Genomic DNA, 64,166 nt, shown 5'->3' with positions numbered 1-64,166 from the left:
CCCACAAAGCTCTCACGATTATGACCAGTTAGAGCCTGGGCCACAGTAGGCCTGTGGGTCAAATTACCCCTTAAAGACTATGAATAAAAGGATTCTGTATGTTCGAGGGGAAGACTAAACACGGTAAGAAAAAAAAAACAGTGTCATATTTAATGCTGATCCTCCATATATAATCATCCCACCATCTTCTCAATAGAGGATCTGCAAAAGCTAAAGGGAAGAATAATTTCACTTCAAAGAACATAGTTGTTATGAGCAGGGATGTGTAATATTCAGCGGTTTGAAAGCAGCCCTGTACAGACATGTGCTGCAAAGGAACAGCTGCCTGCAGCTCAGGTTGTATCTGCCCCATCATGTTGCCTCATTTATTTTAATACAGTGTTATAAAATACACGTTGGGCATATACTTAACACTCATGCACATTCAAACAGACAAAACTAAGGTACAGAAAGAGGAAGAGAGATGAATAATAAGAAAAGAAAATAGTGTTTGATTCTGACCGTGGGGTCTCATCCAGGGAAACATAAGACTGGGAGAGGAGTTTTGATTTAAGTGGCCTTGTCCTTCTCCGGGGTTAGAGCTGCTCGACGATTTACAGTCTGGGTATTGCGCTAGGCTCGCGTCTTGCTGGGCACCATAAAGCGTTTGCCTTGGAAGGGCTTCGTATCCATAAAATTTCGTCGCGTCACCGTGGCACGCCAGAGCACAGGGGTTCTGCTGGTATCCCGGGTTGGAGATCCCGGTGGTCCCGTGGTGGAAAAAGTCCTGCACATGATGGGACGGGTGCTGGAAGCCCGGCGCAGCGGCTCCGGGTCCGTAAACCAGCGTGTGGCTGCGGGCAACGCTTTGTGGGAACCTGCAGTCGTAGTAAGTTGGCTCCAGTGACTCACTGCCTTTGTATTTAGAAAAAAGAGGGTTAACAAAATAGGAGCTCATGTTCGGTTAAGCATCAAGCAGATTCGGGTTTTCTCTCTCGCGCGCAAGCTGAAGATCTCCTGTAGGATGATGGCAGCCTTTTGTTTGGGGTCCCAACTCTCGCACACAGCGTGCACACACAGACAGACAAACCGGAACTGGGAGAAACGCTGCCCCTTTGGACAATCTACGGCAGCTCACTCTCTCAGAGCCGTTCCTCTCATCGGATTTCTCGCGTCGTGAGCTTCTTCTTTTTCCTTCCCTCCGGTTTGCGCACTCTTAAACCCGGTTCATGGCATGCGCTTGGGATGTGTTAAAGCTGGCGGCACAGTCACAGACGGTGCTCTTTTCTTTCTTTTTATTTTTTTCCCCAAGCTTCCCACCCAACCGCCCCCACCTCCCCTCCTCTGTAGCCCCCCCACCCCTTCATCTTTCCGTGACCGGTCAGACGTGGGCCCTACGTATATCCACCTTGTATGAAGCTTCACTAATCATAACCCAGCTATCTAATAGGCTGTAAATATGATCAATGTTGTGTTTATCACAGCAGAGCTTTGTTACAAGTTGACCACAGGCGTTTATAGGTTTCAAATGATGCACTTCCACTGGAGCCTACATTTATTGATGCAAAGGCGTGCTTAAGATAATGATGATTTCCCTTTTAAAAAGGACATAGATTTTGTGATTTTGGAATTATATTTGACCTGTAATGATCAAGTAATAACAATATCCGTGATCGTTACACCGTTGCGCAACATTGAAACACGAAAACTAGAAAACATGCAGCAGAGCGGCTTTTAAAATCATGCATTTTAAGGCAAAAGTTTTCTCACAGACGTACAGCCAGTGAAGGCCATGTAGATGCATTTGGGGTCATCAAGCGCTTTCAAACACCACGACACACCAATAACAAACCCGACATAGAAGAACTATACGCAGCCACAAATATACCCCATACAAAATAACAAGGATCAGCACTAAATCTCTCATAAGGCAAGGTTCATAAAAAATGTATACCTTTGGGGTGTTTGGCTATGAATACAGTGTCAACGCGTTCTGTAGTCCTTCATATGGTCCCTTAGTCCAAATATGCCAAGCTGGTTATAGTGGAGTCGCTGATGTTTTATACGCATCATCGTAAAATGTGAAAGGAGCACTGGGCGAGTTTATAGACCTTTTACACTCTATAAATATGCAGATTGCCAATCACTTCTTAGAGACTTTGGACTGCCTGAACACACATTAGAAACTGAGTGGGACTAGTGAGAATTCAGACGTGAGTGTGACAATTCAACATAAAAAATATAAACATTTATGAACTTCCCTTCATTGTAGATATTGGTTTATCATAATCATCATCATTATATTATATTATTATTATTATTATTATTATTAATATTATTATTATTAATATTATTATTATTATTAGTATTATTATTATTATTATTATTATTATTATTATTATTATTATTATTATTATTATTATTATTATTATTATTATTATTATTAATAATATTATTATTATTATTATGTGTTCTTATATGAGCAATAAAAATACATTTATTGTTGACTTTGTATACTGGTGTTGAAAACTGCAATAAAATATGCTTTGTTACGAAAAAAGGGTTTTCTGTGTTTTTGTTTCAATGTTGACCTTTTTAGCAAATAACGTGTCCCATATTCTATACATATTCTAGAGGATACATATACATATTCTCTGCTACACTTTTCATTATACATACACACACACATATAGGCCTATACATATATATATATATATATATATATATATATATATATATATATATATATATATAGATATATATATAGATATAGATATATATAAAACAAGGCACTTTTATTTATAGAAAAAAATACATATATATATATATATATATATATATATATATATATATATATATATATATATATATATATATATATATATATATACAAGGCACTTTTATTTATAGAAAAAAATGCATATATATATATATATATATATATATATATATATATATATATATATATATATATATATATATATATATATATATATATATATATATATATATATATATATATATATATATATGCTTTTTTTTTATTAAAAAAAGTGCCTTGTTTAGTAGTATATTTTGATGCCCCATGGAAAGCCCAGCTCTGTGGCCTATTACAGCAAATGTGGTGCCTGGACATATCCGTCACATTGTCATCGGTGGGGTTACTTTTCACTCTTTAGCCAAGCCACAGACGTGTAAAACAACCCCTCCTTTTAACACAGAGATCCTGGTAAACGTTGACCAACAGCGTCATCTAGTGTTCGGCTACATCACTTAAACTAAACGGTTCGACCAATCAGAAACATCCGTGATGCGGATGTGAACGGCGTCCCCATTTTTCCATCTTAAACATTGGTGGATGTCTGTCTTTCACTTTAATAAATTAGCAGACCAAATATATTAACAAGAAACTGCTGCCTGTGTTGTTTTTTGTCTGACATTTTTAACCAACTGCTCTGTTTTCTGTTAGTGACTACACATTTCTCGGATATATCTGCAGTAAAGGTCTAATATTTGGCATAATAATTATTGATTTTTGCCCATCCAATTGTAGACTAATCGACCACTCTTGTGATGAAGTGCAGGGGTGGCTGGCTATCAGTGGATAGGAAAAGGTTCCCCCACAAGCAGTGCTTTGAACGAGTCCTGCAGCACCACCGTCCATTAAAACCATAAAGTAATTTAGCCCAGACGTCTAGCCAGCAAGTCGAGTTTGCTTTGTTCGTCTGCATTTGAGACAAACAGTCCCTGCACCAAGAGAGGCTGTAAAACTGGCATTTTTGTCCGAGTTGAGCTGAGCGGAAATGCGCTTGGATCGGGCTTTGAAATTACAGCATCCTGTCCACATTGTTTGCCACCACAAAAAAGCAATTTAGGCCTATCCCAGGAAACAAATGTGAGACAAGGGAAATTGTCTCTCACTTAAATGTTTGGCCGTTCAAATTCTGTCAGCAGATTTTTCCCCTCTCATTTCTGTAGGCTTTGAAGCCTTGGCGGACATACATAGAGTTTTAAACCTCACTGCAGTGTGTGCCTGTGTTGACGTGTGTGTAAGAAAGAGAGAGAGTGTGTTTGCGATTAAACGCAAGATTAAGAAATAAAAGAATGATAGTGATAGGATAAAGATAATCGAATTTAACATTGCAAATTTGTCTTCCTATTATTTAAAGTCATTGAAATTGTGCACTATTGCAGCTGTAATGTGTATTTTCAAACAAATCATTTTGAGTTTGTTATTTTGAAATGATAAACCATAAAAATGAGACCCGTGTTGGCTTAAATGGAGTGCATGAGGCTATTATTAAGAGAGAAAAAATAATAAGTATGGTTTACCTTTATTTTTAACCACAAATTAAGCAAAGGCCTAATTATGGCATTTGCTTTCATCGTAAAACGTTTATGGTTCAAACATCCTTGCTGCTTTTAAATAAAGAAAACAGGTTTCTTCATTATGACTTGCATTATAATAGTCCCGTCTAGCAACTTTTCGCTGGAATCTCATACCAATGAAGACAGAAACAAGCGCTTAAGTGGTTATGATTATATTTACAGAGAACTGTATAGCTACACTCTATAATTAAAACTCGCCAGATACACGGTAAAACTATTAAAAGAAAGAAAGACAAAATGGATTCACATACAGCAACAGCTATCACAAAATACAACACAGAGTAGGCGCTCGCAGATGCTTCTGAATCTGTACAAAATACTCTCCACCTGCGCTATTGTTTACAAAATGAAAACAAAAACAAAGAGGAAAATACAATAACATCATAAATTATAGTTTTTTCGTTTGAAATTTAAAAGAATTCAAGTATTGTCTTTCTTCTGTCAGTTTTCGTCGCATCCAAAAGTTGCTTATTTATATTTTCTTACAAAGAAATATAAACGTGAAAGCAGAATGTTTTCCCATCAAAAAAATCTCTCTCTAGTTTTATTTTCCTTTTTTTATTATAAGTTTTAATTGTGCACTAAATAATAATCAGCAACAAACAGTTTGAGGTTAATGGTACCACAAAAGAATAAATTCAAGAAAGTGATGAAGGGTAGGGGAGGCTTTTTGTTCTGGTAAATCTGTGCTGTCCGTGTATTTTTTTTATTATTATTATTCATTTGTCAATTAAGTAATTTTCACACTGCAGTCCGTTTTTATGATTCCTTGCTGTCGCTCTTGTCCTTGTTCATTTTCTTCATCTTCATTCGCCGGTTCTGAAACCAGATTTTGACCTGCCTCTCGGTCAGATTCAGTACCCTTGCGACCTCGTATCTGCGGTCTCTGGTGAGGTACATATTGAACAAGAACTCCTTTTCCAGTTCAAGAGTCTGGTACTTTGTGTAAGGACATCGCTTCTTCCTTGTGGAGCGGGCATGTATCCAATTGGCCACGGGGTTGTCTGTAAATGAAAAAAAAATATATATATATATATATATGTTAATAAGAATGCTATAACAAATTATAAGCAGCCTAACCAGAAAATATAGAAAAATATGGTCAACCTACATAACAACTTAAACCAAAATTAACGTGGATAATAAAAGATAACCCCAACACAGAGCTATTCTGCGCTGATTTGCTCTCTTAACTTTTGAGTAACACCGTCGTAAAATAGTGTGCGTATTCACTTTATTGGCCCATAAAATGGCCCGTGTTTCAAGCCTTTACAAGTCCGTGGTGAAAGTCCTATAGTTTGTCCCTACATTCCTCAAGTTGCCTGTGGATTAGCTTTGGAACAAATAAAGCAAAGCAACTTGTACATTAGTGTCTGTTAACACACAATTGTGTCAGTAAGTAAGTAATATAGTCATAGTCGGTAAGAAATATATTGGTAGAAAGTGGAGTTGCTGCACGTTAAGGCCCTATGGAGAAAAAAAGAGTACTAAAGTTGGCTTGCATGCCGCCTTTCACTGACACAAGGGTCAAAATATACTCGTAAAGATGAATCATGTGCAGTTAACTGATGAACAGATTCGTATGTCAGATTCAGGGTGTTCTCTATGAAATAAAAAAGGTCTAAAGTCCTGCAGCATCCACCCAATTTCAACGTCTACATCCTGCACCTTTTAGTCCATGTTTATAACCCCTTCTGCTTTTATAGCCCCCCGATATTAGCCTGGTAGCGTTTGTCTTTTACTGTTCCTAAAGCTTTCCCCTCTACAGCACAGGCGTTTCACATACAAGTTGAAAGGAATACGGAGAAGCAGCCTACGATTTCAATTTACGGCAGCTTTAGTCAGAAACAACAATCCTTCACTGCTGTAAAAGAAGCATTGACTTACTGGGATCTAGCTCCGGCTTTTCCTCCTTATGCTTCCCAGGCGCCAGAAGCTCTGACTCTGGAGAAGGGACATTCTGCGGCGTCTTGTCTCGCATGTCAGTGGATGAGCAGTACAGATAATCCGTGTAAGTCCGTCCACCGGAGCTGAGGCACTCCCCAGCTCTGTGCTCCTGAAAGGCGTCGGGCTTAAGTCCGTAATGCCTGCTGTTTCCCGGATAGCCATGGAAAGGGACGGCGCCTGAGATCGGCTCCAGCCATGAGCGCATATACCTCGACTCTGTTCCTAAATGGGGCTGATGGCTGTACGGGTGGTAGACCACTGATGACTGGGAGTGTCCGGGGGCCCAGGACGTGGAAAAGACCGCCGGCTTGGGTGCAAAACTACAGGAAGGATAGTCGGCGCACTCCGGGACTAGGGACGTCGGACGGGGGCCAGCTGGGTGCGAACCAGACGCCGAGAACCGAGTCGCAGCAATAACATCCTCGCTCTCATGGTTGATCAAGGAGTCCACATAATAATTACTTATGGGACCCGTGGTCGACATGTCGAAGCCTCACTCTACTCTTTTACATGCATCCGTTTATTATATGGAGTGTATGTGTACTTTTTTATCTAGCCATAGAACAATCAAGGCAGGTAATTATTTCTCAAAGCTTCCCTGGTTCCTATTGGCTGGCCCACCAACACGTGATTATATTTACCCCCACAAAAATTGTACAGTGGATCAATGCGCCACTTATCCAAGGATACCAATGCACATAAATGGGATTAAACAAAGTGATCTTTCACTCCTTTTCCTGGACCTATGGAGGTAATATTAACCAAAACGTTTATTTTCGGTTTATGTGGAAAACATTCATGCGCAGTGCAGCCGCTGGGTTTTTATTCAGTCGCAGCACAGACCTGCGCACATTGCGTGTTAAAGCAAGGAACTATTTTATGGTGTAATTAATCTCTGTCAGAGCTCCATGCTACTTCAGTGGATACTGCATTAACGCGTTTATTGAATCGTTGGCTCGTTTTATCCTCGCAAAACCAGCATTTGATAAAGTGAATCGTTTATAACTTCTCGTAGAATGCTGTTTATTGTTTTTCAAGGATATATAAAAAGAAATGCCTTCACAGCAGCTGCAGCAGGGGAAAGTGGACGGTGAAAAGCGGGGAGAATCAAAATACGGGATGCAGTTTGCACGGCATTTAACGAGGGCCTGCAGACCAAACATTCCCTAAATGGGTTTTGTGGAGATACATCCGAGGAGGGGATTCCGAAAGCTGACAGACTCACAGCCCACTAAAAAAGCCAACTATTTTCGGCCAGTGACCGTTCAAGGTTTTATGCCCATCAATAAATTTTAACGAGAACCATTTGATTGTTCATAAACGTGTCGTTAATAAGGAGTGCATCTGAGATCCCTGCTAAAATTAACAGTTGACACCACTATGTGTGTATCCAAAAAGAAAAAAACTGAGAAAAAAAAAACAGAACCGCAAAGGGGTAGATCAAACATAAAAGATAAAGGGGATTATTTAAGGAGGATAAAGAACACTGAAGCTTTCTTAAAATTGTACTTTTGTAAACTTTACTTTTATACAACATACATAATCAAACAATTTGAGAGTAATTTGTCAGATAAACGAGAAACAGAGATGCACCGACACAGCAAATAACATAACACTACAAAAACGAAAAATAGCGGGCAAATAAAACACAACCTGCTTTTTGAATATGTGGATACAAAAGAGGTTTGATTCTTGCAGTACAAATACGCATTTAGTAATATTGAGTTTAAAATATAAAATGGTTTGTTTTTATCCAAGATAATAGCTTTTTTCTCCCATTCAAAATGTGCAGGATTTGTGTAAAAACATTTTTCCTTTAACCAATGTGCTGATAATGACGTGTTTAAACACAAGCTACAAACAGAAAAGGGACTTGAGTTTGTTTAACTGCTTACAACCAAAATACCTGTTCTAAAAATAAATTCAAACAATCTGAGCAAATTGAACAATTTGGGTTGGGGGCGAGGTGGGGTGTTTTTTTGTTTTTTCAAAGAAAACATTGTGATAGTGTCAGGTTTCTGCTAATGACTGAGTTCAGATTCAACCATGAAACGTAAAAGGCCAGACTCTAGACCACATCGCCAAATGGTCTCATGGTGTGGCTGTTGATGAACGCGTGTGACTGAAGAGATTTCAACATTTTACCCCGAATTTACAAAAATGAACAGATCCACATTGAATAAATATCTATACTAATCCAATTAGCTTTTTTAAATAAGTTGTTTTCTACATACTGAAAGCGAATGTCTCTTTATTCATCTCATATTAGAAAGTTAGTGAATCACACTTAGCAGCCATTTATTACTGCAGCATTCAATCATAAATGCACTATATATCCTGTATTGATGTCTACAGCACTAAAAAGAGATCAGTGCTATTGTTATGGAAGAGCGTCTGATAGTCTGCTTCAAATGTGTCTGCTCTGCTTGTGTGCGCGTGCGTATGTACGCGCAAATATTTGCACTGTAAGTGTTTACACATTCATTCATATAAAAAATATTTTACAATATATATTTATAACTTATTTTACCAATTTTTTTTATCTTTAATAAAATATGACTACATAAAATAACTGTGTGCTTTTCTCGTTTTGTGTGTGTTTTTGTATGTATTTCTTGCAAATTGCAATGTGAGTATGTGTGATGATGTTATTGAAGATAACTAGGCACTTTAATAATAGAAAAATATATCACCATGAAAAAAATAAAGATTAGTAATTGATAACTCCCAAAGCACTGGAAAAATGTGGTTCCAAAGATGACAAAGCAGCCGCTCTACCTGCTTGTAACCAGTTTTATTTCTAACATAGAAAATATGTTCTAGAAGTCCTACCCAATTGGAAACATCAAACTATTTCTTCACTGGAAGTTTGCAGGATTCTTGTGTGTGTTTTTATAGTGCTACGTTTCAAGTCTGCCGTAGCTAGAGCTTTTTTCACTACGTCATCAGTGATAGGAAAGTAGCATAGCATTAAGGCTATATCATATCGCCATCAAAGTGCAAGCTGAAAACAAAAGGTGAAAAAGTAGTATAGCTGCTTCCAAGGTCCACAAACATCTATTTAAATGCAGCTATAACCATATCCTTCTTAACACAATACATTTAGAACCCGTGTTGAACATGCTCTTAAGTTTTTAAGTGTTTTCTTTATTTTGACCCTATCAATTTAAAAATAAAAAGGAGACTCGATACATTTAATATCATATACTACATAAAAATCATTGTTTTATTCAGTATGAAAAAGGCGTTACTGCCTGATGAAGCTCAAACTCTTGAAAAGTGACATCATTTTCTGGTAACGTTCCATGCTTTGTCATCTGCAGAGATCAAACAAAATAATTTATCATAGAAGAATCGCGCTTGCTCTTAACTAGAAGTATCAATACTGAAAGATACTGAGAAATGGTAAAAAACAAAAAACAAAAAAAAACAAAAAACAAAAAAAAACAGCGAAATAGCTGGATAGTTTTACGTGAATATATGATAAAAAAATTATAAAGCCAAATCAGTAGAGCATTTTAAAGACATTTTTAAAGTGAACACGTCCCCCCTTCACGCTACCTCTATCCAATAGAAAAATACACTGAGAGATCAGTCAGTGTCATATTTGGACCAGCCTTTTTGCTAAAAAGACGCACATGGGCATTCAAAGGGAATACCAAGAGTTATTTATAAAAGTCCCATGTGCTGAGCAGACAGTGCAGTTGAGACATAGTATTATGATCTGAATAGGCCAATTGATCTTAAGGACTACTACACTAACTGGAATTCTCTATCAAAGCTTCAGGTTTTAGATAATCCACCTTCAAATGGTATTGTGTTACCTTGAAATTAACATAGCTATCTAGTAAAAGAGAGCTCCCGCAGTAATATGTTGTGGTGGTAGGCTATTTATACAAAGTAATTTCCTCAATGTTGATAGTTGAAACAATGAATAATTTCAAATCTTCCGCGTATAGTGACAGAAAAAAAAAAAATCAAGTCAAAGTGCGTATCTCATAAATAAACCCCAAAACGCCGAGCCAACAATTTAGGTTTCAGAAAAGAAAAAATAAGCGAAGATAAAAACATGTAAGCCTAGATATGGTTTGCGTTTCAGGCCAATTGTCTTTTTATACACACATTTTTATCACGCATAGAAACACAATCAGATATAAAATATGAAAACAAAAGTAAAATCACATGCCAGAGAATCTTCATATCATTAAATTACTGAAATTTTCGAAAATCTTTTCAAGAATTGTCCAACAATTACAGTCTTACGATTTCTTTCGTTGTCTGCCTTCATAACCAGATGTACCAAATAACTGATGAGGCTCCTTATTACTAATATCACTTTAGAATATGTTTGGGAACAGATTCTGTCAAGGGCGAAAATGAAACCGGATACAAATTTCCCTAATGTCTGAGATATATTGTTAGAATAACATCCTTGTTTTCCTCTACAGACGCGCCTCTCCAAGGCTTCAGTTTCTACAAAGAGCGCCACTTACAGTGTGGAATAAATGGTTATTAGTGTATGGTTTCTAGTTGTATCTGTGTAGTTCTCTCGCGATGGACTTTGTTCTGTTGTAGTTATGTCTTAGTAAAATGTTGCATTCCAAGAGAGACGCTAATTCACGGAGCTGAATGAAAATGACTTTGGATTCCAGACTGTCTCTTCTAAGTGGCGTTAAAAGGAGGGGGCTGAGAAAAAGAAAAGAAAAACGGAATAGAGAAAATCTGACCTGGTTTAAAAATATATATTGATAAAAATGACAAAAAAACAGACAGAAAACTGTCATCACTTGATAAGTTATGATTGACTTATATGTATCAATGAACAATTTATTTTTTTTACTTTTCATTAACTTATAAATAAATAAAAATAAATAAATATTATTAATACTAAAAGCAGTAATCTAAAGTCAAATTTGTAAGGGTTTTTTTTTTTAATAAAAACTACCGCAACAGAGAAAAGAATGAATGTTAAAGTGGTTCCTTTAAATTCAAGATAATCAAAAAAACAGTGTGACATCAAAGGTAAGAAAGAATAAAGAACAGTTAAAGCTAATTATGAAATAAAAAGTGACATTTACCAACCAGCAAAATGTTACTTAAAACAAAACCCTTGCGCTTGTCTAATTAAGTGTAAGCATTTTTTGTATGCAATATTTTGATTATAAAGACCACAGATTTTTCATTCAGTTCTTCCAAATAAAAAAATACAATAAAATAAATGTTTTGCAGTCAAACCTGAATAATATTTTCACAAAAACAGCAGCAGTCATGCGCTCGATTTTTAAAATTAAATACCACAAAAGCAGCTGTCGGATGACTTAAAATTAAAATGAATTCCTTTATCAGTGCATTTTGCTTTCAACGTGAAGCCATGAACCACATAGCACACAAACCTCTGAGCCGACAGATGAAACACAAGACGTTCTAAAAGTTTACCAAGCTTGTTTACAGCCTATTCTCCTTGTGAGAGCCCCAGGAGCTTTTTACAGCCCCGTCACAAACTAACAGCAACCAAACAAAACTTTTCTGTCCAAGGTATAGCAGTCCAGTTCATTTACAATGCCATTTGCGGGGGGTAGGGGGAATCTGGAGGTGCCTATGGGGGGACAATTCAGCGGAAATTGTGCCCTTGATGAAGACGAACTGACGTAATCAAGGCAGTTTCTTGTTGCCGAGTCAGGAAGCCAACCCCAACAACATGAAACTACCTAAACCACGCTTCAGCTTCGCGCAAATATCCATTGCAATGAGACAACAGTACAAAAGGCAACAAGAAGATGAGCTAAAACCAACAGAGATTGGAAGAAGGCAAGTATAAACTCAACAGATACACCATGTTATGCATTGCTTGTTTTCTTCTTAAATTGTTTGCATGCTTCGTTTGGCGTAAATAACAGAGGGATACAATTACTAAAAAGGAATAGTGCTTCACTATCATAGTTAAGCAAAGTTTTACAAATAATACCCATATTCAAGTATCAGCAATCATGTTGCTCAAATAACCATATGCATTTTTTATTATTAAAAAAGAAAAGGGAGAATAGCAATTAACAGCATGCCTATTGGATTATTTATACCAAGCATCTTAATGTAAACTACAGTGACATAAGCAGGCATGCACAGAGCGTGCCACACAAGCTGTCAGGCAAGCCCCGCTGACAGCTTTGGCACAGCCTCCAAATCAGAAAACAAAATCATCCATCCTACCTTTCTTTGCCTCCTCACATCCACACAGGTGCGATCCTATTGTCCCGGTGCTTATTCCGCTTGCAGCCTTTGCCTTGTCCCTTTATTCTCCATGTTTCTTATTTAACTGCAGGAAAAAATCTCCAGTATTTTCTTCTGCACCCCGCCTGCAGTGAAGGGCAGCGGTTCCTGCTACTCCCTGCAGCCCAAGCAGCGCCTCGGCTGGCTTGCTGCACTTTGCACGGGGCTCCCTGCCTTGTGGAGTAGTCCTCCTCCGCACACATACACACACACCTTTAAACGCATCTTTTACTGCTGCGGCACATTATATTTGCAGATCATAAAATCCACCCCCAACGCTTTCCAGGGCGAACCTGACATTAGAATTTTATGACCTTGACTTACTGTGGTCACCTGGATAATATTTAAATCAACGTTATGGTCTCTCAATTCTATTAAAACTGCCATGATCTCCTACTTCCTATCTGCAGTGTCTTCCCTCCCTCACATTTTAAAACCCAGTGTGCTAAGGGAAGGACAAAGTTGGTGGTACTTCTCCATTTTCTCCTCGGTTTTTATTATTTTGGAACCGTTTAGCATGACAGAACTTAATGTCACCTTGTGCATGCACGTTACACAGCACGGAAATGCCACAGACACCGAAACGAAGAAGCAGCAACACACAAGTAACAAAACATTACGAACAACTCGGCAATGTGACAGTGTCACTGTAAATGTACTGTCTGACAGAGGCTGCCTCATAGTCAGTTTCATCAAAACAATTCCACCGCAATCTTCCGATTTCTATGCAAGATGCAGCTTCTCTGATCATCAGAAGGCACCCTTAATATGTGTGTGTACACATATACAGAAAACTGATAAAAGCATTACAAAATTACGCATGCATGTCTTATAACTGTCCCTCGTCGTGTCTGAGTGCAAGTGAATATGTTTAGAGCTAAAAGTGTCTTCAGGAGTAGTTGTAAACTGCACTCTGCTCCCTTTCTCGACTCTCCCTGTTTAGCTTCTTGAGCTTCATACGTCTGTTTTGGAACCAGATCTTGACCTGTCTGTCGGTCAGGTTGATACTGCGGCTGATCTCCAGGCGGCGCTCCCGAGACAGATACATGTTGAACAAGAACTCCTTTTCCAGCTCCAGTGTCTGGTGCTTTGTGTAGGGACACCTCTTCTTCCTTCCACTTTTGACTTTTAACCAGCTTCCCGTTGTCTTTTCCGCCGATAAATCATCTATCAAAATGGGAAAAACACAGCAATGAAAGTAGTAAGGCAATAGCAATGAAAAAAAAGTAGAGAATAAATCCTGGCAGTAATTGCTGGGCAGAGACGCTGTAACCAATGCGCACTCATATCCGGTATAACACCCAGAACTCCTTAAATGACATTAAAATCTGCAGTGAGTCAGAGTAGTTTTGTCTTGATCTGGACGCTTCCTTCCCACTTTAACAAATGAGGAGCACCGCTCCTTCGACCCACTAGACTACTGGATACAAATTGCTTTTTGCGTGATGTACAACTGTAATTAGATCAAATCAAACCACCCAAAGAAGCAACTACTATTTTCTTTGTTGCACCTCAGACTCCCATAAAATTTTATTACCGTTTCAAGAGGCAAAGGATTTTTCCTCGAGGTTAAAAACGTTCTTTGTAGTATAAGTTTACTTTTATTTTGTTATGGGGGGTTAATTTAAAGGAAAATGAAAATTTTAAATATAGTAAATCAAATTTTTATATATAAAACAAATGAATGAACCAATAATTAGATACTCCACGACGAATGAGTTTTTGATTAACTCCACAGAGTCAAGGGAGTTACGCCTCTGTTATCCACAAACGCACCCAGGCGAGTGGCAGCAGTGATTAGTCTAATGTGAACTCTCAGCGTGTGGCCAACATTTAATAATTTCCAAAACATTTAATTTAGTACTGGAGTACAAAACTCACAAAAAACACACACACCGACTCACACAGACGCACCACGCCTGTTCTTACCCCCCGCCTCGACCTCCCTCCCTTCCACCCCACCCAATAACACACACGCACACTTATACACACGCACAAATACAATGAATGATTGCAAAGGCACACACTTTCAATATGTTTACCTCAAAAATTGCTGCTTAAATTGAGTGAAGTAGAATAAAATCCATTAATTTAATGGAATAAAATAGAATTTACTTAAATACAATACCCGAAATACCAACTTCCACCCTTTAAAAACTTACTAATGTTACAAGTATCTCTTTAAATCGTCAACAGGTCTTGTGGAAATTAGAAAAGGCCTATTTGTGATTCACTCAAACCCAAAAGTAAATATAGGAGCCAAAATTGGGATGGCAATTCTTGTAAATTGGCGCTATATAAATAAATTGAATTGAAAATTATTAATATGACAACAGACACGGTTATTAAAATTACAATGTTTCACAAAGACGAATATATGCCTACATAATCATAAAAATAGGATAAAACTTTGTCATACTGTTTTAATTGACCTAGTGTGAAACGAATATTAACCAAAACGAGAAATAAAACATATCTTTATATAAACATAATTATATAAAACAATCTAAAATTGCGACAATCTCAAAGTGAGACGTGTTTTCAAGAAAAAGTCGCAACCTTCCCGCAAAAGAAAAATATCTCAAATGTGCACCATGTATAAAGGGAAGCTCGACAAATGGTTCCTAAGAAAGTTGTGCTTTGTTGGAAAACAATAGAAGTTTTGAATAATTTATAAAACAAATTCTGCAGTTCTAAACTGTTGATCCTTCATGCTCCAGGTATACAAAAACTGCAGGATATTTTCGCTTTGTTTCTTGTGTCTGAAACGGTCTCTACATTGGTGTGCAGGCGTCCATATTTTTGAGAGAGGGAGTGTGTTTATTTTGATGAATACTGCCCATCTCGCATCCTCCCATTAATAAAAGGGTGGTAAATACCAGCGACAGCATAACCCCTGCAAGAATGGGCTGCAGCATATAAACACAAACGCAGCATCCAAAAAGCCAATCCGCTTGAGTTTAAATAGTTAAAGTGAGATTTTTCACATGCATTTAATTATTTGTTTTATTTTATGTGTATTAGTGTTTATTCACGTGAGTCAGGGAGGGGGATCTACCTTTAAATTCCCCGTCTGAGTTATCTGAGCAGCTGTCACTCTTGGCCTTGTCTTCCTTCCTGCTCTCACCCTCATCTGTTTTAGGAGCCTCTTTGGGTGTCTCCTGTGCAGTTTTGCTGCAGCTCACAGTCGATTCTGCTGCTTTTTCAACAGATGACGCCAAGTGGGTCAGCGTCAAGCCGGGGGGCAGTTGCTGCAGCTGCTGCTCGTCCCGCTGCGGCCTCTCCCCGCCATACACCTGGAAATAGCAGCCGCTGGACAAGGCTGCAGTCTGCTCAGGGCGACGGCAGCTATTGTCTCCAAGCCGGATGTATGTGGCCGACTCTGTTGTGTGCTTCCCCTTATTGCTGTCATCTTGATAGAGGCAACAAAACGCCTCCTCTTTGACGCTGCCCGCTGGGAACGAGCAGGGTTGTAAACACTGGTGGGCAACAGGTTGATCGTCTCTGCTGCTTTTGGAGCCTGAGGTCCATGTGGCCAGCTGCGCTGACAGGTAGGGCGCATCCTGGAAGCCGCCGAGCGGGACGCCGCCTGCAGGAACCTCGTCTCTTTTGGAGTGTGGAGATGATCCAACCTTTCCAATATTCCTCATCACCGAGTATCCGTACTCTGCAGCTGAGTGGATGTACATTCCTGGGTTGCTGGAATATCCCTCAGCCCTGTAGGAAGATGATCCTCCCATTAAAGAATCCATCAGGAAGTTACCGGGCGATATGTTATTCGGAAGTGTCATATTTGCATGTAACAACTCTGGAAGGGTGATCACTTGGTGTTTCCCGCCGTTCTAATCTGCGGGGTTCCAGCAAGAGAACAAGGACAGTAGGATGCTGACATCTTTTGGAGGGGGGTGCAAAAAAATATCTGTAACACAATTATGGATGCTCGGAGACATGTCATGTGAGCTTCAGACCAATAGCGGCGTGGAAGTGGCCTTGATGCTCCAGACTGGAGTGACGTCAACGCGGTCAAGTTGGGAAATCTGAAGGTTTTTGATGGAGCGTGAGCGCCACCTAGTGACAGTCTTGCTGCATACAGCTGGAGGCCTTTTGCAGGAAGAACAAAGGACAGACTACTGTTGCAGCTGCTGCGCGGCAGGGATTTATTTAAGATAATCACTGTTTAGTTTGTCAACATTTAATTCTGAAGGGCTGGAGATGGTTGAAGGGGATTATATTCATCCATCGTTTGATTTAATAAAACACTGACGGATGTGGTATGGAGGTGAGAGTAATATGAGAGTGTTTTTGTATTACTGTATTGTTTTTTCTTTCTTTCAATAGTATCGAAATCCCAAAACTGTAAATAAGCGTTTATTTAAAAAGAGAAAAACGCAAGTCCTGTAAAAATAATCTGCAACTGTGTGACGTGAATCTGCGTTTTTCCAGATGTAGATCAGAATGTGGTCAAATCTATAGCATAATATTTTATAAGTCTCATGAAGTATTAGTAGAAATAGCTACTGTAATCAGTGAATTGATGTTATCTGATCATGCTTCGAAATTGAGGTGAAATTTGTACTGATTACCAACTGTGTCGATGTAAAGGAAAATCAAATATATTAAATTATTTCTTATAGTTGCCTTATTTTTTATTCCGTTTAGTATCTTCCCGAAAGCCCACCCCAGCGTAATGAGAAACTGTTTTAACAGGTAGCAATTTTGCAAAGGGTTTTCTTTCATTATGAGTATACTGTGTCGAGAATGAACACGGGGAAACTTTTTTTTCCATTGTACACCCTTTATAGAATTATTGGATTTCAGTTTAAAATTCGTCTATATTCATTTTACCACATGGTTGAATACAAAACCAGGGCAAAAAAAAACAACTGTTTTAATATTAATATTTAATATAATATACTGTTTTCCTTTGTTCATATATCTGGATAACATATGTAAATACAGTAAATTATTGTGTAATAATTATAAGTTAAGACGACAAAAGTGGCTTTACTTAGGAGGGTCGAGAGCAGAGTAGAAAGGATTATTATCAGTATTTTTTTTATATTTTTTTATCAGAGATAAGTTTCCAATTCTCCCTGATTACAGCTGGGTTAGTATTTGTTTTCTTTTTTTGCCTCTGTAATTGATGAGTCCCGGTGACAATTTTCTACACAGCTAAGAGGAAAAGAACGTATAAACATTAATTGTATACATCGTTTCAGAGTTTATTTTTCGATTTACAATACATGCAATCATATAATGATAAAGGAAAAACAAACCATCGATATAAATACATAAACACTCATACCTATGTGTGTACTTTTTTCCCTACATGGTGGATACAATTGTGTGCGAGTGTGTGTGTGTATACAATTTAAGGGGTTTTACAAGAGAGCACAACGTCCTCGATGAGTCTGAAAGTCCTGGTAACATGCTAAAATATACCACAATTGAATAAAAACATTGCGCAAAACGCGTCATGGATACGAATATAAAGATTCAACGCAAGAAGGCTTTAACTAATCTCGTCCTAAGTGCGTTACTGCAGCTTGGTGAGGGTGCTCATCTGGTGTTGTTTTGTCTGCGTGCCCCAGTGTCTGTGTATTTGAGTTAGTGCGTCAGTTTAGTTCAGAATCACTTTCAAAGGCAAGGGCAGTAGCCTACACTGTGTTCATGTGAGCGGCCCTAGCATAATAATATATAGGCAATACCTTTGGACAGAAATTTATATTCGAAATAAATTAAATGCAGCTTTGTGTTTAGCATTTCTTAAAAATTATAGAGAAAAAGTGAATAACTGACTTTAAAGAAGGTTTACAAAAAATAAACAATAGCTTCAGAGTTCTCACCCTTCTGGGTTTTCTGTTATAGTGAAACGCTTCTGGAGAAACAATCATAAAGACATGTGAATGCCTGTCTATGAAGGATAAAAAAAGAAAACAATGACGCCGCGTTCTCACGTTTCTGGATTATCTTATTCAGAGACGTTTCTGAAGAAATTAGAAAAAAAATGTCCAGAAGAGAAGGTTTGAACACGAAAAATACGTTCACGTGATATGTTCACTACGCATTTACCTTATGGAACAGAATTATAATAGCAGAGAGAGAGGCTATCTTATTGCATGACACATTAGCATATAGACCACCACCTGCTTAGAACAAAAATGCACATACAATCTTATTTTACACCAATAAAAAATAACAGGCCTGCTTAGATTTTAAGTTTAGATTTTTTAAGACATGTAAGTGATACGGCCAAAGGTCCCATGATGGAATTTCTCACAGCGTGCAAAAAAAAAAAAAAAAAAATAATCTGTATTCATGATAGTAGAGGACAGAATAGCCGTAAGGCATCATGGAAACGGTTTTTTAATTATAGTGCAAGCAAGAAAAAAATGCCTGGAATTTTTATTATTTGAATCACACTTCTTCAATGAACACACCCCATCCTTGCCCAAAACCTGCAACAAACGGTGGTATTGACATGAATCTGAAATATTACGAGTGTGCAACTGGAGAAATCAAAGCTTTTCAGTTTGACATCAACTACATTCAAAAATGTCCAGAAATAAAGACGATGTTATTTGCATGTCTAAATGTATTTCCACGACATTCTGATTATATATGCGGGCCAAGTTCTTCCATGGAAACGCATTGCTGCTGTTTCACCAAAACGAATTTTGTTTTAATTTTTCTTTTTTAAGCGCTTAAATAAACAAACACAATTCAAGAAAGCAGTACAAAGTCGCACAATAACAGTAGAGAGGAAATCATATCTGCTTGTGTTTATTTTGGTCTTAACATTTGTCTAAACCAATCGGGTTTGATTTCAAACCTGAATGCTGTAATTATAATCCCAGGTAAGACTGTTGAATGTCGAGTGCTTTTTTTTTTTTTTTTTCTGTGACCCAGCAACCAGGAGCTGTGCCGAGACGACATATTCAACTGAGGTCCTGGCAGCCACTTTGAAATATCTTTCCAGTTGGATGTGTGGGAGACTGAGCTTTGTTTTGCCTTTCATGTTGGTGTCCAACCCATGCGCAACTGCGAATTTATGGTTCCAGAATCATGTAAGAGCTTAATTAAACATCACCAGCAAAAGTAAAACAGTGTTACAGAGTTTACAGGAAGCACCAGACCAACAAACAATACACACATGCAGCCATATCAAATTTAAAATCGTTTATTTATTTTAATAAGACTTGTTTTGGTGGCATCAATAAACAGCCCCCCGCAATTGCATTTGAGAGAGAGCTGTTGCCGAAAGAGCAGGAGCTCGTTTTACAGCAAAGAGCTGTTTTATAGCCCAATAGAACAGGTTAGGTGCTGAGACACTGTAGTGTAAAACCATTGAATAGCCTATAACCCTTTGATTAGTATCTGCGGAGGAATAAGAAACGGTGACACTCCTATATTTACCTCAAAATAGAAGATAAACTCGCTAGCGATTTATTCTAGTAGTATTATCTAGAGTATTATTGTAGGTAACGACTAAATTTAATGCAATGCATAGTGGAAAAAGGTTTTAAAAAATCAGAGAAAACACAGTATTTAAAAAGTTTGAGAGACGGAATTTCCTTTTCTTTTCCTATATTGTTTTCTTTCTTGAGCAATTTACCTAAAAAAAAAACTCACTTTTGAAAATAATGTCATTAAGGAAGTTTCTTTATTATGTTTTCCATAGAAACCCATTAAAGTTTCTCATAACAAAACAAGAACTAAACCAGCATTACTCTGTAAAACAAAGCCAATATTACATGTCAAAGGTTTCAGCAACTTCAATGACTTTGATTCCAATTTAGTTTTACCTTTTTATGAGGTACTAAAATCATTGGAAAATGATTACGCAGTCGAACAAGACAAAAGAGTCCACATGTAAAATCTAAAATTAAATAAATAAAAACAACCTTTACTGCATTTGTTTGTGTTGTTGTTTCTTTTGTGGCGTCATTTGGTGTAAAAAAAATTGTTTGTGGTTATAGCTAACATACAGAAAGTTGAAAACAAAGAATATTTGTACCATTTGAAATACCTGACACATTATTTAAAAAGTTTGGTAACTTTATTTTTATGTTGAGGATTGCTTTCATTGGTTGTTTGTTTTTCTGTGATTTTTTTCAAAATATTAAAAAACATTCCCAATTCAATTTTAATAATTTAATAATGTGTGTTATAATTATTTATTTCTTGGAATTTTTCGGCTATGTATCTATGAAGCCAATCATAAATTATATCTTTAAAAAAATGACAGAATTCTAAAACGATACACTTAATATTATTTTTGAAAATTTTAAATACTTTTTCTCTAATGCAATTCAACAGATTTATTTGTATATTTTATATGCCAATGGAAATTTTTAAATTATAATCCACTCACAGATGGGGCCAAACGTTCCTACTGCTAAACATATTATGTTAAAGTTAAAGTGCAAAACATCACAAAACTTGTATTCATTGATTCCTATGTATGCACATTTTTTCTGTCTTCCCATAATTATTATTCTTTAAAGCAAGAAACAACATTCCCTCTTAGATACTCCGAAATGCAGAAAAAAATACTGGAACATGGCTGGATTTAACTGTGCTTATCTTGCATTTTCCAAGAAGATCTGTGGATAAAAGTGAGCCACTACTGCTCCCGTTTCAAATGTTTAGGCTCCCGCTGAGGAAAAGAACAGGGGCAGAGATCAGGGAAGAAGGGATTGCCCCCCGAGTGGTTCATGGACAGCATTCACAGAGGACCCCCAGAGCTTTTTGTTAGTGACGTTGGGTGTTGGAGAAATGAACAAATTACTCACGTCACCGTCAAGGGCCCATGGTTGGTAGGTGTGGCGTAGGACGGGGGCGCCTGTAGCCTTGATCTCCGCCTGTGCGCATGGTCTGAAGGTCCCCCCACCCCCTTTTCTTTACATACAATGCCTCAAGATATGTATTTCACTATAATTATGATATATTTAGCAGTATAGGTTTTAAATAGCAAATCCCGGAAAAGGAAAATCATTTGAAAACAACGACCCTGCTTCCACTAACCCTTTTTTTCACCTTTCAAATTAAAAGCACCATAAACGTATCCAACTGATAATATTTTCAATTGTAAAAATCTTCACAATTACACATTTTTGGTGCAAATAAATTATCATACGTGAATTGATTAACAACTACAATACCACACAAACATACAGACGTTCAGTTTGTGTGAGAACTGAATACAAAATCTGCACGTTAGAACTGCCTCGTGCGTGAACACCTACGGTTTTTTTACAGGGACAATAAAGTGTATTTACAGGACGTGTTAAAGCTAGCAAAGTTACCTGTTGTAGTTTAATGCGAGAGGTCAAAGTTGGTACTGTGGACGCATTCCATTTTCTGTTCCCACTCCCTCCCATTGGTCCGTTCCGCCGCTGCGACCATTTCCGGGCTCCTTGATTCCACTTTATTGCGGCGGGTTAAAGGTGAAGGCCTTGACATTATTGAAGTTCAAAGACTACATTTAATTATAAATTGTGCTTAAAGCACACGTGCAATCATCCTGAGCACATATGGCGTGTGTATCGTCACTTACAAAAGACACATGCGTTAATTCGATCAGTATATGACACACTTAAACACACTACTCTTTCGGTCTCTACAGCACACTTCTTTTGCATGCGTCACAGATCTCATTCATGTCGAAACTTTATTTTTCTCACTCCTCTCTTCTCAGACATCTAGTGTTGCTTGTTTACCATCTAGTGCGGAAGTGAACGCCATTTCCCTAGAACAGACGGTGCAATTAAGAGAAAAAAATAGCCATTTAGTGCCTCTGTCTTTATGGCAGTGTCTAGACTACAAGAGTGGCGATTCCATTTAGTGTCCACTAAAAGAGGTTATCATTCCCTGCTTGCCTGCTCTCTCTATGCAAGATCTAAGCTGCAGTTCGTTTAACAGGCGTGCAAACGTCAGATCAAACGTGAAAACACCAGAAAATCGGATAATAGTTCTAAAAATCATCGCTGATACTTAAGTTTGCAATCATATAACTTATAATGCGTGAATCCAAATTCACAAGCTGTGAACATCAATATATGTTGTTAGTTTCTCGTATTTGAAATGAAGACAAATTACAATTTCCAAAACTATGCAAAAGGCGCAGGAAAAGGCAGCGTTGCGCATTTACCCGGAATAGTGTGCAGTTTAAAAGCAGGACAAAAGCACAAAGTCGTTAGGTTTTTACCTATAGGTTTCTGTTTATTTAGTTATAATGATACACAGGCCGACGTTCTGCTCATCCTCTAAGGGATCCAAAGCACCAAGATGTCTTAAGCAAATAATTTATCAAGAGTCGCCATTAAAGCTTTTAAGGTGGTATGGGCAAGTGTGCTGAAAGATAGCAGCAGGGATATGGGGGAAAAAGATCCAACATATGCCTATTTACAGTCACGAATGCACATTGCATAGGCTACTCAAATATTTTATATATATATATATATAGTAAGGGGGTAATACTTTCACGGAGTGGAAAATCACATATTCTAAGGAGAGAAAAAAATAAAAATAAAAATCCATGATCTGGTCCAGGAAATATTTTAGATACTGATATGCTATATACACTGACCAGAGACTGGAGTAAGAGCTTAAAGTTGTCTGCTGATATTTTAACAAATTTGCCTATAAGAACAGTAGGTTAAAGACAAACAGAGAGTCAAGATAAATAGGACGTTTTCAAGACCAGCATATAAATGATTTTTCTAATATAGGCCTTTCTGTCTGATGGGGGTAAAATAAGTTAGAAATTCATCGCCGCCCCACAGGGCAAAAAAGAAAATGGCGACACCCCCACCCCCTTCCTCATTTAAGGCCTATTTTCTTCCACTGTCCACTTTTTTTCACATTGCACTGTTGGTGATATGGGCTCCTTTTTGTGAAAAAAAAAACACGGTTCTGCCCACGATTACCATTCATTCAATAAGATGAGGAGAAGAAGGAGAAGGCCTGCATGCCTCTTGTGACACTCTTTCTGCTCACAACAAGGGGTTTCCAGAGAAGTACTGCAGGCGATCTCTGCTCAGCTTCTTCTCTTTCATTCTTCTGTTCTGAAACCAGATTTTGACCTGGCGGTCGGTTAGGTTCAACATTCGGGAAAGCTGGAGCCTCTTCTCCTTGTTGATGTAAACGTTGAAAAAGAATTCCCGCTCCAGTTCTCGAATCTGAAACTTGGAATAGGGACACCGCTTCTTCCTTGTTCGAGGGACGCCTAAATGAAGAAAGTAAAATAATTTTAAAAGTACAAAAGCAGACTGAGAAGGGATACAATTTTATTATAATTTCAAATAACATGGTGGAGGACTATTGTGGGAATAGGCTCACCAGGTGCTGAAAACCCAGTGTCAGTGACATTAGCAATGATAACATTCCAGCCTACATTCATCAAGCGAATTAGCTGAGGCTATCAGATAAACCAGCTATAAAGAGTGCTAAATATCCAAAATAGTTTGCAGGAAATAATATCAACTTACTGCCTCACTAAGTACGTGTTTATCTGTTCCAAATTCCCAACAACAAAAAGTATTTTCACCCCGCAATATGTGCAGCACTTTCATCTACAGCTAAAGCTAAACAATTTGCACAATCTTCTGGCAGTAGGTGTATTGCCTTGTATCTGAAACGGCCCACTTGCAGACCTCAGTGGCCCCATCACTCCTTATCAAACAGGTGACCGGGGAAATAGATCTCTTTTATTGTACAGCGGGGGGGGGGGGGGGGGGGGGTGCAAGCGTGGAAAAGGGACAAACACAAGTCTCAGATTATATCCACATACCAGGAACTAAAGGGGCACCAGTAAATTAGTTCGACCTTTAATTTTTGTACATATCTATTAGTTTTATCATTTTCTGATAACGTGGTTTAAATCTTAGGAAGATTAAAAATACAAATACTATTAAAATAAGGCAGCATAAATATATTTTTTTAAAGAATCCTTAAATAGCATGTATCCACCAGATAAATAGCTAGAGACATCTAGATATAGATAGATAGATAGATAGATAGATAGATAGATAGATAGATAGATAGATAGATAGATAGATAGATAGATAGATAGATAGATAGATAGATAGATAGATAGATAGATAGATAGATAGATAGATAGATAGATAGATAGATAGATAGATAGATAGATAGATAGATAGATAGATAGATAGATAGATAGATAGATAGATAGATAGATAGATAGATAGATAGATAGATAGATAGATAGATAGATAGATAGATAGATAGATAGATAGATAGATAGATAGATAGATAGATAGATAGATAGATAGATAGATAGATAGATAGATAGATAGATAGATAGATAGAAACATTGTTGTGTTTAATATTCTTTAATTCTCTTTGCTGCATGTCTTTTGCGCGTAAACCTTGTGTAAAAGATAATTCACAGGATGCCAAATGCAATGTTCTGCCCAATTGGTTTTACACACGACAGCCCCATCAAGAAAATCCCCTTAAAAAGCCCATCGCAAGTTCACGATCAAAGTTAACATTTGTCACAATAGCTCTCTCTTAAAAAAATCACAGACTCTCATTGTACAGGCGTCTGTGTATAACATCCCGCACGTTTTCTTTTTTCAAAGCGCTTTTCCCATCGTAAAAATTCTTCCCGTTTCAAGAAAGAGCTTTGTAGGGTTATAATAAAATCCTTTCAATGCTTATAAAACTCCACATAAAATCTGACCGACAAAACACCGGGTTAGTCCCCTTAACCTTCCCCCCGCTTTACTGCTTCGATTGTACCTACTCGAGTGGCTGCTCTTGCTGGTGCTGCCGTCCTTGGCTGTGGCGGAGGAAGAAGTGCAGGAGCCTGAATTCGTGTGTTCCTCCTCATCGTCCGAGTCTTTTCCCGGCTCTGGAGCTCCGGCTACAGCGGCTGTGGCTTGTTGCTGCTGCTGCTGTTGTTGCTGCTGCTGCTGTTGTTGCTGCTGCTGCTGTTGGGAGTCGCTTTCCAGCTTGCCCCCCTCGCCCTTTTGTAAACAATTGTCTGTCTGATTGTCCGTGCTGCTGCAGTATGCGGTCTCGAAAAAGCGGTCAAAGCCTTGTGGGAGGACGTTGTTTTTCCCCATGCCGGAGTAAAAGCCTGTGGAAGGGTGATTGGAGCCCGCGTGGGCATGGTGGTGATGGTGGTGGCTGTAAACGCTTTCGTTCTTCATCAGCATTTCTGTCATGGTGGATGGTGGAAGACAGTCTCTATGCACCAGATCATCTCCCGAATAGCACGACGCATAGTTGCTCCTGTGGTGCCATTTGCTAGCGGGGTCCAAGCCGTACGAAACTTCTCGCATCGGCTGCACTTGAGACAGATTCGTGGAATAAGGGTAGCTGATTTGCCGGGAAGGGGCCTGCGGAAGAAACGAGGAGACGGCCGAAAACTCGGGGACGTAGTAGGTGCAGCTGGGGAGGTAGATGTTGGACGCGCAGCCTGTTCTGTCCCCAAACTCGGATGTCCGGTCTTTGCGCGTCTGGGAGCAGAAGTTACCCAGATTCACGGAGTTAAACATCTTTCTCTCTCTCGCAACTCGGCTACTATAGATAGATGTTTTGGATTCGAGCTGCAGCAGAAGGGGAAAAATTTGGGAAGGCGAGATGACGCGCAATCCGTCTAAGTCGCCCTGCAGACACGTGATCGAAAGTAGATATTGTCATATATCAATTTGGAAGAGTTGGATGTGTAGGAGTGGTTGGCTTTAGGTAGATCGAGGAGGTTCAAACGCATAATTTCCAAACGCCACAGGCGCACCGAGCAAACCAGTTACAGATTCTTGCTTGCTGGCTTATGACAATTAGTGAGATATGTGCAGCTGTGTATGTGTGTGTTTATGCTTATAGGCTAGTAGGCCAGCTAAAGAGCCAGGGCTTCTTTAAAAGGTAAAGCACCATTTCAACAGTGCAGTTAGTGGCAGGCATTTTATAGATTTTCAGAGATATTAAAGGTAAGATTATTATTATTATCATTATTATTTTTTATTATTATTAACCATCAATTGATATATATGAGCCTAACTTTTTTACGTATTTTATGTAGAGTTCATCCCAAAGGCACATTAAGCAGCAACCATATAAGGTCATTCATTGTCCCATAGTTTTACACGTAATAATAATTGTATTTAATCTATTTTCCTGATTTCTTTAGACTCTTATGCTACTATGGTGAGATTTTTAAGGAGAGTTTTAATACTTATCTCAGTCGTCCCCACAGGTGTCTGCACTTGGTTATACAAAAAGTATTTTGCCATTAAAATTATATAAGTCAACCTATTAACTTTCCTATCACTCTATTTACACTGCAAAAAAATGTAAATCTAAATAAGTCATTTTTTTTCTTAAAATAGGTGGAGTTTGTCTTGAATTGAGGGGGTAAGTGAGACATTTTGCCAATGGAACAAGACAATTTACCTTTAAAATAAGAAAAAAGCAATTATATGTTCTTACTTCAGGTGCATACTATCTGATTATCTTATTTTGAGAGTAAAAACGCTCATTCCATTGGCAAATCATTTTATTTACCTATTCAAATTAAGGGTAAATACACCTAATTTAAGAATATTTTTTACTTATTTCTAGACTGTTTTTGCAGTGCAAGATTTTGTTTCTTAGAGCAGATGTGCCTGGAGTTAGTTGCAGTTCTTGTTGAGAGTAATGGTGTGTTGCTGAGTTACACCGGTGGTTAGGCAATGCGCAATGCACCGCAAGTGTACGTTGACCATGCAAGATAAAGAAATCGGACTAGTCTTATTATTCCTTTTGACTTTGATCTTAACAGAGTTCAAGGAGGCCAACTGTGCATTTATCCCACCACACAACGTCCCTGGAAATCCTGCAAGGAAAAATCACACCAGCGGAACCCTTGCGAGCACGGAAGATGCAACTGCCATTTTTGAACGCTAATGTGATCTGGTTGCACAAACACATATTTTATATTTTGTGTAAAAGCACAAATTAAAAACACACCTGACACTGCTGGATTTCCCGAAAAATATTTGTTACATTACAGAAAAATCGTGCTCAAAATGAGTAATATTACTATTGCACTTTATGTTTTTTTTTTTGATTATTTTTTTATGTTGTTGTATTTTTTGGGTGCATTTTTATTTAAATGGAGATAATTAGATAATGAAAGAGGCATCGTTCTGATAGGTTTCTCCAGTCGGCACATATTATTAGAGAAAAATAAAGGACTGGATGTTTTCCTGAATTTCTCACATATATGTTGACATTTATCAGTCGTTGACATACGGACACACTTTTAAAAAATCCCATAAAATGAAATGTTTGAAGAGGAAAAGTGCAGCTGCGTGTGATTTCAGACTTTTAATTGTACTACTGAGCCCCATCTCCGAGTCTTTATAGACTGATACTGTTACAAGGAGAAATTAATACGACGCCCCATTGTTTCTGATCACAGGGAACTTCCTAAACACACTCTTAAATCCTAACCCAATAACACAGCCATTCTGTTAAACTAGCTTGACAGACGTGATGTTGAAAAATCAGATTTGCTGTTAAAAATATACATATTTTCGCCTCCCAACAGTAAAAGAAAGAGAAAACAATATCATGGTCAAGATCTGAGCGCTGGAAACTGGGAGTCGTGTTTGTTAAAAATGTGGCAATGGCATTAGCTTGTTTACTACCCCCTGCAAACAAAAGGTTGTCTCACATGATGCATCCTGCATCCAAGTACAAAGAAAGCAGACAGCTGTCCAGACACAGCACTTGAATTTGACCACTAAAATTCTCTCTTCGTCCAACCATAAAACTCCGAATGGCTGCAGTAACGCTAAATCCCCTTTGTTCCATAGAAAACTATTAACGCGGAGAATGAGAGGAATTTGGATTTCAACAAACTAAGATATTCCACATTTCACAAAACGGGGTGCAAATCGCCCCATTAAAAAAGAAAACAAATACACTCTCCATTTATTTTATATTATTTTTTACAAACTGGCGGATTCTCAGATTTTAAATTGAAAGTCTTAAATTTTGTGTCTTGACTGGTGCTCATTGTGACAAACTATTTAATTCAAATAGTAGAATGTACATAATAATAAAAAAAAAAAAAAAACAATGTTCTTATTGCGCCCCTGAAAGTCGCTGTTTATTTGTCGTGGGCGCAGATAATAAAGTGCACACCTATGGAAATATTTATGTAAATATTCTGGCCTTTTAGCTAACCATGTGAGACATTCTCCTGCTTCATTCATTTTTGTATTTGCACATCAGTGGGTCACACATGAAAATATTCACGTCTTGTTGCAAAGCAGATAATATAGAAAATTAACTACTCAATTATTTAAACCGATGGTATGTTTAACGGAAAAAATCGCTATATTCGCCTGCATATAACAATGAAATGAATAATGATTATGATATTTTCTATAAAATAAATAACAGCATTTGTTGATCGGTAGTAAAAGCTTTTTTTTTTCTCTCCAGGCGGTAAAAGCTCTGAGACAGACGGATCAAAACAACACTGTCAATTCATTTCTCCATCACAATCTTTCCAATGATGCGTAATGTGGCATAAATAAGTAATGTCGGGCATGAATGAGCAATGTAATAGGAATATAAGATCACAAAATGTAGGGCCTCTTTCCAAGGCAAGAAGGAGCAAAAAGGAAACAACTTCACTCGGCCTGCTAAAGAGGGGGATGATATTTTTAAATGTCTGGGGAAAAGCACTCCCCTTATTTTTAAGTTACCGCTTGTGTCATAACGTGGTATAATATGATCATTACTTGGCAATATCCGATTTCCGAGGTTTAAAAACACTTTTCTCACCTGGGCGCGCTCGGACCATCAGTCAAAGAATAAAGCTTCAGCATGTGTTTATCTGAAGAACAAACTCAGCGAGCAGTAGGACCCAGGAATGTCTGATTGCTGCACCAAAATGAGCAGGGGATGTGGCAGGAATTTGTAGGCAAAGTTCTCCTCAGCTGACTTTATCCGCAACTTTTGCTTTAATACAGCAATGAAGAGGCTTCCTGATTAGCAATATCGTGAGAGTAGAGCTCAAGAAACTGTCATGATAATTTGTTGACTACTTTTGCCTCGCGTTCCCGTCTTGAATATCACAGTTAGAGCAGTAACTTTAACGACATACGTCTGAGGAATTTAGGCTATGTATGCCTACCAAGCACCATAATTAAAATTGTTAACCTAGGTGTCAACCCGAAAGAAAAAAAATGGCACTCTCAAATATTACAATGTTTTGCCTTTGTGGTTATAAATCCTTGACCAAATGATACCACCCTCACACACACACACACACACACCCACACTCCCATGAACAAAGTTCACCAAGACGTGCTGCACAGCCAGCCGAAGTCATGGCTAAATGTGGGAAGCCTAGTGTAATCATATCACCGTCCCCTCATGGCCCAGAGAAGTTTAATTGGATGTAAGTCGGGCAGTTAAAATTCAACTGCAAGTGCTGCAAACTGGTTCAAGCAAGGCTGAGGAGGCATGTTGTGTTTTGTTTTACCTTATTTATTTTTACTATCACAATTTGACAGTGAATGCATCATCCTTCGGCCCATGTGGTGGCAACACTTGCAAACAATACAGAGGCGAGCGTTCAATTTGTAGCGATCTCCAGAGTGTATTTCCCATTCAACCGCACGGACATAAAGCTTTCACAACAATGTGTTAACTTTTTTTATTGGAAGTATTAAATGATTTCACATCACACAGAAACACTCCGCGCAAGGAGTCCCAGATTACATCTCTGTTTTTATTTAGACGGCCGAGGAAAAAAGCCTTCAAAACCTAGAGCGGTGTAAAAAAACAGATATGTATTTACTTTGGGAAAGCTCTAGATAGGAAGAATACAATTAGCCTTTATTAGATTTAGATACACTGATCTTTTGTTACAGAGCAATTAAAGAAAACTCCACTGACTGTATTTTCTAAATGAAAAGCAGTACTCCGAGCTAAGGCCTATCAGATGCCAATAAAATAGATATTTTTATGTATGCCCTAAAGACTGTAATCGTTTAGAAACACAGAGTATCATCTGAAAATTCTGAATTTATTTTTAAAATGGCTGCAAATTTGACTCGAATATTTACGAAAAAGACAATTCTAAATAAATGATCATAGTTGAATTTTGAGTAATAAACAGTTTTTTTTAACCTTTTGAATTTAAATGAGGGTTTCAACTATTACTACTTAGTAGTACTACTTACTTTAAATTGTGCTGTAAGTAATGTGATTTGATTGTATTTATTTCTAATAATTCCCAACGTCTTAATAGTCTTATAATATTGATAAATGCTATGATCACGTGATGAACACGTGACACAGCCTTCTTTATTGTTGTTTTTTTAAGCGAGACAAATCCGCCCTGTTTTTTTCTTTTAGCATCTAAGAGATAAGATGCTTTATTTTGGTCTTCATCGGTCAAGCTGGATACCGTGAGTCATGACATGAACTCTAAATAAAAGCTCCATCTCTTTTTATCCTACCAATATCACTACAAATGGCTTCCTTAAATGTACAGCGCGTTTACTTTGCAGAGTTGCGGGTATTAAAACTGCATTGCTACTAAAGAGGAAGCGTTAACAAAGTGTATACAAAGGCTTAACTAGTATTTTGTATTGTTTTTTTGTTTTTGTTTTTGTGACCAAAACTGCATTGCATTGGCACTGAAGCAGTCTAAATCCTTAAATTTGTCTTCATGCATAAAGCTGCTTTCAGCAGGTCTCGTAGATTCAACTGTGGTGTCCTCATATACTTGACCTTCATGTTGGCTTTGAAAGCACAACTCTGTCGGCCTGTATTTATCAAGAAAAATTTTTTTTTTAAGAACTCTACAAGTCTCTGATTATTTTAAAACTCACGATAGAGGCACAGATTAATACCGGAATGCCGCTCGCGTTGATTATATTTGCGCAGAGTCGCTTATAATGGCTGCAAAAAGGAATGCAACATTCAGAATGACTACAGAGAGGTTTTAAAACAATAGTCTCAAAAATCAATTCCAAATATATTTCGACCAGCTACAACTGCACTGAAAAGAGAAACGCCGCTTTTGTGGCGCCCCTCAAACCCTCAAGCCCACCGTTAGGATTTGTTATACGCTTGATGCTAATGAAACACATATTAATAAGATGGCACATTTCAGGGTAAGGAAAGGGAGCTCACTGAGAACTAATTTCAAATCATTCTAAAATCTATACATGACAATTCTTCAAAACTATATCGATCTCTGACCTTAAGTTTCATACCTTTTCTTATATCACATTAACATTACTTCCTGTGGGGAAAAAAAGTCATTTCCACTCTCTTCTTTGGGAAGCTCCTCATGGACACACTTTCACACACACAAACGTATTAAAACACACCGGCTCCCAAACAGATACACTTTACCAAGAATAACACCGCTTTCTGTTTCTCCGGCCAGCTCTGTGCCATAAACGGGAGATGTGGCGGAGGGGGGAAGTAGACTGCATGCCACACAAGTTCTCTGCGAAGGGCACTGTGAAGCTGACTGACCTTTGAGACTGGCCGTCATAAAAAGATTTAGTCAGTCTCAAAGTCAAAAGTGCTCAAGAGTACTGAAAGAGAGATTGTTAAAAACCTGCAAAGCCAAATATCCGAAGGTCGTGCGCAAAGACAAGAGATAACCTAGCTTGGGCTAACTGCCAAAGGCAGGTTACATTTCTTCTTTGCCCATATATAAAAACGGATATAAACATATGCTTAGTTTCTTCGGCACCTTTCTTGTTACTTATCAAAAAACAAATTAGTAGTTATAGGAATGCAGCTCGTTGTGTGCGTAAAATCCCCTCCCAGCATCGACCAGAGCTAAATAAATTAATATAAATTTACGAATAAAATCGTCAGATTCTTGCGTTTGCATAGAAATATGTGCAACTGATTGTTTGGCTTAAACCAAAGACCTCACTGCCAAGTATTTCTGTAACAATAATCCGAGCCATTTATACACCATTACTGGCCTGCAAATTAAACTACCGTTTAATCACAGCGGGGAAACACAATGACTCTGTGCTCTGTGTGCTTGGATGCCCACGCTTCTCTCCTCACAGTTCAAATTCGGTGAAATAAATTATCCAAATTGTTTTGCTCCAGACCTGAATTCCTTACTGAGCTGTAATCTGTTGCTGTTTGTTACAAATCACGAAAATTTGATCAGCCATTACCCCCTTTCATTTTCTGCATATCAGCAGTTTCATTTAAAACGCTTCTCAAGTTCAAATTCGTAAACAAGTAGGTTGTGGAACCAAAAATCTAAAGTTCTTGTAGAATGAAATCAGTTTATCAGGAATAATTCAACTTGATATGGAGGCCGTTTAACTAAGATAAATGGCCAAATTAAAGATGTGTTCCTGGTGCGTAATTTATATTTCATGTTGACTCTAAACACTTTTTAAAGGTAATACACAAGCAATCAACAAAAGTATTGCTTTGTCTCGAGGACCAAATAAAATAAATTCATTTAAAAACATTTTAATATTGTTTAATACATTTTAACTGAGTTTATTTTGGAGAAAGCACAACTCTCCTTTTACCAGACAATATAACATCTTTTTTACGCACGGGTATATTTCGCTTTGCTTAAAGAAACATTAAAATATGTTATCTTAAAATCTTACTTTAAACGTCTCTTAAAATATTGAGCAGACAAGTTAAAACACGTTTTAGAATAAATTTTTATGGGGAGCTAATTTTCTTTTCAAACAAAAACAGAGCATAACATTAATTTTTCTGTAACCCCTTTGATTTACCTTGTAGTTTCATGAAAGATTCTGGTATACACACACACACACACAGCTCTCGTGTTTATCATTATTTTATTTAAAAAAAAATAACCACACAGCTTGCACAGTATGGATATTGTTTGTAATCATACTTGATATTTGTATTGTTGGTATCTGATTGTTATCATTACTGTGCAACTTGACGCACTGTTTCATCATGCTGGAATCGAGACATCCCGTTCATTTGCTTTAATCAAGATGTTGCAACAATGCTATGGATTTCACACTTATGCCCTCTGGCTAACTGGGCAACACAGTGAAGAATTTATTGACTGGTATGTTTTGTGGTTTGCAGCAAACACCTAGGCGGGGAAGTGTGGTTCACTTCGAGGTAGGGCGCACAGCTATCAGATGCTTCTAGGCTGCAACAACAGCGGCACAATAAACAATAGACACCATAGTAATACAAAATCTGTAATGGACCGACACCTTTATTATATCATTGAGCACGATGGCATAATGAGAGAAATAAATCTTTTACTTGCATTTATAACTCTATATGTTGGTAAATTGCAGAGAGAGGGATGGCAGTCAGTGATTCGGTTGCAGAAGTCTTTCACAGCTCATTGCAAAGGCAACATCTGATATGAAAACCGAGACAGAACAACGCTTTTCTTCACTTAACTGAGACTACAAGCTGCTAAAGACAAACGCACCAACGGTCCGTTAGTTAACAGGAAGAAAAACACTGCTCAGCCAGTGTGTGGCTTTACACTTTACGGCCAGCAGGGAGAGCCTTGTGGACCCAGGAAACGTCCATAAGATCAAATCCAATGCATTTTAAACACTGAGAAATAAGATTTGCTTTTATTTTCTTATAACATTTAAAGTTTTCATATAAGAAATAGTGCGTTTACATTTCTTGGATGTATCAGCAAAATGCTGGGATGCATTAATAAAATTTAGGCCAGGCCAAAGGGGCTTCTACATAGATGAAGCACTGGGGTGTAACCCTATTACGGCTTTACAGAGCTATTGCGTGTTTTGCTGCGACGTTATAGGCTTGTAGCAGAGAAATGACAATGATCAGGTCAAACTTGAGGGGTTTAAAAAGGTGATTTTTTTTTTTTGTTTGTTTGTTTGTTTGTCGGGGGTGGCGGGTGTTTTCGTTTTGTTTTTTACTGAAAACAAAAAAAATGGAAAGGGTAAGCATTAAACTTTAATGCAACATAGCGTGCACTATATAAACTTAGACACAATTTTACACGGTCACTGATATCAAAGGCACCTATAACCTTTTTTGTATTTCTTGTGGTCACAATAAAATTAGGTCAACCTGTGCGGGCTTCTAAAGAGCATCCGTGTAAAAGCTTGCACAACATTCCCAACAAACAGCTCCTTTAAATAAGTCAGATTGACCGGTTAATCTGCATTTCATTGTGGTAATGTTTATTTCTTTATTCATTTTTTATTATTATCAGCATATCTGTTTTTCTGTTGTTTTTGTTTTTTTGTTTTGTTCTTTTACTTTCTGGGCCCATAACAATCCCGCCGCAGACTTCATTTCATTTGTTGTTTTTTTATGTTGAATATATCAGAAGCAGTGTGAATAACAGACTGTTGTAACACCAATAAACATTTCAATATTCTGTTTATTGAAGACCTTACGCATATACATTCATATCAGCATTACGTTTACAAGACAACGTAGCAATCCTTACAAGCGCAAAGGAAAGGAATGCATAGGGTGGGCGACATCATGAAAGGTACGACCATGAACAACCACTACACTAAAACTGAGTTACTTTAAATGTCCAGAATTGTAAAAAATAACTGAATCTTACATTCTTAACATTCATTCTGAATTTCGTCCTATACCTCCCCCACCCCTTACAGTAACAACGTATATATATATATATATATATATATATATATATATATATATATATATATATATATATATATATATATATATATATATATATATATATATATATGGAATGAAGTTATACAAGACAATCAGTAACATAAAGCACTATTACATAGCGATAGGGGGATCCTCAAAATAGGATGCGAATACTATTATTGGTTACGTTGTCATTTTTACAAAGTTATACACGAAGACAAGGACGGAGACAACACTGCAAGTAAATAAATTGGCCTAAGCAAATCTCCGTCCCTGCACCATAATAATAACAATAATAATAACAAGATTAATGATAATACATTCTTTGAAGGCGTTTATTCAAGACTTTTTAATATCGGTGGTTTATGATTTGTTCAAGGAAACAAAAGTAAAGGTACAAAAAGTCACCTACAGAAAAAGTGTCCCGCAGAACACGATTGGTTGCACTTTCACATCAATAACATGCTGCAAACATTTTATTTAGCTTACTCATTTAACAAATAATACACTGTGGTCGCCCTCAAATCAGAGAAGCAACACGCTGAGGGCCTGAAACTTTTGTACGATTATAAAATGCTCCTTTGGCCTGCAAGCTTATATGCGCCCTATAGGTGAGTGACATCTGGTTTATTAAGCTGATCTGGCAGGAATTAATTTTTGCTGTAGAATTGACAAATTTATGCATCCTTTGAGTTTGGCATGAGTGTCTTTTTATTTTTTTAGCAGCCTCAGAACCATTTTTGAATGGTAAAAACTCATGCAGGACTCTGTGGTTTGTTGCACGTGAACAAACGAATTATATATTTATTACTCATTTGTTTCGTCTTGACTTTCTTCTGTCATGCAAAGACTGATACTCTTGCACGGGACCGTGAGTTCACTCCGAAAAAACAGGGCAAAACGTGGGACTTACTCCTCTTAATGAATCCGAAAACATCTAAAAATGGATATTCTTCTCCTTTAGATCTTTAATAGAGATATTAAACAGACACTGGAGCACAAATGCCTGGCAGTCAGGCTGCCTGATTTCAAGGATATATTTAGACCCTATTCTAAGATTTCTGCCTTAAACGGTCTCTCTTCCACCCTTATCATTTAGGGTTAAACAGAATGAATGATGTAATATTTCCTCAACATTTAGCAACTAAGTTGAGGGGAAAATACTACACAGAAAAAAAAAAAAAAAACATTCACAGTTTTTGTGCCAGTTCGTCAAACCTCGAGGCTTACTAATGTGCATCGTGGTGGACGCTAGAAAGTGGCTTGTTTTTTTTAGGGGGTGGGGGGCATCTTTAAAGATAAACCTGCAGAAAGGGTGCAATGATAGCCCACCATGAGAACGAAGATGGGTAGATGAGTGCATGCACTGAAATAAGACCTAAGGGAGCGTAGAAGCCTTGGCTTTTTTCTTTCTTTCGTTTTTTTTTTCTTCTTATTTACTGCCTACTGATTCACCTTTCTATATCCCACATATTTAAAAGTAAGCCAAAGCTTGCTCCCTTAACATGAGTCTCTTCTTCTTCATCCTGCGGTTCTGAAACCAAATCTTCACTTGTTGGTCGCTGAGGTTCAGTCGGTCGGAGAGCTCCCTCCGCCGCTGCCTGGTAATGAACTCGTTCAGCATGAATTCTCCCTCGAGCTCCGCCAGCTGGAGTTTGGAATAAGGTTTGCGCTTCTTTCTGGCCCGAGTGTGCATGGGGTACCAAGGGGCACCTGGAGGAGAGAAGACGATGGGAAGAGGAGAAAGTAATGGAAGATGAAGAGGAGAGGGAGGAGGAGGGGGGGTCAAAGAGCGAAATAGTCAACACAGTTAGGCTACAAAATCACGGTCATCTTCAAGGTTATGGCGCAGCAATAGGGGCATCTGTTGTCTTAAAGGGGGCCAGGTCAGTCTAACAAACGTTCAAGTCATAAATTAGCGCAGTAACAGCGTTGATTGTGTCAAATGAAGATGCAGCATTATAATAGTTTAAGACAACTCGAATGTTTTGCAAAAGCTGCCTTGTGCATAAGTAATTGGCAGCAATGCAACTTATACGCCCCCGCAGATACTGGTATTATTTTGGTCTTCGGGATTGATTCACTTTCTCTAAACTTATTTACTACTTGTTTTATTTAAAATTTCCTTTCCAGCCCCCGTTCAGAGGCCGCTTTATTAAAGCGAGGCTTTGCGTCAAAGTGAGTTTTATTGTCAGTTAAAGCAGCATTAAAGCGATAATTAAGCCGTACCTGCAGCATTTATCCTAACTTATTCGCTTGTTTCTTGAGCATATTAAACGGCTCGAGTCCAGAGTGACATATATTAATTCTGTTTACGAGTCATTAAAGAGGAAAACTCTCCCCCTCTGTCCATTCATAACAGTCGACTAAAGTGACTTTCATCTTTAAAACACAGTTCACTAGTTTCTGTTTAAATAGTAAAAACAAAGGAGCAAAATCAGCTCTTCTATTTCACAGATATCTGATTGTCCCAGAAGGACGTTTTAGCCAAAAAATGTGGAGACACCTTTAGTTTGGAAGTTTTTTTTTTTCTCTGGGATTGGTGCCACACGGTAAATGGGGTATTTTAGGGCTACCCCTAGTGGCGTATGCGCACCACGCATGTTTCCTGTAGGCTAAAAAAGGCTGCAGGATGACCATCAAAATAATAACCCGTATGTAAAGGGAATATACGTTTAATCAGGTTAAAAAGGTGTTTCATTGCGTTTACGGTGCCATCATATATTTATTTATGTATAAATAAATAAGGAGCACCCACCTCCGCCTGCGGCTATGTTGCCAGAATGGCTTCCCGGAGACACCAGGGTCTGTGTGTTGCTAGATGGAGGCTTGCCGCCCTCATTTAACAGAGAGGAGCTGGAGTCAGATTCCATCGACTGACAGGACGGCGGATCCTGTGTGAGCTGCTCCGTTCCATACTCATATTTAGAGAAGGAGACGCTGCCTGCAATCCCGGCGTGCATCCCGTGGTCAGATGTTAGGGAAGATGTGTCCCTCGCTCTGTCCTCCCGTTTTAGGCTGCCGCTGCCGTTGCCACCTGAGCAGGTCTCCCTGTTCCCGTTGTTGTAGTAGCACTTGCCCTCCTCCGGTCTGGTGATCTCACACGACCGATTGAAAGAAGGGTTAATAGAGACGGGGCTGCTAAAGTAGGATTGAGAATATCCATTGCACGGCTCCGAGGGGTTCCACGGGAGGGAGCAAACATTGTCCCTTCTCGGGTAGGAGAGAGACGGTAGCCCCGCCAGCTGTCCCCCTGAGGCTCTAAAATTCGGAAAGTAAAAGGTGTCTCCTGTATGGATGTTTACCAGAGGTCCTACAAACCCTGGATTAAGGAGATTATGCTCGCCCATTTCCGCGGGCCCGACCAACAGCTTCTAGTTTATTGCAATCTGACATTTAACATAGTTAAACCTGGAGCTGCGCCTGATTGGTTATCACAGCACCACGTGGCCGAGCTAACTTGTGCTCCACATGGTACCACCCACTTGGTCCATCTCAGACAAAACAAAACATTAACTTCTGTATTACAACGGTTTATAAGCTTTTTAAAAAATACTATAAACCTTTTATTCAAAAAGTGGAGTCTTGTTTTTTTCTCTCTTTCTCTAAGCCCAGAAGGGAGCAGCATTTTCCTTTTACAGAAGTGAAACTGTCCACGGCCTCGTTTAATATCTTTATATGCTGGCAAAAGTTTTTTTTTCCTTCTAAAAACTATTTTTTCCTTGAGGGAGTGGGTGCGTATGCGACTTTTTGTTTTCTAACAAATTATGGTTGACTTCTGTGTCATATAAAATCGTGATGTCCCAATTTACAAGGTTGTTTTAACAAAACGACTGATCCTCATTGCTCATATTTACAGTAACGGGGTCATCCAATTGAAGCCAGTGGCTCTGTTAAAAATAAAAAATAAAAAGAAGAAGACGACATTCTACAAGGTTACTTTAAGAGCGTATATTTCATATCATATTCTCTAGTACACCTCACATGAGCAACTTTAACAGATACCTCTAATAAACGCTGCCGGCCAAACTCTGGTGGGATAGTTACACCTCTCACAATTCTTTTATATGAATTTTACAAGATATCAGAGGGCACTTAACTGATTCAATCAGCGAAGAGGCCCTCTGCTTTATATCGCACTAATTAGTTGATTTGTAGAAGCGGGTGTAAAGACACTGAGCAAATATAGAAGCAGAGAAAACAAACACCTTTTTTGTTTCAACTTATATAGTTAAAACTGACAATATTGGCAAAATGAAGCACGTTTTATATTTCTTTTACAAAGTACAGTTTCAGAAGTTTACAAAGCGTCTGGTCAGGATTCTGATGCACTGCTCGCACTGAAGCGGTGGAGTCTAGTCTTTGAAATTTGTTCTCGTGATCAATATAAGAAAGGCCAGCTCTATATTAAACTCGTATTTCCAGTTGAATATAATTAGTATGAACCAAACCAGTTCAAAATATTGCAATATAAATATTTCCAATGCAAAATCCATATGCGGTTTCAAAGATATCATCTCTCGATGTGTAACTGTGCAGTTAAAAAAAATAAAAATAAAAGAACGGTTAAATGAAATATGAAGGGAATTGTATATAACAGATTTATAAATAAAAAAAAAAACAGAGTATACAAAATATGTCATTAAGTTCATCTAAAAGCTGCTATCGATGCATGCCGTTAACTCAAGTTCAAGACGCAGAGTCACTATGCGTTGAACTTGAGTTTGAACTCAAATAATACATTTTGAAAGTGATGCAAATTATGCTGACAAAAACAAGCTAATTGCAAACGAGCATTTTTTTTTTTAGATTTTGTACTGTAAAATGAGGTAAAATAGTTATTTCTTCCAACATTGTTTTCAAAAAACATCGAGAAACCCTCTTTTCTGCAGAAATGATGTTTTGAAACATAAATGATAAATCCAAATATCACAAAAAACAACAACACAGTGATAAAAGATAGGACTGATTCAATCAGCTGATTATATGGATGCATTTAAAGATTGTCAGAAATGCGCATGGCTGCCAGAGAGCTGCACATGCGTGCTAGAAGGACCCAGTTTCATGCCACAAAATTTGCCAATGGGGTGTTATGTGAGAACTCCAGCATTCATTTAAACACTTGTTTGGGGACGACTTGCAAGTCAGCCGATATGTGATAGCCGTATCTGTCACTTTTGACCACACATCCTCTCTTAACCTGAAGGCACCGAGCCCTGCTCTGTCCTTAAATAGAAAGGCACATATCAGATGCTTTTTAACAGGACAGGCTTCTTATTCTCACTCTCCGCTAAGGCTCCTATCACTGTACATTCTTTTATCTAGTTAGTGAGTCTCGTAATGCGCTCGGCCAGTTAGTCCGACATAGGCGGGCGCGCAGCAATGCTTTTTCGGCTTGTTGGAACAGCTACCAGAAGCTGCGGTAATAGCAACAAAATGGCCCATATAGATGAGTAAGGTGCAGGCACGTATTAGCCACTTTACCTCGGGGGGATATGAGGCCATGTGTTGCGCCTCCCTGCCTCGTGTCTCCACGCCTTCGTTTCACAGCTTTTCCCAGATCCAAACAAATGCGTGCATACTAATGTAATCTTTGAGCTCTGCTAAAATCCATATCTTACCCGGATATGTAACAAAACAATAAAATTAATATTTTCGTGGTAAGAACAAAATAAAAGAAAAGTGAGCACTGTCAAGGTCACTGTCTAGTACACTGTCTGCTCCATATTGAAATTAGCCGCCAGGAATCCAACGTCCTGCCCAGACAGGGCAATAGCCTAAACAAAGGCCTTTTCTTCCTTCTTTCTCTCTTTGATTCTCTGCAGGCATGTTTCCACAGTTATTGCCCGGCTGAAGCCCCGTAAACCTCCTTTCTTAGGGAAACAAACCCACCAATGGAAGCTAAAAAAAAATGAAAAGAAGTTCTAATATTTTAATTAAAAAGTTTATCCAACTTTATTTTATTTATTTACAACACAAACACCAGGCGACTCTTTTATTTTATCGTAATAAACTGATCCAGGGTAACTGAGCCCAAGCTAAAGCTATCATACAAAATTACTAAAATATTCCCAACAAGTAGCCTAATTTAATCATAGGTATATAAGAGTCAAATAGCTGTGACACAATCTAAACAGGCGCTTCACAATTAGAAAATAATAATTCAAATAATTCCGTAGAGCATATAGAATTAATGTTACAAACTATCACATAGAATAAGCCATGCGTTTCATTTATTTGATGGAAAAAAATGTTGAACTTGACTGACATTGATTATTAGAATGAAAGCGAGGCGACCTAATTTTAAACAGAGCGAATTACGGTTGAAGATGTTTCCAGGGGCCTTAAACATTCCTCAAATTGGATTTAAGAGAAATGAAATGGAAATGTTCGTTTCTCAATTGTGTGATTCTCACTTGTGTGTGTGTGTGTGTGTGTGTGTGTGTGTGTGTGTGTGTGTGTGTGTGTGTGTGTGTGTGTGTGTGTGTGTGTGTGTGTGTGTGTGTGTGTGTGTGTGTGTGGGTGTATTGGTGTGTGTGTGGGGGGGGGGGTAGTGGGGGGCGTAAGCAGGCAATATTTCCCTACTCAGAATTTGTAAACATAACTTAATGCAACATTGTTCACTACAGTGGTAAATGTGGAGATTATATAGAATAAAAACATAAAAAAATTAAATTACTTCTTATGTGATATTCTCTTTAATGTTGCATGTATATCTTACAAAGACAAAGAGTTTGGTTTTCGAGACGAGGTAACACTCCTGTTGAAAGACATATAAATTCATATATTGCATAAATTGACAGTGAAAATTGAAATAAAGCTAAACTTCTATTAACAAAACACGTGTTAAATAAATTTGTTAGTAACGATGAAAAAATATTGAAATTGATATTTTACAAAAAGTTATGCGTTTAAAATGAAAACATTCTATTACAATAGATATAGTTTGTAAAATACCACGAGTTTCCATACTTTTTTATTTATTTTTTTCTAAATAGGATCCCCTCAATAAAATAATGACAAAAGTTAGGGGAAAATAAGATCTTTGTGAACACTTTGATGCCGTTTACTCGAACTTTTAGTTTCAAAAAGTAAGAATTTTCCATAAATACATAAAAAGAGATTTTATCAAAAATAAATAACTACAGTATATTAAAACAGGATATCTAATATTAGGAAAATAAACTCAATAGCATATGTCAAAATCAAAACTTTCAAAATCTCCCCAGTGAGCAGAATGTTCACTAAATATAAAAGACACACTTGAATCACTTCCTGATATTTTCCTCTGGTCACCACCAGAGGTTATCAGCCCCCTTTCTCATGTCTTTGTCTGGCAGCGGCCTGCAGCCATTAAGACTTCTCACGCAGCCATAAACAACGCAACTTCATGTAACTTATGCTGTGTTCTGAAGGCCAGATTTATGTTTGGTTGGTTAAAATAAACTACATTTTACTTATTTTAAAAATATATCCTTAGTGTAGATGTTGGAAAATGTCCATTGTTTAAGCAATGAGAATGTTAGTTAAGGGCGTTGGTTATTCAATAAAAGAAAGATACAACTTACGAGTGAAACATTAACAGAACTGTCAGGAAAATAATTTACATTTATGGAGAATCCCCTTCTAAATTTATAGATATTTATATATTTATTTCATAAATATTTCCAGCAGGATGTGTTTTTGTTTGTATTATATTTTTAAATGACAAGCAAAAGCGAAACATCTGCTTTAAAGGATTCTTCATAAAGCGTAAGAAATATTTTGAAGCTTATTTTCCTTAAAGATTTTTGGGGTTGGACTTGTCAAAGCAGGCGTATACTGATTACGTATTAAATGTATGACAACGGAAAAAATGTAGAAAAATTACTTATATCCAAATATTGTACAACAAATACAACAAATATAATCAAAATATATTGAATACAAATGTTGTCTCTTGTTTTTCTACTTGAATAACAAGCCATACAAGCCAGTTTGCCGAAAATAAAGTTTTTCTAGAGTCATACAACGAAATCCACGTAAGCCTGTACTGTCAAGATACAAGGTAAGCGCCCCTACCTTTAATGGTTATATTGTGGGCGATGTCGTGTTATTATTTCCTCTTGCTCTACATGCTCTATCCGGTTGCTGCGGATTGTTGCAGCTTGGTGCGGTTGGCGAGAAACGTCAAAAAGTTCTACCTGTCCAGCATGGTCAACAATACTCTCACACACACCTCGTGATGACTGCATGAAACGATTACTGGCTCGAAGAGGCGTAGGGCCACGCTGCGTATTACTATAATTTTTTTCAGTCCTTCCCCAAAAAACTGATGAGTCCAAATGTCGACACAAAGCTCCAAGAGATGGTCAGAAAAACGTGGGTCAAAGGATACAGCTACACTTCCCATTTTTATGAATTTATGGCATGCCATTAAGCCCCGGCTGTCTAGACGGGGGAAATAACACCTTGTTTGCCTACAAACAAACCGCCGAGCTCCGGCGTCCTCCCCCACTCTATTTATTATTCACAATCTTCTGTGATGTCAAGGTCAAAGTGACCACATAGTCATGGTCAAGGGTAAAATCAGAAGAGTTTTAACATTGGGTGGAAATCTAGAAGCCCAGACAAACTAAAAGCTCCAAAAGGTTTGGAGAAGCTGGAAAAACTTCACACGGCCCCGCATACCAAAGAAAATAAAACTTAATCTTAACTAGACTAGGCTTAGTTTTTAGTCCTTGAAAATACAACCACGGTACAATTGACATGCACTTTGGATATTAAAACATAAGTAGAAAATAAACGATTTAAACTTAGCTGGTCTTTTGGAGCATAACCGGGCTTAATGTTCATTCTAATCAGAAACCTAAATTACAGACTTGACATGAACATGTCTGAAGAAGCCCTCAAAATAAACCAGCTCCAGCTTGAGTCTGATACCCTGAACAGCTGCATGGGGACGTAAATTTGAGACTATTTGCCTCGAATCATTTTTCGTAAATATGGCTTATATAAGTAGCTTAACTGAGCCAGGGAGACACTCGGGCAGCAGAAAGAAAATAAACAAAACTAAATATTTTGAGTTGGTTACACTCATCTCTATTTAGATTTAGAAAACAGGAAATATATATGTGGTTTGGTGTTAAGGTGTAGTTTTGTATTTCGCTTACATGGACGTGTGCATTCGTGAGCTTCAAGTAACCTTTCCAGTAGTAACTAAATAAATAAATATATGTAAATGCGTGCATTCTATACGGGAATTCAATCAAAACGCAAGATTATGATAAATGGACTTATTATTGTATGAAAACTGGGAATATATACGATTTATTTACATTTAACAAGAAATAAATTTATTTTTGAATACGCCAGATCACCAAAATTATAATTGTATAAATTACCCTTTGGCCATAGTCGTGTCCCTAAATTCGCGCAAAACTTACCTGTTTTCGAGGCGTCGGCCGCGATCCAAACTGGAGTGGAATACATAGGAAATATAACGAGAATTTGTGTTAAGGCTGGTAGTTTCCTTTAATTAGGCAACGCAAACAAAATAAACAATGAGGGGATTTTTTATAGAAAAAAACCTTTCAATTCCACAAAATAATGCTAGGAATATAATGGGTTTGTCATAGTTTTTAATCTTGTAGTGTGGAATAAAGATGGATGTGTTCTTTATTTTGAAGACTGAATAATGTAACTCGGTGTATTTTCCCTCTGCTTTCGTTCTTTCTTACTTCTTTTTTGTACAAATTTTGTTTATATATTTTCAGAATTTGGCTTGATAACATCATATTTAACAATATAAGACTTGACGAACTAATACAATATCCAAACTGTTTGATCAGGTTGCCTATTGTTAAAAAAATTGAATAACTTTCTCGTTGATTAGCAACATCCCGTGCGTAATAACATCTTAAATGGACACTCAATAATTATTTGGTTGTGTTGATGCTGTACAAAAAAAAAAAAATAAAAAAAAAAAAAACGTACAGTAGTTCTGCAGCCCATTAACATTTCTGCATCTAAACGAATAGAAATTCTCTGAGCTGCTTAATTGACTGAAGTATGAGGGAGCATTTTCATAATCATTTATTTATGAAACAATGTTACCAGAACGCAATTCAACACCACAAAACAGTTCACAAACTGCACCAAAGTAGAAATTATACAGGCTTCGGATACATGGCGTGTGATCATAGCTCCAATTTTACACTGAACAAGGTCATAACAAAATAAAACGATTGTGCATTTATATGTAATACTCACTTTAATGGTTTACAATCATTCCAGTTGCATGACAGACAGAATTCTTCACTGATAAAGTAAAACATACAGGTTTATGATACTCCGGTACTAGTTAATATGATTTAAATATTGGAGGCATTGCACTATACAGATTAACAACATAGCAGGCTATGATTTAGCCCAGGCTTTACAGAAGAAATCCCCACATAGAGGAGCATTGCTTTTGAAATTCAGATGATTATTGTTTTTTATTTTATTTTTATTTTTTTCTGCTGAAAGTCTTTAATGTTAGCTGTAGAGACTGATTAAAGTCTAAAGTTCGACTTATGTTGTCCATATGGGCGATCATCCTCTCTAAAATGACAAAAGTGTCCTTTGATTTTGATCTTCCTCATTGCAAGCAGTTTGAGATGTCGTCAGTCTTTCTAAAGATTCAGGCTTGTAGAAGAAGGGGAAAAAACACGCAATACTTGTTTTTGAAATACAGATAGCATTTTAAATATTATATATTTATATATGTACATTTCTATAAAACAAAATCGAAATTAACTTTCAACATTTCACAGTTTTTAGAGGGTTATCTCTAAACTGAGAACTGCAGGGGGTTGTTGATGTGGTCTATATCCATGGTTCATGTTGGAAGTTAAATTAGAAAATTAAAACACACTCGACCAATACAAACAAATCAAATGTTTGTCAGTCGAGTTCTCTGAAGCGAGAGGTAAACAGATGGCATGTTGCTTTGGGAAGGTTCGAGGTGCAGCCTCTGTCTTTATCAAGTGGTGTGGATGTGATTGCTTTTGGATTTGCTGACGAATTTTTTCTCCTTAACCCGCCGGTTCTGGAACCAGATGGTGACCTGGCGCTCCGATAGGTTGGTGGCGGCCGAGATGCGCCTTCTCTTGTCTTTTGTGATGAACTTGCTGGCCGCGTACTCCTTCTCCAGCTCCTTGAGCTGGATCTTGGTGTAAGGGACACGTTTTTTGCGCCCACGACGGTAACTGCTGACCTCGGGCTGCAGGGGAACGACATCTTGAAAAGAAAGGGGACACTTTCAGAGATTGTTCAAATTAAACAATTCATACAACAATTGGAATAGCACTTGTTCATTAAAAAAAAATTGAGCTCAAACGCAGCGTGTAATTGAGTGTGTGAAGGTGTATGGACAATGTGTGTGCGCCTATAGATAGGAGGTGGGGCAGTTCTCAGGTGTTTTGCACCTGACATTTAGGCTGTCTGATCCAATTCCGTATTCCTTAAAAACACAATAATTAAAAAACAATCTCCACTCCTTTGTATTTTTAAATAAAACAAGGCGTTAACCTGCAAAAACTCTTGGATATGCCTTAAGGCGGCGAGTGATCACTGTTACTCCTTAAAATAGCAATGTACTTCATTTGTTTGCTGTTTAGATCTACAAACCACTGCGCAATTACTGTTAATGGCATCTTGGATAAATCTCTCGCTAAGATTTGGAGAGAAAGAATATTATGTCTAATGTCTGCAGAGCAGGGTATCCCAGAAAGTGCCTGTCTGAAAAACTATAAATTGCCTATAACCTACAACTTTCGACTAAATGGAGCATTTTTTAAATAATTTTATAATTTACTTTTTACATCTATAAAGTCAGTGCTGTAAGGAAATGTTATGCATGGTACAATGTTTATTTGACGAGTGAAATACTTGAAATAATACTTGAAATTTTTAATTTTTTTTTTTTTTTTGCAATAGTTGCAAACTTCTTTTGGTAAATTGGTGGTTTTCACACACACAATTAATAATAATTTAGAGTAATTCAAAGTGTGGATATATGGATTCTGAACTCCCTTCATGCCGAAATAGAATAGCTAGGCGATTTCTTTTCTTCTGTAAACTATAAAAGAACATATTAAGTCAGCTTTATATGTTTTGTAATATTTTTCATAAATTAAATCTTGAACTAAAATTGTGCAATACTGCATGGATGTTGTGGTGCCAGGTTATTTCTTTTAGGTTTTCAAATTTACTGCATTTGGTTTCATTTGGGAAAACCTCATTCTGTGTTTGAGCACATGTGCGCGCTTACTTGACAGCGTGCCCGTGCTTGCGTGGCTCTCTCCAATATATTTGCAACATAAAAATGAGAGTAGGGGGCTGCAGGGGGGAGATGCGGGGACTCCCTATGTGCAATCAAAATAGCTACAGATTTCATAAAGATCATAAAGGCAAAATGAGTTGCGTGCTAAATCGTTTCATGCATGTTAACGAAATGCAACATTATTTGAAATAATACGTGATTGTGAAACGTTTATCTATAGTGATGGCAATGCAAATGTTCTACATGAATCCAGATTGGCCTATATTCAAAAGACGCACCGCAGGGCGCATAGATTTACTGCCACAGTCCAAACCCAGCAAGCTATAGCTCAGTCACCACATTGTCATCCAGGGGGCAAAGGTATGCACTGATGTACCTTTATATTCTACGTGACAGCAAACTGTGTCCCATTCATCATGTGACTTTGCAAGGGACAGTACTCTGAATATAATCAGAACACCATCCAGCTAGAAAACCTAATGAATTCTATTATTATTGTGAATGTATATATAGTCCATCCTCCATCTTTATTTGTCCCATTCTAAAAAAATAAAAGTTAGAATTCAACTTAATTAAAAGGCAGGTACAGTCTGTCAACAAGTTAATATTTTTGCACACATTGACACTGAAATTAAATAAATGTTATTCATGGCTAAATGTAATTTGGCTGATGATTTAACATAGCATGTGTATGTACACACATGCATATTCTCAACTTGCATTAGAATAATGCTCTTCAATGTTGTTCAAGCCTGTTCGGTTTAAATTCCTGTAAAACATTTATAAACCTGTGCATATATATATATATCATACCTGGGAAGGGTGATTTCCAAAGATGAGTGGACTGTGTTTGCTCTTTCGAGCAGTACACCTGTCCATCCCAGCCGTTGGAGAGAGCCCAGTGCTGGTAGCCCTCCATGGGGATCAGAGCGTCGTGCCGCGGCTCAGGATGGGCGCTGATCCCTGGTACCACCGATACATCTAAATATCCGGGGACGGCTTGGTACGAGCTGGCGAAACTTGGGTAAAAAGCAAACTCTTTCGCCCTGGTAGACAGTTCTTCCGTGGGGATAGCCGTGCTGGGTTCGGCGTATTTCTCCGCGGGGTGGTACGAGCATGGCTTCTGCTGCAAGTTCACGTTGTGTGAGTGAGATAATCTACAGCCGTAATATGGGTTTCCAAACGGGTAGCCGTAGCTCAGGGAGGCGCTCGAAGACGTTTGGGGAGCGGGGCACTGCCGGCCGCTGTCAGGAGAGGAAATATCCGAGTACACAGAGCCCTGGTGGGTCGCTATTGAGCCAGAATGTCGTCCCAGCGCGGGGTGCGACATCAGGTCCCTGCAGTGGGTCGCAGGACAATTACCGCTCAGTCCCTCCATTGTTTGGCTTTTATTCTGGCTGCTTTCATTCGGGCTTTTTTCATAAACGTACATCAAGGTGTCCGCCCAGCGTGGATGCAGAACCAGCGAAGTCGTCATATCACGGGCTGCCGATGCTTTTTAAAAGTCGACTACTCCAAGACGGACACCTCATTTCCAACTACATTTTACACCGAGCGCATGCGCACACCGGGCCCAACTGTGTGTCCACTTCATTAAGAGTCTGGCACGTGATACGCTAACAAGTCCTGCGAGATTGGGCTTGAGAGCAGGGGTATAGCAGCTCCTTTAAAGACCCACTGTCTCGCATGACACCGCTTTCCCCCACAGAAAGCCGAGTCACACCATTGGTTTAAGTCAGCTAGACCCACACCCTTAAAGGGAAGTTCGGAAAACGCTCTAAGCTGGGCCAAGCGAAAACTATCAGAGACATTTAGCCGACTATGAGAACTAACTCAGAATGTATAGCTGCATAATGATACACGGAGCATTTTACACATAAAAATTGTGAAGTTTTGTTTTTATTAAAGGATATAATGCATGTTTTTTTACTGGTTTTGGACGGAGCGCAATGCGCAAAAGTTCATTTGGTTCAGTGCTTTACGCAAGCAACAATTTCCTGCTGAGGCTTGCTTTCCATATAAAAATGCATTTTAATTCATAAATCTGCTTTGGCTTATACTACAGTAGTAAATAGGATGCCTTAGAAATTGTGAAATATTAAAGCAATGGGGATTTTATTTTTATGAGCATGATGGTTCACACTAACATTCCTTATAATGCATCTGAATGTACAGTAGTGTTTTAATATTCCATAAGGAAGTTATTCATCAATAAACAGTATTTTTCTATAACCTTATAATTAGTTAACAAAACTCGAAAAAAATCTCAAAATATATTTTTTTTATCAAATAAAACATGACATCTACAATCTGTACCATTGCGTGTTTGTGCGTTTGTGAGATTCAAAAATATAGCTTTCCACCCCTAAAATGTGCAAACTTGGTCTTGTAAGAGTGTCAGCTGCACCTCCTCATAAGCGGCAAAAGCACCGGGACAAGAAACAAGGCTGTTCAGGTAAGCCACGATACTTACAGGTTTTGACTAACATCATAGTTTAATACTATTATTAAAGGATTTATCCAAATCGCTCATGAACAAGAGTCCCTATCCCTTCAGTTGAAACTTTCTCTGAAACATGAAGAAATATATTTTTTCTTTCAAAGCCTCGTATTATAATTTTTTGTAAAGATACGAAAATTAAAATCCTCGTTCTACAAACTCGTGATGTTTTTGGCACACTGAGTTATTGCTAATCTTAGTAGGCACTCCCTGGTGACAGAAAGAACAAGGGCGCTTTCAGTTTGAGACTGTGCAGACCCCAAGCAACTTTCACTCAAATCCAAGCTAAAAGAAAAATGTGGTCTTAATTCACCCAACAAAAAGTTATACGTTTTTATTTACAAACGCTATTAGTAACAGTTTCAGAGCGTCAAATTGCATCCGAGTGCTATACTATATCCTAAGCACATACATAAAAAAAAATCCTCTTTTCATTTTGTGATAAAATCCTATTTTAACTTGTTTGCAGAATCTACACATAATTGTTATCTGGGATAGGCCCAGAGAGCGTCTATAATGCCTATCCTATGAGTCACCTATAAAGCAGGCTCGGAGCTGCCCATGCGAAAAGGGCGCGCAGTGCATCAACACATTTCTTAGACTTATAGACATAAAGTGGCCACCAAGTCGTATTTGTATGCACAGCTCTGAGAAAGCTGGAGCCTGGCTACCTCCCCAATCGTTCCTGAGTGAGAGGCTGTAGCTTCTTTTGTCTCAGGGAAATTACAACTTCGGCGGAGGGCTCATCCAAATGGCAGCTGCAAGGAAGTCCAAGGTCAAGGTAAAAAAACGCAGACAAACAGGGTCGTAAGGAGAGTCTAGACAGACAAGAATGAACTTCACACTAGAGTATACATGCAAACTAGCCGTTATTTGGGGAGCATGGCTGAAAATGTGTGCAGAGAGAACGGAGAATGGAGTGGAGCACAGGAACTATTAAAAAAATAAAGAACATAGGTAAAAATTAAGTCTTGCGGGAGAACTTTCAGTTAAAACGAAACAAAGAATTTACTGAAACCTGTCTTTAGCTTGTTAGCAGTATATTTCTTCAATGACATTAAAAAATGTGTCCAAATGAAACAATATTTAGCAGAGAATAATAATCTCAATATAATAAACCCTGATCAAAAATTTCAACGAACTAGATATTGAGGGGTTAAATTTGAATAAAAAACATAAAGTGGTCTTGTTTTAAGAGGCAGCAAAAAGTATATATAATGTATATATACATATATACAAATATATATATATATATATATATACAAATATATATATATATATATATATATATATATATATATATATATATATATATACCTTGACCTATATATATATATATATATATATATATATATATATATATATATATATATATATATGATAAAACGATGATAAAAATATGAAATAATGGTGTAGGTCGGATCTTAATAGAGGTAGAGTATATATATATATATATATATATATATATATATATATATATATATATATATATATATATATATATATATATATATATATATATATATATATATATATATATATATATATATACTCTACCTCTATTAAGATCCGACCTACACCATTATTTCATATTTTTATCATCGTTATAGCAATGATAGTAATATGAAAAAAGGGAGTAGGTCTGATCCTAACAGAAGCAGTTGATAACTTCACTTTGCAACAATGTAGCACTTACACAGACTTAAATGACTTACGGAGTTAACTATAAACCTAATAATAAATGTTCAAATTATATATCTTGTTTTACTTCTTATAACATGCCAGTATTATTAGATGAGTATTCACCTCGCATGCCAGCAATGTAATGAGGTCCGACACATATCTAACTGGAATAGTTCACTTTAAATATATCTATAAGGTTTATAAACAGCAGACATGCTGCAGATAGACAAGCGCTTTCCTACAGGATTAGCACTTGCTTACATTTCATAGCACAGTTACATTTTATACTATCCAACTATTGTGACCTGTGAACATAAAAAGTTTAGCAGACAGCTAATATAAACACTGGAACTTACTCTGACATTTTCCTCACACCGCAGCAATTATATACATATGAAAAACACATATATTCTTAGGTTTAAAACAAAGTTTAATAAAATCTCTTGCAGGATCTTTAAGAGGCTAATTATTGTTTTTGTTTTTCGTTTGTTTTTTTCCCCTTTGCAAATAAAATTAGACAAGAAATAACTTGTCAAGTAGGTTATATAACTTACAAGAAACTGCTTTCGTTTCTTTTTTAACTCCATTCAACTGATTACAAAATAAAGTGCCGCCGATTAAAATGCGTCAATTTTAATTCAGCAACAATGTCCGGCTACAGACGTTGAAGAAAACCTTCTCTCACGATTTTTTTTTTCTTTTACTTTAAACGCATATTTCTTTCACTCATTCCAATAATGCTACACAACTATAATTAATTAGTTACTTTTAACAAAAAGGACTAGGCCTATTCTTACATAAATTGGTTGTATTATATCACATTCTAAGCATTGTACGAATAAAGTATCAAATATTCAAAAAACAACATACACTAAAGTAATGTTTTTAGGTTTGTATCCCAGTAGGTTCAAATATTTATGAGTTTTAAAATGGAACAACAGCAGTGCCCAGGCAAGATGTGGGGCTGTGAATGACAAGCAGACATCATGTCCCTCCAGACGAATCCTGTCGAGCAGGAAGAAAGCCCGTCTGATGCAGAGGTTGTGGGGGAGGGGAGAGCATCTCCATGCAACTGCATGTTGGTTACCTGCAGTCACCCTCTCTCTCAACAACTGCACTGCATATAGGCACATGACTTTGCCGGCGCTTAAAAGGCAATAAGAATATGCTTCTGAAGACTTATTTTCCTACACTTTTGGACTTGTATTTCAAATTACTCACAATGTTCATTTAAAAAGACAAGTGACTAGATCTACAAACAATTAGTTTCAAAAGTTTTTTTTTTTTTTTTTTTTTTTAAGAATAAATAGCAGAACACAGCGTGGTTACTTAAAGAGGTAAATTCAGATTATACATTTTCAGTATCGACAAACACGTTCTTAGTGCTGTTAGAGTGCAAATCCATAAGCATAATATATCCTTAAATAAACCACGTAGGTACGCAAAAATTTGCTGACTGCTTGCAGGTAGACTTCAATGTGCGTCATGAGCCCTGGAATTAGATTACGTTCATGAGTTTCTAGCCAGCTCTTGGCGCTTATGAAATAAGCTGATTTAATGTTTAAACAAAACAAAAAAAATCCCAACTACACCCTTCTGACACATCCGCATGCAAGTTTTTGCTACTGAACCAAAAGAGCGATATGATTATATATAAAAGTCAGTAATCAGGCTAAATCGGGATCATAGTCATTTGTGACGTTGTCGGCGGCTTCTACTCTATAGGGTTTAGGGAAATTCTGTTGGCTTATCACACATTTACCTTTAAAAACGGGTAAATTTTGCTGGGTTTATTAAAGAAAATAAAAAAGGCAAGGAGGAATGTTTGGAGATCGGTTTAACGATGCTCGCTTTTGTGTTAAAATATTTTAAAGTATATTTTTTTAATTAAACCAGACGCCTAATTAGAAGCCGAAGGTAATGACTTTGATTGAAGATATTCTACTCACAGGAAGGTTTAAGCCAGGAGCTAATAACAGTAGACTTCAAAAGGGCTCGATAATGTTATTGATCCTGGGGTTGATTGTCTAATGTGTGATCAAAATTCATTAATTTGATGTGGAATTCCTTCTTTAGGATTTTAAAGGCTTTAATGAAACATATCACCTTAAACTTGCACATGTTTTTTTTCTTAACCTAATACAGAAGGAAATTAATTCATTTAAATAATAATAATGGGTCTAAGACACTGTTTTGAATAATAATAAAAAAGACATGCTCATATCCAATTCAATTCGTTTTTTATATAGCGCCAAATCAGAACATGTGTTCATAAGGCACATATCCATATCGAAGACATTGATGAAACCATATAAGGGTTAAAATAAAGATTAAAAAGTAACTATTTTCTTATTACTGCATCTCCACTGATAATCACTGAGGAAACCAACCATTGGTAGCAACTAAGTTTCAGGGTGTTTCTGATGGTTATTCAGTTAGATTAAAATTGCATATATTCATCATTATTAATAGATTAAAAGAATAGAGATTAAAAGGAAACATATCTTGAGCCAGCTTTGATTTAAAGGAAACGTTATCAAAGATTATTACAATGCTTAACAAGTGCAAGGGAATACCTGTAAACATAAACCACAATCTATCCCACAGTGCAAAGCACTGAAAGCATTAAATGTTAAAGAAACTATATGAACAAAAATTAAGAAGTGGGGCTTACATAAGTAATGTAACCGAGGGTAATTGTGCACCTTGTTGGGGGCATATGAGGTGTGGGACCTTGGATGGACTTATTAACCTTATATATTCTTTAAAAAATAATAATTTCGAGGTTATTTCTACACCCCATTTAAATCAGCACAAATGTGTGTAACTCTTTCTGTGTATGAGTGTTTCTGTATGTTAGTGCTTGTGGTGGGTGGGGGGTGGAGATGCTTAAAAGAAGAACAGGCTCTTGTTCTGAATGCAGAGGAACAGTGCATAGAGTCCACTGTCAGGAAGATAGCTCTGCAAAACTGAAACAGCATATTATCCTGGGATTTTTATTTTTATTTTTTTTTGCTTAGATTTAATTATGCATGTGCAGAATGTTCTCAGTTTACGACCAACCCCCTCCGTAGAGCAAGGAATCTAAACGCCATGCCAAGAGTAGAACACGTGCGTGCCAGCAGTGAAGGGTGCATGTGATTTAAAAAAAAAGAAAGAAAGAAAGAAAAGAAAGCATGGCTTAAAATACAAGCGAATTAAAGTAGCATCACAAGCAAAAACAAACGTTCACCTTCAGACCCCTAATCCCGTGCAGTTTTATTTCTTTCACACATGAAGCCCATTTTAAAATATACGCATGCAGCAAAAATATCTATAAATGATCATCTTTAGGCGATAGGGGTGAAGTGACGTTTTATCAACACTTTTAATCTCACAAGAACGCTAATAACTTAAAAAAAACTCTTTAAAACTGTTTTAAATTAAAAATTCAACGTGTTGAGGTAGGTATTTTTCAGTTTTTCAATGAATTATAACGGAAAGCAATGACACCATTACCGACATTTTGCAGGATATCTAGGTTAATTGTCTCGCTGCCAATGCAGCAAAACAAACGAGTATTTATTTTCAGATAAAATACTAGATAAAATAAAGATGGACACTGACCCGTGAATTTGAATCAGTAATAATGAGTGCTAGTTATTGTGAATTATTATTTACATGAGCAGTGACATAAAAGGAAATTAAGGATTTGATATTACTTTGAGAGAGTTAACTTTGATTTAGCCAGAAAAACAGTTGAAAAATGTCCTATTTGTGTGAAAAATATTTGCATATTTAAAGTAATCTTCTTGTGATATTGTAATATGTTGTTCTGACGCAAGGTGCACCTAAATACGTTTCGTTGCATGCTCCACATCCTTAATAACAACAAGGACTATTCTGATTCTGTACTCACAGCTGTACCCAATGTATTAGAAAGCTTTGAAGCGTCCATGGGCTCCCACCTACCTACCTCATGTGTGCGCAGGGCGGGATGGGGAAAAACAAACTTTTTAAAAGGATTTTTTAAAAATAAATCTGGGTAGCAAGCTTTTCGGATGCATGCACAATAACACTTGAATTCTCCTATAGGATAAAATGTCTAGAATAAAGAAGAGATACAAAAAGAAAACAAAAATGCATGAAAGACAAGTGTTACTAGTAGAGCTGGGTTTAACTGGAGCTGAGCCCCAGATTAAAATGTGTTTAGGGCTTCATACAGCCTTGCGACGTCTATGCCAGGATCAGTGTGATAGCTAGTGTGCACTCTTGACAAACATTTTAGGCTATATGACTTTTAGCTTCCTAGTGAAAAGAAATATTGATATTGTTCAAGTTTTAATTCACACCAAGTAGACTGAACATACACAATATACCGCTTTACTGCAGTTTTGCGTGTTCAATGGACGTCAAATATGGAATATGAACAGTTTGGCACCAACATGATTCTAACAAGCAATGTGAAAGCCAACCTTATCCTAATGGTTTTGTGAAGTGACGAGGTAGATTGTAGGTTGCGTTGGGTAGGCTAATAACCCGTCAGATGACCAATGCGCGTGCAAAAGAAAGATTTTTTTTAACCCCAAACCATATAGATCTTTACCTCTGCGCTTGAGTCAGCTTTTTAGACATTAAATATAATGGATGGGTTTACCACGACTGGTGCAAAGCAATGCATGGATACATGCACATCGTAACCCTGCTTACGGTTTACTTGTGACCTGACTAGTTTAGCAGATAGACTATGGGCGGAAGCTTCTGGGCTAACCGCAAAATAAAGCAGACCGGGCGGAGCCGCGCCCAGGACAGAGGGCAGTCTGGTAGACCACCGCGGTCGCAAGGCCAGAGAGGATTTACAAAATACAGCATAGGCTTTACAGCGCTTTTATTTGCTGCATTTGTTATTGTTATTAAAATGTCAGCCTTTCTACCTGGACGCAGACTAATAACGCTTTCACAAAGCAAGTGTAAATTTGACTAGACTAGGATCCTTTGACCCCCCCAAACAAAAAAGTAAAATATATAAAAAAGTGTAGGATTCAAAATACTAAACTGCAGCCATTTTTTAATCTGCACGCAATACGCCTGAGCACAAAAATATAGTAATAGCAAGGGTATTGGTTTCGTTAGACAACATGCATGCCGCAAATTGCATAAAAAGAAACTGTTGATGAAGGAGTAAGTTAACGCTCCATCTCAGAGAATGTGTTTTTTTCTTTTGTTTTGTTATTTTTTTCTGGCGCTTTTTCCATATCCGATATGTCTCATTATGGCAATGAGTGCAATTCTAAATAAAGAATTATCATATTTTCTTGGATAAATAATCTAAAAAACATTTAGGCAACAGCTCCTTAGAAGAACTGTCGCAAACCCTGTTGGACTGCGCGCTAGATTAATACATCCTATTAGAAAATGCTCAGGCAGGATTTTTTTACACAGCTTCGAATGAATGACTGAGGTCCCATTTTGCTGCTTTTCCTGCTGCAGCCCAGGGAGCAAAGCACCAAGAGGCAAAATAAATCCGTCCGACGTCTCGTCGGAAGTCCAAGTTCAAGTTAAGAGAGGCGGTCGCTCCATCCGCCTGGATAGCAAAACAAAAGACACACACGCTCATCATTAATCATCTCAGCTCTTCTGCCAGGGAATATAACTTTGCTTTAACCTACGGGCACATTTCTGACTATAGGTCCACTTTAAATGAATCTTTTAAATGCTATCCTGCATTTGGATATAGTTTTACATTTTATTCCCCTATTAAGCGTATCTGCTGCGATGCAGTTCACCAGAAAGAAAAAAAAATGAAGCCGTAATAGTCACGAATATTAATATTAAGACGTAGTTCAAACAGGGTAAGAAATGTTTTTGAAATTCTGTTTGTTTACAATTAAAAGTCTTGTCTGAACTGTATAGGTCGGCTGGAGATGGAGGATAGTAGCATGCGTAAAATAGCTATGTATATTGATAAGTATGTGGAAGAAGTCTAGAAAAAAATACGATATCAATTACTGTGTCTTTTAATAATTGATGTGCTAGAAAATCTGTTTAGCTACCCGGAAATGTGTCTGAATTACAAAATGCACATTAAAATAGGGGTTTCCTGAGCGATGAAAAAAGGATAAGGAAGATAGACCTGCAGCGAATCTATAGATTTACCTCAACATAGATATGCATTTCCATTTAAATTAAAACAAATACCAGGCTTGATAATTTTTTTTCTTAAATTATACTAAAGTGATTTCAACAACCCTTTATTTCCAATAGCACATGCATTGTTCTTATTTCTGGCAAATGAAAATATAGCTACAATAATCAGATAAATAGAAATGTATATGTGGTCCATTCTTAGTAACGGTTTGATTATTTTCCCTTCAAACCACAAGGTAAACCATAACTTAAATAGAGACAGTAGTGTATATGTGCATGCCACTTTTTAGAAAAACTTGCTCCCAGTACATTGCATCAAGTCGTAGGAAATTTACTGAAAGCACTTAAAATAAATAAATAAACTAAAATAAAAGGCGCTTTGCTGCAAGCCTAAAATCACCAAGGCTGCTAGTTTTGGAAAAGTTGCGGATTGGAAAATGATGTCAGCACCTGCTTGCATTTGAGATGGAGTAAACTTTCCCATCTGAAATGAAGCACATAACCCACACTGAACCGCAGAGACGACAGCCTGAACCAAACCGAGCCCCCTTGTTTGTTCCAAAGTGTTTGTGAACGTCTTTATGTGACAAACATGCAGGGCCAGACAGCAGCAGGAAGCAGCTCTGCGTGAGACCAATGCTCGTCAAAAAGCACATTATTCATCAGAAGTGTGGCAAAGTGGTCACATAGGGATGAAAACGATACTTATAACTCACGCCTTTTCCCCTTTCATGTAACATGTGAACTATAAACATGGAAGATGGTGATTTTTGTTGTTACATTTGGCGAAACCAAACACTAAGAGTAAACCTGACTGATTTGCAAGTTCCACTTAATATATAAATATTTTTTAAAACTCAACAACTTATTTTTCATTTGAAGACTGACGATAAACCGCTGATTCGTAGCAATTTGCATAATTCAACGAATTTTCCCCTGCGGTATAAATCCAGATAGGCCAGTAAGTCCTATCCACTGAGAAAGAGCTGCAGTGGATGCCAGTTTTATGATACATGTGTATGAATATGCTGTAATACGTCTTTAACCCCGAAACACAAATGATTTGTTTCTCAGTACAATGCACATGTATGCAATGCTTCCAGCGTTGTTTGACGCATCTATTCTAATGCTGTCAACTTGAAGGAAAAGATTAAGCGTCAGTTTCTACAAATGTTGGCTTCCTGTGTCTAAATGCTTTTCTACTGAGTCCCTTGCCTTCACCTCTATACAAGGAACAAATTCGATCTTAAAACATCCACTTCTTGTTTGAAAGAGAGCGCAAATAGTGTTTTTATTATAATTTGATTCTTATTTTCAGATATTTTTGTGAGAGAGATGTGCGCAGGGAAATAGACTCTTTCTAAAAAACATATATGAAAGGAATGAGCAGTTGCTAAAACAAAGAGGTTTACGTCATACTTATTGCAAAATTAATAAATACTCAAATTATCATGGTGACCGAGACTTTATTTTTTGCGTATTTTCCTAATTTGGTGATGGCAATATAGGAAAGTATTTTTGCAAAGTATGCTTAGCTTTTTGGGGGATTTGGTTTTGGCTGGTTCTCAAAGGAGACACCCAAAGCACCAGATTTTAAAATTGACATAAATATGATTTTTGAGCACACCTGTGCTTGTACCAAAGGACTGAATTCAAAGATATACAAGTCGAACGAGCAGAAATCAGTGGTGGTTTATTTGTGCATTGCCTACAACAAAGACTATAAAGAGCAAGGCGAAGTTCAAGTTCAAAGTCCCTGCATTCAGACCGAGCTGGGTGTGCTCATGGAGGAGACGCCATTCGATCACATTGTTAAATAAAACGGATTACATTTACACACGAAAGGTCTTTATTTCGTCCTACAGAAAAAAAAACAGCTGCACACATGTATCAAAGATACATTTTAATCGAAACAAAAGGGAATAAAGAAACACTTTTACCACCATATTCAACTTTTTTTTCGCAGCTGCTTTAAGCCATCTAAAATATTTTTTTTTTCTTTTTTTTTTTTTTTCAAATGCATCAACAAATTTCACTGTTGGAAAACAATAACAAGATTAACACTGATCATTTTATCGATCGGTTGTTTTTTAAACTGTAGACTAACCTATAGAAATTACGAGCAGATTCCATCCGATCAAAACCTTCAAATGTTAGATAAAGCGGGTGAAAAAATATACATTTAGTCAAAAAAAATCTTTAAAAATGCGCGCATAACACAAGAAAAATAAATCCCCCAAATAAAAGTGATTGTGACAAACAAATATGGATGTTACTGAGAAAGAGAACAAAGGCCCGTACAATGCAAAAGTCTGAACTCCTCTCGAGTAAAAGTCAATATATTTTTGTTTAAATTGGAAATTTAAAACTAACACGCGCTTCATTTCGATTCCTATAATTAGGCTACATGAGTAAGATTCGCATATAATACTTTGTTGGATTGTTTAATGAAGAATCAACGCCGCCGTTATTTTGTTTTACATGATTGTTCTTTGAAAATGAATAAAAATACAAAGTCTTTGGACTTTAAAGGCGCTGCACTGCGTCACTGAGCGAATCTGTATTTAAAAACTGAAAAAAAAATTCTGTTTAATTGCCCAATTAACAACCCGCCTGGCTATAAAATAATTCGCATCGGTAAGATATTAAATGCATGAGAGGTTTTATAAATGTGGTTATGGAGTTCCATTCAGATTGTGACAAAAGCGTCACGTCAGGCCTTTCCTTTTTTCTTGTTGACCAGTAACGCGAGAAATATAATTTAACAAAAACGTGCAAAACACGGAATAAAAATCGGCTCATCTCTAGGTTATAGAAAAGAAATGCTGAAGTAAAGATATTGCTTTCTTAACATAATCAAGGTATGATACATAGGAAAATAATAATAAGTTGTTGGGGTACATAACAATTGAAATACAAAAACAGAAAATATTTAATTAACTCAATGTTTAGGGGTTCTTATGTTGATTCTTGCGACCTGTTTGATGTATTTTGCATCCCATTAGTAAAACACATCCTTTCTTATGTCTTTCTACTTGGTTTATAATATACATTGTCACGTCTAAGTTTATTAAAGAAAACAAGCAGCTAATATTTAAAAAGATTATGAATGTTTGCCCTTAAGATTTTAAAAAGATGGAACTTTATTAAAATTGTAAATAGAAGGAAATAAAAAATGATCTTATCATTCGTAGTAAAACCTGGTGGTCCACATTTTAAATGGAAAGCCCTAAGGGCACAACTTCTGTGTGTAAATGGTTCTCTCCAGCTCGCTTTGACTGCTGAGGAATCCTGGAAAAATCCCACAGAGAGACATTTCAGGACTTTCTTTAAAGTCAGGTTATTGACAAAGAAAGCGTTTATTTCTAGCTAAACTGTTGTCAAATATTGGAACTTTTTTCCTTTTTGCTTGAAGAAACTGGAGTTATGCGAGGATATATTTAAGGCAGCTCAATTTCTGTTTATCAAACCTTTCATTATAAAATTAAATGAAATAAGAATAATAAATAAAGGAAGAAAGACAAGATCTCAAAAGCATTCACAGAATTACTTTTTTTTTTGCTTCAATAATTTAATCTGACCGCAAGTGTCAAACATTCATGTGAAATAAACTTATCAACCAGTTGGTTGTAGGCCCGAAGCAGGATGTAATTCATATTTTCAAATGATCATCTCTGTTTTAATTAATAAGGTATCAGTTTGATGCACTTTTTTACAACTTGGTGAGTCTGAATTAATGTAAATACAGCTGAAAACAGTAACTTAGAAACAGATGATCCTTAACTCGTGAGGGTCTTCTAGTGAAATTTGGAAAGCAATATCATTTTTTAAGAAACACAGACTTGATGGCCAAAGTAGATATAAAGGTGCCAAAAATAGGGCTACTTTGGAAAAAAATTGTTAGAGGCTTACAATTACTTTAAATTTGTGTGATGGGTAAGCTTCCAGCAGAAGGCTAATTTTAATCATACAGCCAACACATGCTTTAAATTTAATATATTCATGAGTTATAATGACATGGACAAACACATAACAAAAGATGATTGGTAAGGTTTGAGACCTGATATCCATAGGTGCTCTATGTCAAATCATATTGAATTTAAGGTATTTTGCAAAACATTAAAATTTCAATTTTACTCTATACAAGTGAAAATACTGTAGATTCATATTCTATAATAAATTAAGCTGTTCCTGCAGTGAAAGGTTTTTCTACAAATTGTAAATTAGGAAACCAATTATAAATGGACACCAACGTTTTGAGATTCTTATTCATGAAATAGAATTTAAACAAAATATAATTTTCGGTTTCATAACTTATTTGTTTTGAACTCTCATTAAAAATTATCAATGAAAAATCTGTTGAGATTTCTAAACATATACAAGGTTAAAGAGCTCAAGAGATTTTAATACTTTTGAGCAGCAATGTAGAGCAATAATGTAAAGATTTTGTGTTTCAGAGTCTTTTAATAGAGGAAGGGGATGGTGCACATAGGCAATGGCATACAGAACCAGTGAGGGCAGGGCAGGCACATTAAGTAAGGAAGGCAGACATTGCACACAAGGGCTGGAACAAATCTAAACCAGGCAAAAAGACAATCTGGTGTAGATTGACAGAGAGGGAAAGGTAATAATAGGCATGATAAAAGCTGTGAGGAATGAGGGTGATTAGGAGAGCGACATGTGCTTCTAGTCTCTCTAATTGACATAGTGGGACACAGCAGAAAGTGGCAAGCCTTCAGGTAGCCCAAAAACAACCAAAGAGAGACAGGCAACATGAGAGTTTTACATTTAACCTGATCATGTTTTCCAATTTATATACGTACTGTCTTAGATTGGGTTCTTGAGATATTTCACCCTGGTAAGTTCAGCTATGTTCAAGCTTCCATTTCTTATTGGGTCAATACAGGCCAATGATACAGAAATACCACCTGTCTGGCCAAAGTCTGGAATCAAACAGCATCAACTGTTTACAGGGAAATCAATACACATTTTCTTGATGCCAAATATCTGAATAACATGTGTTTCTGCAGTTGCACCAATTATTTAATTTAATTCAACTAAACTGTATTTAGTTAAGTTGATTTCAAAAGAGACAAAATTACTTATTTTTGAATTTGTATATAGTGCAGTTCAATACAATATATTCCTATCCAAAACAAATTAAATGGTGTTATTTGAAGAAACTAATAAATACGATGTATTAACTGTGTTTCTGATTGAAACCTACATTGCAATATGGATAGAAATGGTCTTTGATATGACTGACTTTTCATGACTGCTCATGAACAGCTTGAAGCTATAAAAGATGACCATACGTTAACTTGCTTATCAAATAATGACTACATTTTCAGAGGGAGACCTGTAAACCTCATAACATTGACTTCTTTTCATTTCTGCCATTAGCAGAGCAAAAGACAAACAAGAAACTGTTGTCTACAGTCCATATGTTTATTTCAAGATGCTGATATTTATGGCAATTGGTTGTTTTACATTTTATTCAGCAATATTCTAACTTATTTATTTCCCTTTTCTTTATCCTAACAACATTGCTCGTTAAAGGCCAGTTGGTATTCAGAAGAAATGGTTTTCAAGTGAATAAGCCCAATATCAACAATATCAAACAACAATATCAAACAGGAAGGCTGTTTGCATTCATTTTGTCACTGGAAGACTAAAAATTCGTATTTTTTCTTTTTTCCCTCTTTTTCGTCTCACCAAGCAGTCTTTACTGCATTTTATTAACCTTAACAATTGTGGTGTGGCGGCTGCAGCACCTCAGACTGGAAGAAAGTGAGAAGAGTTGTGAGAACAGCAGAAAGGATTATCGGGGCTCCACTTCCCTCCATAAAAGACATTTCATCCCAGCACTGTGTGTCTTGATCCCGTAACATTATCAATGACCCCTTCCACCCCCACCATGGACTGTTCTCCCTGCTGCCCTCTGGGAAGAGGCTTTGGAGCATTAGATAAAGGTCCAGCAGATTCTGCAACAGTTTCTTCCAAGCTGCCATCAGACTGCTGAACTGTTGAAAAAAACTCTAAATCATCTCACAAACTCTACATCACACTGAGAACCCCAAACCAAAAATACTGCATATTTGCACCATATATAGTAATGCACTGAATTTCCATGTCAATGTGTTTTTTGCATCATGTTTTTTTTCCTCCCGCACTGTTTACATTTGATCACTGCTGCACTTTATAAAATGGAAATGTTCTTTTACTGTCTGAAAAGCTGTACAAAACGAAATTTCATTTTGTACACACTCTGTGTATAGAAAGTGACAATAAAAGTTGTCTAAGTCTAAATAC

General features: G+C 37.2%; 6 protein-coding genes across 7 annotated transcripts in view; all 6 read right to left on the bottom strand.

Moving 5' to 3' along the window:
- Nucleotides 1-1,270, bottom strand: part of hoxc8a (homeobox C8a) — a 3,530-nt gene extending 2,260 nt beyond the window's left edge. The window contains exon 1 of the mRNA XM_038287380.1: nt 502-1,270. Within this exon, the coding sequence (XP_038143308.1) occupies nt 502-937 (436 nt within the window). The 5' untranslated portion in view covers nt 938-1,270. The remainder of the gene's footprint in view (nt 1-501) is intronic.
- A 3,234-nt stretch (nt 1,271-4,504) lies between these two features.
- hoxc9a (homeobox C9a) lies at nt 4,505-6,950 on the bottom strand. Its single transcript, XM_038287378.1, has 2 exons — nt 6,256-6,950; nt 4,505-5,372 (listed from the first exon to the last, which is right to left on the bottom strand). Exons 1-2 carry the CDS (start codon nt 6,797-6,799, stop codon nt 5,128-5,130), a joined length of 789 nt encoding a protein of 262 aa, XP_038143306.1. The 5' UTR covers nt 6,800-6,950; the 3' UTR covers nt 4,505-5,127.
- Nucleotides 6,951-13,057: 6,107 nt separating this feature from the next.
- On the bottom strand, nt 13,058-16,533 carry hoxc10a (homeobox C10a). Its single transcript, XM_038287373.1, has 2 exons — nt 15,641-16,533; nt 13,058-13,749 (listed from the first exon to the last, which is right to left on the bottom strand). Exons 1-2 carry the CDS (start codon nt 16,371-16,373, stop codon nt 13,472-13,474), a joined length of 1,011 nt encoding a protein of 336 aa, XP_038143301.1. The 5' UTR covers nt 16,374-16,533; the 3' UTR covers nt 13,058-13,471.
- A 6,964-nt stretch (nt 16,534-23,497) lies between these two features.
- hoxc11a (homeobox C11a) lies at nt 23,498-26,284 on the bottom strand. The gene is made up of 2 exons (XM_038287374.1): nt 25,355-26,284; nt 23,498-23,812 (listed from the first exon to the last, which is right to left on the bottom strand). The coding sequence occupies exons 1-2, from the start codon at nt 26,109-26,111 to the stop codon at nt 23,580-23,582; spliced, it is 990 nt and encodes a 329-aa protein (XP_038143302.1). The 5' UTR covers nt 26,112-26,284; the 3' UTR covers nt 23,498-23,579.
- An 8,680-nt stretch (nt 26,285-34,964) lies between these two features.
- hoxc12a (homeobox C12a) lies at nt 34,965-38,636 on the bottom strand. 2 transcript variants are annotated; one of them, XM_038287377.1, is made up of 3 exons: nt 37,997-38,636; nt 36,682-36,951; nt 34,965-35,473 (listed from the first exon to the last, which is right to left on the bottom strand). In XM_038287377.1, the coding sequence occupies exons 1-2, from the start codon at nt 38,586-38,588 to the stop codon at nt 36,713-36,715; spliced, it is 831 nt and encodes a 276-aa protein (XP_038143305.1). In that variant the 5' UTR covers nt 38,589-38,636; the 3' UTR covers nt 34,965-35,473; nt 36,682-36,712. The 2 variants fall into 2 exon arrangements, with proteins under 2 accessions (XP_038143305.1, XP_038143304.1); XM_038287376.1 differs by lacking the exon at nt 34,965-35,473 and having other exon boundaries at nt 35,953-36,951; nt 37,997-38,635.
- Nucleotides 38,637-45,294: 6,658 nt separating this feature from the next.
- hoxc13a (homeobox C13a) lies at nt 45,295-49,194 on the bottom strand. Its single transcript, XM_038287431.1, has 2 exons — nt 48,359-49,194; nt 45,295-46,500 (listed from the first exon to the last, which is right to left on the bottom strand). The coding sequence occupies exons 1-2, from the start codon at nt 49,020-49,022 to the stop codon at nt 46,244-46,246; spliced, it is 921 nt and encodes a 306-aa protein (XP_038143359.1). The 5' UTR covers nt 49,023-49,194; the 3' UTR covers nt 45,295-46,243.
- Between the last annotated feature and the right edge of the window lie 14,972 nt (nt 49,195-64,166).

Source organism: Cyprinodon tularosa, unplaced genomic scaffold (genome assembly GCF_016077235.1).
Source record: "Cyprinodon tularosa strain WSP-4 unplaced genomic scaffold, ASM1607723v1 ctg239, whole genome shotgun sequence".
In the NCBI taxonomy this organism is placed as follows: domain Eukaryota; kingdom Metazoa; phylum Chordata; class Actinopteri; order Cyprinodontiformes; family Cyprinodontidae; genus Cyprinodon; species Cyprinodon tularosa.
The sequence above is the reverse complement of the archived record's forward strand: the minus strand, read 5'-3'. Positions and strand labels throughout refer to the sequence as shown.

Bases quoted from the DNA above. Each gene is read 5' to 3' on its own strand.
- hoxc9a (XM_038287378.1), bottom strand. From the start codon at position 6,799: ATGTCGACCACGGGTCCCATAAGTAATTATTATGTGGACTCCTTGATC. The intron at 5,373-6,255 runs GTAAGTCAATGC...TTTCATTTACAG, and splicing joins AAAGCCGGAGCTAGATCCCA to ACAACCCCGTGGCCAATTGG.
- hoxc10a (XM_038287373.1), bottom strand. From the start codon at position 16,373: ATGACACTTCCGAATAACATATCGCCCGGTAACTTCCTGATGGATTCT. The intron at 13,750-15,640 runs GTAGATCCCCCT...CCATTTTGATAG, and splicing joins CTCAGACGGGGAATTTAAAG to ATGATTTATCGGCGGAAAAG.
- hoxc11a (XM_038287374.1), bottom strand. From the start codon at position 26,111: ATGTTTAACTCCGTGAATCTGGGTAACTTCTGCTCCCAGACGCGCAAA. The intron at 23,813-25,354 runs GTAGGTACAATC...TTCTTCATTTAG, and splicing joins CAGCAAGAGCAGCCACTCGA to GCGTCCCTCGAACAAGGAAG.
- hoxc12a (XM_038287377.1), bottom strand. From the start codon at position 38,588: ATGGGCGAGCATAATCTCCTTAATCCAGGGTTTGTAGGACCTCTGGTA. The intron at 36,952-37,996 runs GTGGGTGCTCCT...TCTCTCCTCCAG, and splicing joins CAACATAGCCGCAGGCGGAG to GTGCCCCTTGGTACCCCATG.
- hoxc13a (XM_038287431.1), bottom strand. From the start codon at position 49,022: ATGACGACTTCGCTGGTTCTGCATCCACGCTGGGCGGACACCTTGATG. The intron at 46,501-48,358 runs GTATGATATATA...TTTCTTTTCAAG, and splicing joins TTGGAAATCACCCTTCCCAG to ATGTCGTTCCCCTGCAGCCC.